The sequence below is a fragment of the Pomacea canaliculata genome, linkage group LG7 (assembly GCF_003073045.1).
Source record: "Pomacea canaliculata isolate SZHN2017 linkage group LG7, ASM307304v1, whole genome shotgun sequence".
NCBI lineage: Eukaryota > Metazoa > Mollusca > Gastropoda > Architaenioglossa > Ampullariidae > Pomacea > Pomacea canaliculata.
In genome coordinates this window covers 2,582,541-2,654,350 of record NC_037596.1, presented here as the reverse complement: position 1 = coordinate 2,654,350, position 71,810 = coordinate 2,582,541, and the positions used below count along the sequence as shown (strand labels likewise).

Genomic DNA, 71,810 nt, shown 5'->3' with positions numbered 1-71,810 from the left:
ACGATGTCATAAAGCATACAGGACCAGGAACCCTCTGTGGCTAAGAGTAATAAAGGCAGTACTGTTACATCTCAGCCACAATCATAACATTCCATCTAGTCTGACTTTACATGAGAAACCTGACGACATCTTATGAAAAATCACATCTGACATGTATAAAACATAAAGAACATGATTCAAAATGTCGCCTTTGACAATAACTCATTTGTTGATACTTGGTTGACACGTGACAGATACACTAGCAAGCTTAGCTCCTGATTATATTAAAGAAAGTTATTTTTATATTCTACTCCTATATATTTGCAAAATATATCACAATATATATATATATATATATCACTACATTTTATGTAGATAAAGTTCTAGAACAATATGTGTTGTAATATAAAATTCATGAACATTGGAATAATTTTAAACAGTCAGTGAGTTGAATCTATGTCCATCACAACAATAAATACAATGTACACTAACGGTCAATGTTGTAGGTCTGTGAATAACATAACATTACATTAAATGTAGCATAATAGTCAATGTCTTAGTTCTACATCTACCCAACAAAATATATTTTAAAAAATATAAAAAAACAGCAATACAAACCTCTGAAATTGAAGGATCTACAATTTTTGTAGCTGTTACACATACTCATGCACATCTCCAAATCAGTTCCATATCCCACCATTATAGTCTTTCCCTTTATTTTGCTCTCAGGATACTCCACGAAGGTGTTGTGCAAGTCAGCTGGACTACATGCTGATACAGATTACTGCGCTTAGTAACTTCTTTCACATGCTATACGCTGCTTACAGAAAAATATTGTGTACAGCACGATTATATCAAACATTTTGAACAGTAATTACTTACACATGCATTTTGTTCGTTATTGAGTTAACTCTTTATGCACCATGCTTACAGATTATTTTAAGACTTATTTATATATATCGCGAGGGGTCGATGTAGACATATTCGGTAGACCACGTGATCACGCGTTGATCGATCGGTCAATAGGAAAGGAATAAGAATATCCCACAAGCGATGTAGAGAGTTTGCCTATAAATGACTAGTGATGTTGATTATAAATTATGGTATTGTGTTATTTACCCGCAGATATATAGGGCAGTGGGGATACTGAAGACTAGTTCCGTCTGCATAGTAACGCCCCACTCTCCGCCTTCTTTTATATATACTCATTTCCTAATAGCGCTTTCCACAGATGACGTCACGATCTAGCCGCGCAAGGGCTTCTGGGAATGCAAAGCGGACAACTATATTCCCCGCATGTACTACACTAGCGTTTGCAGCGAGTGCGTTGCTGTGCAGTTTATTGTTCCAAAACAAAAACAAAAACGTGAGCGTGTAAAAAATACAGTTTCAAATTGGAAAAATGCAAATGGAGGCGGTGGTTTTAACGGAGAAAGATGTACCTGGAGCCTTCCTTGTCGGCGATCCCTCTGCATTGGTGTGCTGTTCAACTGGGTGGAGTGTTTCAACACCTCTTTCAACACTCTCTTGACTCAGAGCACATTCCTCTGGAAATTCTGTGATGTGATGTGTAGGTGTGCATGGGAATGATTTTTTTTTTTAATTGGAAAGAGAGCACACCTCCCATTTAAATTGCCCATTGGGACTAATAAAGTTGGTTGTTATTATTATTGTTATTTTTATTTTTGAAATATCGGTTACAATTCAAGACCCTTTGCAAATCAGATGCAGTTTTTATTTTTTATTTTTCACTTTGTTTCCTATGAAGCAGAACAGTACTTGTAACCTATAATATTAATTACTATACAGATTTATTTACAATGCTTTTCTGTCATATGCCCCTGAATGAATTGATAGGTTGACCATCATTTTAACACCAAAAATTCTTTTCAGTCTGTTTTTGGTAAAAATACTCCCACATTTCTGTCTTTGACCAATACATGTGGTACATTAGCATTTCACTTGCTTTTAAATACATAAGCTACTCTGAAAATTTACCAAACAGCATCCAACAAAAACCATTTGGGAGGCAACACAACTGAGACTTAGGGGGATAGTTCTACTGAGAAGCATGAACTTTTTCAGTCTTTCATTAAAGCGTTCTACATGAATTCTTGCCTTGGCTACCCTCCTTGTATCCATCTCCTCTTCTGCAGACAGGCTAGCTCGCTTACCTAGAAATGCAGGGATTTTTATAGTAGCCTGTCTTGACAAAAGCAAATCCTGCACTTTAAACCCTTTGTCCACAAGCAAAACATCTCCTGGTTCAATGTGTTGTAGAATGCCATATTTCTCAAGTTTATCAACATCACTAACACTTCCCTCATACAGATCTGAGACAAAACATGCAGCACCTTTAGGGGAGACTGCAATCAGTCCTTTCATTGTGGTGTGGTGCTTGTAAGAGGAATACACATTGCCTTGCTGCCCATAATCCCTGGGTGTTTGACAAAAGAATTCTGTGCAGTCTACAGAGCATCTGACATTTTTAAACTGTCTAAACACTCTTGGCAAAGATGTTTTAACTATATCTTTTGTTGGGAACATAGGGACATTCATAGACTTGAAGTGTAGGAACATAAACTGAATCCATGTGATAAAAATTTTGCTTACTAACGATTTAGATGTGTCAAACATGTAGGCAATCATTTTCAGTGAAAGTCCTCTTCGCAGTCTCAGAAGTGTAATGAAAAGTTCCTCTTTTGGGGTAAAACGCCTAGATGGACCAGTTTTCTTCTCATTTGTCCCACTGGTTTCTCTGGTATTTCCCTTGGAGTCCCAGTATTGAAGGTTGTATTTTGCTGGACCAAGAAATGTGTACAAAACGTCAAACTGCTCTGGAAATAGTCCAACTAAAAACTTTGTATTCTTCCTGTCTTTCAAAACAAAGCTTGGGTCCATCCTGTTGGTAACTTCAGGTTCACTTCGATCATTTTTCACTGCAGCAGCGTTTCTCATGATCATAGTTTCGATTTTAGCTCCAAGCATGTACTGATCATAAGATGTTTGTGTAGCTTTGTGGTTTGGGCTAGCCGACTTACATTCAGCAGATGCACTCTCAGCCACGGCTTCGCCTGTGTCTTCAATTGTTATGTTGTCACTTTGTTCTGTGGATTCTGGAAATGATGAGTTTTCTTTGCGAAGCTTTTTTCTCCTACGTTCACGTTGACAATGTGCAGTTTGGTCGCCACGTTGCGCTGGAGCCTTCCTGTTACCTCCCTGTCGCTTTTGTGTTTCCTCGTCTGTAAGCGTCGCTAATATTGGTTCGTCGTTCTCAGATGTTGGGCCTTTTCCACCAAGAAAATGCAGAGAGCAGATATATGTGTTCCTGGTTATTTTCTCCACATTTTGGAAATCAGATCGCCCACATAAAAACTGCCAGCGCTTTGCTTTCTCAGTCTTTAACTTGGCCTGTTCTCTTTCCCACTGGGTCATTTTGTCACTGGTCTTACCAGGCTTTGGAAATGGAATAAAAAACGTCCCCTCCGGTAATCGCTCTGGATATCTGGAGTCCGATTTACATAAACCCCAACAGCAGTGCTTGGTTCCTCCAGTTTTCAGCATTGTTTCAGAGATTAATAGCAAAAATGTCGCTTTTCGTCCGTCAGTCGCCGTAGCGTAGAATAAACAGAACAACGTGCAGCGTTTGTCCGGGAAGCAATCCCATGAAGCTCTGCTGCGTGACGTCACAATCTATTTTTAGTAACCCGAGACAACGCTATTGTGATTCCTGATTCATAAACCTTCAATTATTTATGTAATTACTATTTAATTAGCACCGTAAGACACGAGACACTCTGCTACTCTATCCATTTTCACTAAACCCGTTTTTTTATTAACTGTCAGTAAATTATTTCCATTTTGATCACTCAAACTTAAATACAGTAAAAATTTAAATATCGAAGCCTTTCTTCGTGACTGTTAAAAACTCCATTAATCTAATTTCTGACCTTTAACCTTACTCCCTGTGCTGTGCAGTCCTGTTTACGCTTACCACAAAGCTTAAATATGAGATTAGTAGAAACAAAATAAATAGTAAAAAAGAGTCTCAAAAAAATTACAAACAATAATGTACAATGTTGTAAAAGGACTATTTGTTGTCCTGTCTGGTACATTACCCAAACTTCGTTATACTCACTGTCAGAGCAATTGTAGTAACGGGTGGACAAGAAGAACCCTGGTCGACAGAGGCACCTGTTTGAAAAGCACATCGAGTTGTTCTGACGACACTCATTGTCGATGACACAAGCAGAGTTGTACCAGTCGTTTATCATGGTGGATGGAGAAAAACCTTTCCACTGTTTACTGATAATTCTCTTCGCAAGCGGTGAGAAGAAGTACAGGCTAACACCTGTTTCCTGTGTCAGGGACAGAAGCGAACCTGTGTGGCGCGTGCAGTTAATTGTGGACTCAGAGACATTAGATGAGATGAAAGCCAAACATTCAGCATCTTCAATACAAGATGGGTAGCATTCTTCTATGGAGGTGTCATTGAGGATGTCAGACTTGGAATTATTTTTGGCAACAACCGTTGTGTTTTGGAGCTTTACTGATGTCTTCATTTTATTAACAAATAGTGTCGTCTTCCACAAATGGTCGGTCACTGCACTCTGGATTTCGCCAGCACTAAACATTTCACACTCGGTTCTGACGTTTCCAATGTCACACTCAGGACAAATTGTCACAGCTACGCACGCCGGAAGTTGATCACATTCCTCATTACACTGATCGGGGTTAGCAACGGCTCTAGGTGTCGAGCTTCCAATCAACTTTGTGGAGAGCAGTGACAACCCTGAAGTATCTTCACAGTCATCCAGCAGATTTTCTCTCCTTAATTTCTGACAGTATTTGGTCTTGACAGCCATAATGTTATTTTGTATGGTGACATAGTCAATGTCATAACTCTGTAGAGAACATGCGTTACGCATGAAGGTGTCCGAAAAGAGAGCCTCCACACTGATCAAGTCATAGTCGATGGGGAAGGGTTTACGTTGAACTTTTGTCAACCATGTCAGGCCGTTACCTTTATACGGTATAGCAACACCTAAACTAAACGTTGTAGTCTCGACACCATTTTCAAATCTTTTGGTTATTTCATGTTGTTCTTTGGTCACGGTCTCGGAGACTCCAAAAAGCAATGCAGAGGTGCGGCTGGCATATGACTTCAAGAAACCTTCAGTGTAATTACTATTCATTTCATCATTTATCTTGTGGACGACTGTTACCGAGGCCCCAAACCGGGCCCTTGAGACAAAGTGTGTACCGTAGGTGTCAAGGAACTCTAGATATAGGTTCTCGTCTTTAGAGTTATTGAGCTTAATGATCCACTCCACGAACGATGAATGAAAAGAAGGAAGTTTGGAGGGCAAAGAGTTGTCATACACGCTACAAACAGCAGTTGAAACGACCAAAATGTTTTGTTTTAAATCGGACAGAAGATTCCGAAAGTGTTGGTTGGCCGAGAAGGGAGGCCCCCACTTATTATAACCGACTCGCGCAGTAAGAGTCAGCAGCTTGGTCAACTCGTACGGCGTTTCTACAACATTGGACGTGAACGACATATTGCATGAAACATCCTGGGACTCAATAAATTCACTCTTCCCGCAATGACTAAGCTTTGAATCGTCATCAAATGGAGTAAAAAAAATGGGGAGAGTAAAGCCAGGATCACGTCTTGGTGTCAGAGGGCATCCTTTCAGACTGTTGTAACCGTGCATGTTGTAGTACGCGTCAAATTTTCGTCCCCTGGATTGTGGTATGGGGATACTGCAAGAAGATTTTATGTTTCATAAACTGTACAATTGCTATTAAAGTGACTATGTAAAGGATATTATAAAGTCTGTAAATGCGTCAATATCTGAGACTACATATCTGTTACTGATTGTAAGAAAGCAATCATTAACGTCTTACCAAGCAGTCCCAAGAATTGCATTTGTGTCTGCAAGTAAGTTTGTGTGTCTGATAGTTTGCATGCCAGTATTTTTCCATATGTATGTACATGTAGGTATCTTATTTAGAAAAATTATTATTAGCAGCGAAATTTTTAGAAATCTCTTAAACGGTTTTTTTATTTAATCTATTTTACATACAATTAAGCATTTGACAATATCATACTCGGAAATTATCAGTAATTTTCCCTGGTGCGTTTGCGAGTGTATATTGTTAAGGTGAAAAGCGTGGAAGTTGAGGTTAATACTGAGCAAGGGGAGCTCACTCGAGTGATGACAGACTTTGGCGGACATTGTCGTTGCAGGAAACGGACTTGTGAGGAGTTCTAGAGCGATTCTGTGTATCGTGTGTGTCAGCCATCATTATTTACGACAATACCATGTCAGTTAAACTAAAGGTAAAAGAAAATAAATTAATGCTGCACTGTTAAACTTAAAAAATTAACTCTTCTAATGTATGTCTCAACAAGCTTTTTCAGAACTTATAGTCCTATACGTGCCGTCTATAGAAACCGCTTTCGCATTTACATAGATTACTATTTTTCTTCTTACAGTACTTTACATATTTGTTTATCACTTTTTAATGTAATTAAGCTAGAAACTTCTCGCCGTGCATCATTGCTTAGTCTTAGCTTCGCATTGGTCAGGCAGCATCAGAGTTATTCTCGGATTCAAGTCTATGTTTATTTAACCTTCCTGATCTCTCTGATTTTCTACCGTATATTTCTGACAATTGTTGAGAGTTGTGAGTTCATATTAGCTAACAGTTCCTCAAGTGTTTAAAAAAAGGCAGATGTACTTTACTATTTACATTGTAACAAAGATTACCTCTGCTATCTTAATTTTAACTTTGTAAACTTACCAAATAACGTTGAAGTCATCAGAATCCTACATCGGCAAAAGTCGGGATTCATCTTCTTAAGTACTATTTGCACCAACCTTAAGCCAATGTACGGCAAGCATTTGGAGAAAGCTCAAAACTGATATAGAAGATCAATTTTATTTTTACCGATGTAGATAATTTAAAGATAAAGCTCTGTTACCACAAATGGACGTTAACATTTAACATAAGATGGGACATTAAATATTTTTCTCCTCCGAATGACGACAAAGTCCACACCAATGAATCGTGAAATTTTGTTGGTAATAATTAAATATAAATTATGTCTTTAAAAGCAGCCATTCAATCCGTCTGATTATTGCTGTTATTATTGTCTTAACGCCGTCGTTTAGGGGTAATTATAATAAAAAGATAAGACAAATTGAGGGCGATAGTTCACTTGAGTATAACGATCACTTTTTCGATTACACTTTATTTGCTTCTCGTGTTTGTTAACACCCATTACCTTCTTGTCAACTCTGTTCACTGCGGGCGTAACCTCATCACCATACTAATGTAAATGTCAGCAACATCTTGTTTTATTGCAAAGACGATATACAGATTTTTGTCGAAGTGCGCATGCGCATACAATTAAAGGACGAACGCTCTATCTCGAGGCCCATGACACAGACAATTGAGGAGGAGTCGAAAATGTTCTGTCGGGGAAAAAAATTTAATTATCGCACATAAAATTTCTGTAAAATACAATTTGTTTGTCAGCTGACCCTGAAGATGTCTTCTAAACACGTTTGTTAGGGTCAGAGTCAGGGTCAGGGTAAGGTTTTCGCGGACGTGGCGCTCTTCAAAAAGAAGTTTACACAAGATGAGACACTTGACGTTAAGAGAGTTTTTGCTGGGGTGGGTATGGCTGGTAAGCTCTGTACTTAGGGGCAGGTAGATACATCTGCCTTTTGTTCTAGCTTGTGATGAAAACCGTTGCGTCAGGGGCCCCGCACGTACCCTATGCCTTGGGCCCCTCGGGGGCGAAGAACGGGCCTGCCTGCTACCTTCGCCCAGCTTTCCAACTCCACGGTCTATTTACCAGTACTCAATGATTCCTTGACTCTGTCAAACACTTACTGTTGGCTAGATAATGGGGGAAAAAACTTAAAGTCTTACCAGATAGCCTTTGAACATACACATTTAAACATCTGCCTCTGTATAGCATCACTTGCTTTCTCCAGATCCACCATCACTTTTTACCAGTCTATCTGAAATCTCTAGTTCTTTTCTACACATCATTTCACTACAAGAACCATGTCAACACAGTTTGCAAAACCATTTTTTTCTCAAACTGCTGAGGGTAGCGACATCTCTGCTGCCTCCACCAAGTAGCTTATGCCGGCATTTGTGTTGTCTAAGTTCGTCAACTGTAATTCTCTGTTCATAGATCTTCCTTGTGTTCCATACCAACCTTGAAGGTCAGTTTGCTCTTTATTCACCTTATCAGACTGGAGATGTTTGGACTGTAATTGGTTATTGCGTCTAGATGGCTAATGGCCCCTGTATATGAAATAGCCTGCCTCATTCTTAAAACGTACCTCGTTCTTAAACTACTACCATAACTTGTCATTCCTCCCTAACTACTCCTATCTCTGCCTTACTTTACGTTCATGCTCACCGTTATTTAGTCGTTTATGTTTATTGTACTTGTTTGAACTCGATTAAGATGTCTAGATCACAAGGCTTCTGCCTTCATAAGTAAGGGTAGCATCATTAAACACTTCTCTCTTTGCATTGATCAATACTTAAGGGAAGCAACTACTTTAACCTTTCGAAACTGTTACTGTACAGACTACTTCCCCTTAAAAGCTGAATAAGTTATTCAATCAGGTATTTTGCTTTGTTTTAAAATGCAAAGTTTAGATGATCAAGCGCAATGTTAAAGTTTAGAGGGTTTGTTTGTGTCCTACCTCGTGATAGTCTTTGGCTCGGAACAAAAAATAAACACGAACATATATATCTACAGTGGTTCAGTTGTGTCCTCTCTCGTAAGTTATACACACGACTAGTGCAGCCTAAAGCAATCGTTTTGCTGAGGTTGACAGATGAATACTAGTTATGTTATTATACGATTTCTCATTCACGATGTTTGCCATTTAAGAATGAGAACGAGACAGAGAAAGAATTGCAATATGTTAAAATTACTAGACATTAAATAGTACTACTGCTGCTGCTGCCGCCGCTAGTGGTGATTATGTCGAGTACTACACAGACACAACAACAATTTTCAGATTGCTTTGATCTTTATTTATGACACTACACGCGCACATCATTGTACAGAGAACGTATTATAGTGTCTGGAGCGGACTGGCAAACACTGTTAAACTCAGGTGTGCCCGTTGTAATGTCATTGAATACATTGATGGCGACAAAAAAGGCAATGATCATCACCACCTAGAGGCAGATGGCGCCTTGTCACACTTCTTTGAGTTTCATCTCGGTGAATGTGAAGTCAGCTTTGTTGTTCCAAGTGATGCCTTTCCAAACTATTTCCCCATAGATGCCGTTGAGGTTAGAGGGATGGCAATACAAGAACCACCAGCCACCGTTGTAATCTCGAGCACAGTGGTATTGAGATGTAGCATCATTGTCTCGGTCATTAGGTTGAGAACTTCATTGAGTTGTGACGAGTTAAACTGTCTTCTGTAATTTTATAAACATACACGTATACGTACAGTAGTAGAATTGCGTTTGAAAAATTCTATACCTAAGCTTGTATTTGCGTTACAAGTGTAGTTACATCTTTAGTGGTTAAATCAAAATTAAAATAACATTTTATTTTTTCAAATCAGCAGCACTATCATCACAGATGATAATGAGGGATGCATAAATTAGTTACAGCCAGACTAAATTTGGAACATTTCATTAAAATAGAAAAGTAACCTCATTCTTAATTAAACTTAAAATTTGAACAGTATCTCATTAAAAAATTTCCTTGGCACACAATGTTGAATGATAAACCTTAATACATAATAGAAAAAAACTGTGGCTTCTAGCAGTTATAAGTTTGGGTATATATTGCAGGAGCGTTATGGGATTGGAGGTATAGTTTACTTTTTCTCATACCTGAAGCCGACTTACTTCGAAAAAAAAACCTTTTAAAAATGAAAAACAAAAACGAGACACTTGTTTCTTGTGTTCTCTCAATCTAGTTATTTTTATCGTCTGCCTCTACCCCTTTTTCCGCGTGTTCAGTTCTTTGTAACATGTGTCAATGTTGAAAGTCAATAATAATAATAAAGCGACCAATTTGATAGCACTTGTTCCCGCCCCGCGCTCTGCCGGTCGTCCATTTTGAAGAAAAGTGAGGGCAACGCGAACAGGAGGGCTTGGTGGACATTCAATGGCGTTAAAAGGTTGGGCGCAGAACAAACCGTATGGGTAGGTGAGAAGGAAAAATGTTATAACTATTGTTTTTGCCAATACTTATTTGGGACAGTATACATCTTTAAGTGGGGCTCGTATTAATTTCTGTTTGTTTCAAGGTAAACAAAGCTTGGAATTAACTAAGGATGCTGTGTTACAAGGTGTAAAAGTCATTAGTAATTTTGGAAAAGATTTTTTCAGCATGGTCAACTTCACATCATATCCCTAAATGGAGAATCTAACCACCTAAATTTATTTATTTACCATCAAAATAACACTCGTCCAGGTTGACCTTCAGACATTTTGCTGTACACATACCTGCATTACCCGAGTAGTTGGACACGTGTAGTCTGTAGCTCGTCTCAGGACCGTCCACCCTGAATATTGCGTAGTTAGCATAGGAACGATTACCATTCTGTAGCCCAATCTCAATACGCAGTCGGTGTGGTCTTCCTTTGGTCAGCTCGTGAAGATTCGATAAACCTAAAGTAAAACATTTAAATTTAAAACCTTTATAAGTAATAGAAGAAGATGTTACACTAATTGCCACTCTTAGACCACGAACATTTACAAAAGAGGAAAGAAAAGCTGATTCCTTTCAAGCACGAAAATATAAATGTTTTAAGGAAATAAAGCTTTCCCGTATTTTTTACTATTAAAATTGTTTAAATATCTGCTCATGGCTTTTATTATCAATTTAAAGTAATTTCAATCAAAATCTTTGGAAAGAGACAAGTAGACAAAATATATTTGGTCTAATTCTAATTTCACAGTAAATTACCTGCACTGTAAGGGACAATACTCTAAAGTGTTGTTCATTACCCACGTTTTCTGTGAATAATTAAACAATCGTCTTTTATCTTACATCTACCGCTTTTGATATATGGTGAAAAGAACAAAAGAACGGAGAATATAGCCAGACATTTTCTTCTTTCTGAAAAGTAATTTTTTAAAAGCATATCAACGTTAAGACATGTAGGTAGTCGTGTATGCATAACTACTACTACTATTTATTCCTGAACGGAGCAGAAACAAAGAACATTGAGCAAACTGCAATGTGGGTGTATTTACTTAAACAATTTCATATTTTTTCAGTTCCTTAAAATGCATGCAGTCATTTATTTTTCGTTTCAAGAGAGAAATCAAGCAGGTAAGTGAGAGGCGTATTTAAAAGAAATCTTGCCCAGCCAAAACTCCCCGGTGATGTCACCAAAGCCTTTTTCATATTCCACCCAGTTCCTATTGAAGTCCATGGACCCGTCACGACGTCTCTGGAAAACCTGACCATGACACACGGTTGTTACCTTTAACACTTGTAAACTATGTCACTTGTTACAGTTACATCGCTAATACTTCACATTTACCAGCTTTTATAAAATAAATCATTGCTGTAATGACGATAATTATTGTAATCGATGTTACGGACAAATTACGAGGATAGTTATTAATTTTATGCCCACTTCAAGCCTGGACTACATTAAATTACCTATAATACATCCTTGTAAAACACATCTCATGGACAAATCTGAAGAGATGTAAAGCACCTTTAGAATTTGCCAGAATTGTACACGTGACACACACAAACACCGTGACGTACCAGCCAGCCGCCATTGTCAGAGTCCATGTCACACCAGACTCTTAGCTGCTCCTTCTTTCCTGGCAGTTGAATGAAGTAGGAACCTGACTTGCCTCCTGTTTTCTTCCAGTCTAGACATGACCCTATTGACAACCGTTTATGTGACAAAGAATAATCAAAAAACAATTTTACCGAGAAAGGTCGTCTAGATAGATCAGGGGTGGGCAATTAATTTACCCAAGGAGCCGCATGAGAAATTGAGATGGTTTTAGAGGGCCGGACTAATATAGTTAATTCAGTTTAACTTAATACTGTATATATATATATAGTATATATACTGGCGGGCGGGCCAGCGGGCGGGCCGGTCAGAGACAGGAGGCGGGCCGGATGCGGCCCGCGGGCCGGCCTTTGCCCAGGTCTGAGATAGATGACACTGAAACGCCATGAAGATGTCAGCGCAGTTTTTGTATCTGTTTTATTCCCGAAAGGGAAATAGTTGTAACATTTTATGTCTTTCGCTTTTACTGATCTTGATAATTTAAAATGTGATGGTGGCGATGTCACTTCTTGAAATTTTTTTTGCAAAGTAATTTTTCATTCAAGCTATGTACTACTTTATACCTGGTCAGAGCATCCCATGTATAGAAACATTTACGATATAGCAAATGTTTACATCTGTATTAATCCTGTCTGTCCGACTACACCCAATACATAGCTACATACATAAAGTGACACCTACTCAGGAATAATATCTAAAAATCCGCCTGCCTGTTTAAAACGTATCAGACTGAGAGAAAGTGAGACCCTGAGCAACAATAATTGTTAAATGACACCTGCTAGATATAATGTTGATAAAATGTTGACAATATCACTTGGTAGATATCTTTTAGTAACAGCATTACCGAAAAGATACACGACTTTAATTTAAGAATAATTGGATATTGAAATATTATTCTCGAATACTTGAATTGTTACTTTAATAGTACATAAGAACAGGAAACCATTTCTTCACAATACTCCAGATCTCACAATATCACTCGAGTACTGACATCAATACTGTAAATGTGTTTAAGTACTATAGGAGATCGTTTGTCAACAAAAATAATGATGCATGTCATGTCCATCTGCAAAACAGATACCAAATCTCTCGTCATAGCCCAATTCTCTCCTTCGTCTCTCCATTTCCCTTGAATTTTGTTAAGTCAAAGTTAGTAGGGACTTGAGTGTTTTCTGAATGTGTAAAGTCCTTTATCATAAATATCGAGATGCACAGGAACAGGACAGCTTACAGCAATAAACTGTTCTTTACTTACAGATTTCAGACGGGAGTGTGTCGAAAAAAAACACATCAGCAATCGTGACAATGTAAAATGCAAATCCTTAGTGATATCTATCTGACGATTCCGTAGATAATAAGATAATATCAAGCTTACTCCAATAAGCTAAGAAAATCTACACTATTTCAGTAACAAAGACACTGACCATATTTAAATAAAAGCTGGTGAGTTAAAGTAACAAATAATATCAAAAACTTACCTGCAGCATGACACGTGGTATCGGTTTCCAAGAATACAAATCCTGGAATACACAAACATGTACTGGAGATGCATCGGCTGTTGGGATCAGGACAGTCCGCGTTGCTGTGGCAACCTGCGTTGTACCACAATTGTCCAGGGTATAAGGCAGGAGACTGCATGCATGTTCTTTGGTAGTGGGTCCAACCTCTACTGGTTTGAAGACTGGAAAAACCTTCTCGTGAGACGATGTCATGAAGCAGGCAGCGCCCTCCTGTGGCTAAGAGTAACATAGGCAGTGCTGTTACATCTCTGCCACAATCATAACATACCATCTAGTCTGACGACATCTTATGAAAAATCACAACATCTGACATGTATATAACATAAAGAACATAATTCAAAAGGTCGCCTTTTACAATAACTCATTTGTTGATACCTGGTTGACATGTGACAGATACACTAGCAAGCTTAGCTCCTGATTACATTGAAGAAAGTTAATTTTATATCCTACTCCTATAAATTAACAAAATATATTGCAAAATGCGCATAGATCATTACAACTTATGGAGATAAAGTTCTAGAACAATATGTGCTGTAATATAAAATTCATGAACATTGGACTAATTTTAAACTGTCAGTGAGTTGAATCTATGTCTATTATAACAGTAAATACAATGTACCCTAACGGTCAATGTCTTAGGTCTCTGAACAGCATAACATTACATTAAATGTAGCCTGTTAGTCTGTTAGGTCTACGACTCCCCAACAAAAAAGGATCAACAAATATATATAAAAAAACAGCAATACTAACTTCTAAAATCGAAGGACCAACAATCCCTGATGCTGTTACACAGAGATTTGCACGTCTGCAAATTAACTCCATCCCGAGCCACGATATTATGTCCCCTGATTCCGCTCTCAGGATACTCCACGAAGGTGGTGTGCAGGTCGGCTGGACTACATGCTGATACAGATTACTGCGCTCAGTAACTTAATAATCATCATCATCATCATAATCCTAATAATCATAATCATAATAATCATAATAATAATAAGTTGATTTGTAAAGCGCTTTTCCCCACCATTTAAGGTTGACTCAAAGCACTTTACTAAAGAGAAAATTCTCGAAAACTTAAAAATAATGGATGTTGGTATCAAAAACACAAGTTTCTTACAGAAAAAAATGGAGCACAGGGTTATATTTGATTAACACCAGAAGACAAGCGTCACTCTACTACTGGAACCAGCTTTCAGTAACCCATGTTTCTTTTTAATTCTATGTAAACTGTTTTCAATTCTATCACCCAAACTGAAATACAGCAAAAACTTAAATATCACTATTTAAAGGTGGTATAGATCGTTTACAAATGAGATCATAATAGTTTCACAAATAAAAAGAAAAATTCAACTCTTTTTCTTTAATCTAAAGGAATTTCACATTAGAAAATTTACGGTAAAGAAATTCAAAATTGTAATTTTAATGGGAAAGTTCTAGCACCTAGCTTCCCTTCATGTGTGTTGGCTAAAACGTCTAATCACAAAATTCCACTACACAATATTTTGACCTTAGACCCTCCTTCCTGTGTTGGTCAGTCCTGTTTACGCTGACTAGAAAACGTGAGTACGAGATGAATAGAAACACAATTAATAGTATGACTAAAACATCGTTATACTCACTGTCAGAGCACGTCTTGTCACGTGGTGAGAAGAAGAACCCTGGTCGACAGAGGCACCTGTTTAAAAAGCACATCGAGTTGTTCTGACGACACTCATTGTTGATGACACAGACCGCGTCGTACCAGTCGTTTTTCATGGTGGATGTAACAAGTCCTTTCGTCTGTTGACTTCTGATTAATCTCTTCACCAGCGGAGAGACGAAGTACACGCTAACACCTGTTCCCTGTGTCAAGGACAGAAGCGAACCTGTGTGGCGCGTGCATTTAATTGTGGACTCAGGGACCTTAAACATGGTGAAGGCAAAACATTTGGCATCTTCAATACAAGGTGGGTAGCAGTCGTCTATGGAGGTGATGGTGGGGATGTCAGTCTTGGAATATCTGTTGACAACAACCGTTGTGTCTTGAAGCCTTACAACTGTTTCCATTTTATTAACAAATAGTTTCGTCTTCCACATACGGTCGGTCATTGCACTCTGGATTTCGACAGAACTAAACATCTGACAATGGTTGCTGACGTTTCCAATGTCACACCCAGGACAAATTGTCACAGCTACGCACGCCGGAAGTTGATAACATTCCTCATTACACTGATCGGGGTTAGCAACGGCTCTAGGTGTCGAGCTACCAATCAACTTTGTGGAGATCAGTGTCAAACCTGAAGTAGCTTGACAGTCGTCAAGAAGATTTGCTGTCCTAAAAGTCTGACAGTATTTGGTCTTGACAGCCATGATGTTATTTTGTATGGTGGCATAGTCAATGTGATAACTCTGTAGAGAACTTTCATTACCCATTAAGGTGTCCGAAAAAAGAGCCTCTATAGTGTTCAATTCATAGTCGATTGGGTTGGGATTGTCTTTAACTGCTGTCAACCAAGTCAGGCTGTTACCTTTATATGGTAGAGGAACACCGACACTAAACGTTGTAGTCTCCAAATCGTCTTTAAACTCGGGTGTTACATCGTAGTGATGATCGCTTAGGGTCTCGTCGAATCCAAAAAGCGCTGCAGAGTAGTGGCTTGCATATGATCTTACCAATTCGTGCGTATATCGCCCATACATTTGATCATTTATCTTGTGGACGACTGTTACCGAGGCCCCAAAGCGGGCCCTGTAGACAAAGTGTGTACCGTAGGTGTGAAGGAACGCTAGATATATCTCCTCGTTATTAGAGTTATTGAGCATAAGGACCCACTCCAGGAACGATGGATGAAAAGATGGAAGTTGGTCGTGGAAAGTAACGTCATACAAACTGCAAACAGCAGTTGAAACGACCAAAATGTTTTGTTTTAAATCTGAGAGAAGCTTCCGAAAGTGTTGGTTTGCCGAGAAGGGAGGCCCCCACTGATGACTATATACTTGCGCGGTACGAGTTAGCAGCTTGGTCAACTCGTACGGCGTTTTTACAACAGTGGACGCGAACACCGCATCACATGAAACATCCTTGGAGACAATCAACTCACTGGGCATGCTATAACGAAAGTCTTGGGTCACGTGACCTGTGGTGGAAAAGATGGGGCGAGTAAAGCCCGGATCACGTCCTGATGTCAGAGGGCATCCTGTCAGAATGTTGTAACCGAACAGGTCGTTGTCCCCGCCAAGTACTTGTTCCCCGTCTTGTGCTAAGGGGATACTGCAAGAAGAATAAAAATTTATTGTGTGTTAATCTGTGAGGCTGTTATTAAAGTGACTATGAAAAGGATATTATAAAGTCTGTAAATGTGTCAATGTCTGTGAGACTACGTATCTGTGACTGATTGTCAGTCCGAAATCGTTATTGTCTTAGCAAGCGGTCCAAAGAATTGTATTTGTGTCTGCAAGTCAAAGTTTATGTGTCTGATAGTGTGCATGCGCACAACATATCATGTCGACAGAAGGTTTCCCTCAAATAACCACTTCACCGGTCCTCAGCTGCCGACAGTGGAGACTACAAAGATTATTATTATTATTATTATTTTTCAATGGAGACTACAAAGATTATAATTGTTCGTAGGCTTGTCAGGCTATTGTGTGGCATCTTCAAATATCAGGTGCCAAGGTGTATCCCAAGTGGACTACTTTCGGCAAGTAAGGTTCAGGGCGGAAGGATACTCATCTGGTGTCAACAATTTGCAGTAGAATGTAACAAGCTAAAGAAAAAGGAAACAATGAATCCAAAAGAAGTGTTAAGTCTGTATTAGACCAGGGTTAGAATAAATGATCTCCCTTTTTCCATAAAGATCAATACCATCGCAGCATGATCAATACGACATCTAAACCTATACCTTGTCAGTTTCAATATTTGGTCACTAAAAGGATGCGACAGTTGATTAATGCAGTAAATGCGATGTATATACTATCCTGTAACAAAATTTTTATTATTTACGACAATACATTTTTATAGTATGACCGCCTTAAACACACGTCACCTACCGTATCGTGATTTTGGACTGAACACAAGAGATCAGGCAAAGAAGTAATAAAGGTAACTTCATGGTTGTCCGCTTGTTAACCATCTGTTACAAAAAAAAATAAAATAAAATAAAGATGCATAAGCATAATTCTACGATTTTATTTCTACTCATTTGCATTTTTTTTGGATTAATCACAAACTCATTATTATCATCACGACAATCGACTAAGGAAGAAGGAGATAAAAGAGGAAGAAAAACGATTATGTAGCACTGTTAAACTTTTAAAGAATCAACTCTTCTAAAGCACGTCTCGTCAAGCTGTTTAGAAGGTATAGTCTTATGCGTCCTGTCTGTAGCATCCCGCTTTCGCATGTACACTCAATTTGTTACTATTTACTTTTTCATTTATTTTAGAAACAATGTAAAAGTTCTGCTTACATATTTATTTATTACTTTCTAGTGCAATTAGCCGTTGGTAACTAGAAACTAGATGACCAATAATTGTAATTAATCAACGTGCACTATTTACATTGTAACAACGATTACCTCTGCTATCTTAATTTTACTTAGTCAACTTACCAAATAACGTAGTAGTCGTCAGACTCTTACATCTGTGAAAGTCGGGATTCACCAAACTTTTAGCCAATGATTTACTGCCAGCATTTAGCGAACGCTGAAAACTAATACAGGAGATAATTATTTTTACTACTGCAGATAATTAAAAGATAAAGCTCTGTAATCAAAAAGGGCCGTAAGCATTTGAAAGATTGGAATTTAATATTTTTTACCTTTCGAATGATGACTAAGCCCACACCCTAAATCATGAATTATTTCAGGTAATAATTTTAAAATAAATTATGCCTTAAAATCAGCCACCAATCTTTCTGATCATTGTTGCTATTGTTGTTTGAACGCTTTTGTTAAGGGGTATCACTGTTGTAAAGTATGTTAAGCTCTGCGACTGTGCAGATGAACTTGCGTTTGGCGCAGGATAAAGACGGACAGACTAACGACTCTCTGATATGACAACTCAAGGAAGATTTATAAACATATGTTTACAGTATTCGAGTCTTTACAACACATATGGTGACATAAGCTGTTTGTTAGAGGCAACAGAAAGGAGATGTCTGATACTGCTGAACATGGTCATCTGAAAAAAGATGGATTTGTTTACTCGAATGACAATGTGTCGAAAAGAATTCAAAAATTTCCAACGGGAAAAAGTGATGGAGGATCCGGAGAAATGGAGTGAGGCAGATGTTTAAGTGTATGTGGAGAGGTTCTCTGGATCATTTCAGTTTTCTCCACACTGAGCTTCATTTTGTTTGCCAAAGTCCTGTGTCTAGGGTTGGGTGAGTACGGGTGGACAGACTGTGAAGATCGAATGGTGGGCTAAGGGACAGAAACTGAGTATCGTCGGCATACCTGTGATGCGCTTTAGGACAAAGCTCGTTACGACTCTGTAAATCGTTTTTGCCATAAAACAAGCTCTGACCGACAGTTCACCCTCGTACGGTGATAATCTTTCGCTGGCAGTGAACAGACTAGACAAAAACTGAATGAGTGTTAACGAACACGAGAAGCAAACAGATTAAAAAAGTATATGATCTTCACAATAAAACAAGTAGAGGATGACGAATCATATGCGTCAGTGAAAAAACTACGACAATGAATAAGTGATTGTTTTGCATTTTATTTCACTGTCATCGAAACGTGATCGTTGACCGCAAGTGAACTGTCGCCCATAATATGTTTTATCGCTTTTATTATAATTAATATTGCTTGAATGTGAAAGGATTGAACACAAGAGTCTATCCCTTGTTTTCACTTTTCTTTCGGCACAGCAAAATACGAAAAATACAGAAGAAAACAAAAACGTAGCAAGTTTTCACGCAAATAATATTTGAACATGTCTGGTCACAACATAAAACAAGTTCTACAATTTTCAAGTTTGCGCTCATCTTCACAACTGTGGTAACCCCTAACGACTTCATAAAGACAATAATAACAACAATAATGAGATGGATTTGATGGCTATTTTCCAAGACATATATTTTATTTTAAAAATATTACCTGATATATTTCACCATTTGTGGTGTGGACTTTGTCATCACACGAAAAGGAAAAATATCAAATATCCCATCTTTAACTGACAGAACATAAACTTGAAATGTTCACGTCTTTTGGTGACAGCAGATCTTTATCTCTTAATTATATGCAGTTGTAAAAATAAAATTAATCTCCTAAACCAATCTTTTTGCGTTCACCCAATGATTGCAGTAAATAATTAATTGGCTAAAGGTTTGGTGCAAACAATATTTAGGAAATGAATCCCGACTTTCACCTATGTAAGGTTCTGATGACTACTACATTATATGGTAAGTAAAATTTAAGATAGCAAAGGTAATTGTAAATACTGGATTTAAAAGAGAATCTTTCAAGTAGCGAGGACCTGGCGGTACTGTCCTCTTTCGAATCTTTTTTTTTCCACGATTTTTGGGACGGAACTGATTAACGTCTCCTTGATGGTGGCGCAAATGACACCTGCATAGTCTCTACCCCTTTAGTGTTAGCCTCAAAGCCTCAGGTATCCCCAGCCAATGATCACCCCCCCCACCCAACACACACACACACATACACCATTAACAACATCCACTCCACCTCTCTCAAGCGCTTAGGAAGCTCTCCTTCAGTTTTCTATCCTGACCTAGGTTGGGAGGCTAGTGGGGGGTGGGTAGCTGGTTGAGGTGTGGTGGGGCGAGGCTTCACAAAGAACAAGACCTGTACGATCGTATGCGTGTACGTGTGTTTAGTACTATTCTCGGATAATTATCTTACCATGCGATAGCAACGTCAGCTGCCATGTGCGTCACGTGAGAAATACCGTCACATGATCTTGATACCAAGGTAAGAAAAGCTTTCGTTAATTTAGTCGCTGTAACAGGAACCAAACCTTGCATAACCACCTGTGACGGTAGGCAGTTTCTTATTTGTGTGTGTGTGCGCGCGCGTGTGTGTAAATGGACAGACAGGTAAAAAGTATGTTATCATTCAAAGACAATTTAATCATATAGTTAGGTATCTTCGGCGAATAAAGAGTCTTTATAACTAGATTAAGATGTATGATTTTTCTCTTGAAGATGAGAACGATGATGCTGTTGATGCTCTTGATGCTGGCTTTGGTCACTCTGTCTGGTACCTCGACGCTGCCAGTAAGTTGAATGAATCCAACTACCTGCCGACAACACTACTGAATTCAGTTTAGTTGTATATTTGCGAAGGTTTCTTTCTTACTCTGACGGATTGTTTCCAAAAGCTGCTTACTTCACTATCACTGAATTTACAAATTTAAAATAAATAGCTTTTAATCTAATCAGCTACTTCGTGATATTGTGGGGATGGATGAGTGAACAGCTATTCACATGTTTCTTTATTTATTAAGAAATAAGTTATTTTGTAATAACTGTTTTGAGGTTTGTTTATCAATGGTCGATATTTTACATAAATTCGTATTGTTTCATCGTAAATCTGTTACCGGTAAAAAAATATAGGTTTTATTTAGGAATAGTTTAAATTTGTCTTTTTCTGCAGGTATGTACATGCATGTGTGGGTGTTTGTATGTCCGTCTGTGTGCGTACGTGCGTATTGGTCTGGGGTTGTATGTTTGTGTGAATATTTACACGTACGTGCGTTACAGTGCTATACCAGAGGATCAAAGTGCTGGATTTTTGGATTTGGAGCATTATTTTCCCATAGTTGCTGTCCAGGTCTGACGTGTCTACCTAGCCATTCTAGTCCCAGGGTCTACAGATGCATGTCATTTGATGCCTTGTTCTGACATCTGTAGCGGTCGACGGTTTATGCGAGTATAAATTACAGATGTTTTACTGCTTGGACTTGACATCTCCACCTGCCGAACCTCTAAGCAAGTGTCAGTGTAAACAACGAAATGGAGAATACTTCACATCACTTTAACTTGTTTGGAGAAAGGAGCAAAAGATTGCTTTTCGGTACGAAATATCGGTTTCCGCCATCTTGAAATTTGGATCTCGGGATACGATTTTTCCTACACTACTTTAAGTAATAATAAACCAATTCAAACTCATTCTTTCGTTGATTTATAAGCAGAAAGATTGATTGCTTTTAAAGCAATTTTTAACGAATGCTTGAAATGAAATTGATGTAGAATTCCGCAAAAAAATTCTTTCAGTTTCCTCTCTCTCTCTCGAACGCACACCCACACATCAAATGGAAAATTCTTTAACTAACGTAAATACGCTTGAAAATTCTGTGTATGCTTATAAAACATATAAAACATTAAAATGGTTCTATCATTGGACTAATTATAGAGAAAGATAACTTTTCAATCAATAACAACTTCTTCGGGGCAGACTGCTTTGTATTCTTGTAAGATCTTTATGGGATAGGCGAGAGAACGAGAAAAATAATAATTATTACATTTATAAAGTGTATTTCTCCAAATGGTGGAGAGCTGGATGCCCATAACAAGACACCAGGACAAGTGGGAAAGAGGCTGTGATATATTTGTCAAAATCGAGTGTAAAGTAACACAACACAAGGAACATGCACCGGGGAGGAATACAAGAACGTTAAGAAAAGCAGAGATAGGAGTGTAAGGGAGAAAGCACAACAAGATGGACTAAATATATAATTTCATTTCACGACATTCACGGTAAAAATCGAAGACATTCTATCAAAAATCGACATTCCATTCTTGGATATCTTGAAAAGTTCACAATGACATGAACACATCTGTACATAAGTGAGGGAAGGTGTTGCCGGTCTTTTCTATCGCCAAACAAAAAAAAAACAATTGAATAATATGAAATATTTAAAACATCACGCAATCAGCGTCATCGTGACTAACAGCGCGCTGGCTGGCTGAGCGGCGGGCCCACGAGATGCTGTGTACGATGAGCGCCACGTCGACGTCACGTGACTACTGTCGTAAATGTTACATATATAAACAGATCAGAGGAACCGTCGTTTCATTTAGCAGAGGCTGAACATAAGTGCCTGACCTAAAGATCTGTGAAGGTAAAGAACATGTCTGGAGTTTTACACTAAGTTACATGTTTACGTGTATGAAACTCTGCGTGTGTTTGCTATGAATGCATTTATGCATAAACGAAATGACGAAACAGCTGATGACCGATGACAATAATGTAAAGCAGTTTCTACATAACTTTATTTTTTTAAAAAGCAGCTTGTTAATAATTATTCTGGTTTTTTCTCCTGCAGATGAGGCGGCTGCTTCTTTTAATGCTTGTGGTCTCCTTGTGGCATGTCTTTGATACAGTAAGTAAACAGAATTTCTTGCTTTCCTTTTGACATATTTAAGCTTACTTTTTCAAGTTGATGCTTACTATATATACCACACAAGTCAGCTAATGCTGAACACGTAAAATTACAGAAATAAATTCCGCAATGGGGTCGTTGATACGTCCACACAACAAAGAGACATATAGCTTGCTGTCTCTTTATCTGGTGCGTGCGCAGGTGTAGATGTGGAAGACGAGAGAGAGAAGGCAAATGATGAATGATTGGTAGGAGTGTAAGTGCTCGGTAATGAGTGATAGAAACGATGCGAACATATTTATGCACTTCATGTTATTTACATATTCACTTGTGTATATTGTACTGCCGAGGACGAAATGTATACCACGCCCTGCTCTGAAATGGTCGTCGACCCACCAAATAAATAATTTCATCTCTTTATCTCACAAACACACACACAACAGAGAGAGATGAAAGAGGAGTGTAGACAATCTCTCAGTGGGAGTGGGATGAAGGTGTGGGTGAGTGCGTGCAATCATTTGCTCGACCGCCAAAAGTGTTTGATTCTGAGTTTACAGCCATCCTTACAAGACACGCAGATTCTGATATCGGACATTGTAATCGTAATTCTCAGACAGTTACACTTATGATTATGTGCATTACTTGTAAAGATTGCTGAAACATTCAAGTATGCTTATTTAGTGTAAGACTCCCTTTTTAGCCGATAATCTGCAGAGAGAGATTACACGTATATTGTGATCATGGTGAACAGTTGTTAAGATGGTTTGCGCAGGCATTTCTGATCCCTGTCTCTCATTTCAGCCTCCCATAGAGCGCAGAGCGCCCATAGATACAGGGCCTCCTGTTAGTAACTTTGCAGAGCATCCTGATGTGGACACCCCACAGCTGCTGGTGCCACAAATACCCGAATGACAAGTCCGGAGTGTTTACATCAACGAGTACAGCAGATAAGCAAATGGACTCACATCGCCACATCATCCATGTCATCGTGCATCGCTGGCCGCTGGCGATGGGTCTCATTATGTTTACAGAGCTGTCTGCTGAATAAACTTTGAAAGCTACTATCGATTCTTTTTTCGAATTATGTAATATTTGTTAACGCATGCTTCGCGTGGTGAATGAAGTGACAGGTGGCGAGTAATGTGGCCCAAACATGCTGAGGTTCTTTACACAGCCTTTGCTGTAGCTCGCAATGACGCTCGTGTGAGAGACAATGACAATGACAATGACAATGACAATGACAATGACAATGACAATGACAATGACTGACAATGACAATGACAATGACAAACACAATGACAATGACAATGATTTATTTACGAGGGGTAAAAATAAGCAACTGAGCGCTTTTTTCCATTTAGCCCTCGCCCTTTACAGGGTAGGACATTAACTACATAAATGAAGTAATTAAGCATTATCGAAAAAAATTGTAATAAACATAAAGAAGGGTGGATATGTACATGGTGATGGTCAATAAGATATATGCATATATTTACAAGGTCACCTGGGGTTGGGAGGAATCTCTAGAGGCCTCATCTATATGTCTTGAAAGTGTTTAGATAGATGGCGTCGAAAGCAGTTCAGGGAGTTCAATTGATGGAGAGGGAGGCTGTTCCATTGCACGCCTCCTGAGAATTTCAGACTTGATTTGAAGAGGTCTAGTCTAGGAATGGGAATATTCAGTTTTGGGAAGGTTCTGTAGTTATTGGAGGAAAATAGAAGAGATTGGAGAGATCGCACGTGCGTGCGTGCGTGTGTGTGTGTGTGTGTGACGCGTACTTTATAATGTCGTAAATAATATATCACAAAAAATCACGAACACAATATGAAATGACACGACAAGCGTGAATTAATTTACTGTCATTTAGATATCATTATTTCTGTGTTTTCGTATCTAGACAAATTACAAAAAACAACAGCCTTTGGCAAGAAGTTTGCCTGTCCAAATCATTCCATAGACCCATAGACATATGCTATATAACACACACACACACACACACACACACACCACACACACACACACACACACACACACACACACACACACACACACACACACACACACATGCATACATCTTTGCTGACAGTTCACATTAGTATGGTGATGAGATTCCCCCCGCAGTGAACAGACTTGACAAGAAGGTAATGGGTGTTAACAAACACGAGATGCAAATGTACTGTAATTAAAACTGATCGTTATACGCAAGTGAACTATCGCCCTCAATTTGTCTTATCTCTTTTGTTATAATTACCCCTTAATGACGGCGTTAAAACAATAATAACAACAATAATCAGACGGATTGGATGGCTGCTTTTAAAGAAATAATTTATATTTAATTATTACCAACAAAATTTCACGATTTATTGATGTGGACTTTGTCGTCATTCAGAAGAGAAAAATATTTAATGTCCCATCTTATGTTAAATGTTAACGTCCATTTGTGGTAACAGAGCTTTATCTTTTAATTATCTACATCGGTAAAAATAAAATTGATCTTCTATATCAGTTTGCAGCTTTCTCCAAATGCTTGTCGTACATTGGCTTAAGGTTTGGTGCAAATAGTATTTAGGAAAATGAATCCCGACTTTCACCGATGTAGGATTCTGACGACTTCTACGTTATTTGGTAAGTTGACTAAGTAAAATTAAGATAGCAGAGGTAATCGTTGTTACAATGTAAATAGTAAAGTACATCTGCTTTTTGCTTAACACTTGAGGAATACTTCACTAATACTTAATAACTTAATAACTAATACTTAACTAGGAGCAAAAGTAAACCTAAATAATTTCACAACGCACCTAACAGTAAGATTGACGTGCTCTTTCTGACCTGGACCTTGAGGGATTTACATAAAATCCTTCTTATCACGACCTTTTGTACTTTGTTGATTTGCGTGCTTTGTCGAAGTAAGTTGCTGTTTCATTGTCGATAGTTCTCCCAATCCTTGACAAATACACTCTGATGGTGTTTTAAATTGTCCCGAAATTACCTGACCAATCAGATATAGGCATTATATCTTCACCTTAAGCTCTGTCATAGGACCTATTTTTTGTACAATATTAACCACTTAGTTTCATTATAGTTGACTTAAGTTAGCGATATCTGGTGCACCTTGATGAATTACAATTATTGGTCAGCTAGTTTCTAGTTAGCAACGGCTAATTGCACTAAAAAGTAATAAATAAATCTGTGAGCAGAACGTTTACATTGTTTCTAAATTAAATGAAAAAGTAAATAGTAACAAATTGAGTGTAAATGCGACAGCGGGCGTCTATAGACGGGACGCATAAGACTATACCTTCTAAACAGCTTGGCGAGACGTGCGTTAGAAGAGTTGATTCTTTAAAAGTTTAACAGTGCTACATAATCGTTTTTCTTCCTCTTTTATCTCCTTCTTTAGTCGATTGTCGTGATGATAATAATGAGTTTGTGATTACTCCAAAAAATGCAAATGAGTAGAAATATAAAATCGTAGAATAATACTTATGCATCTTTATTTTATTTTTTTTGTTTCTTTTTTTTTGTTACAGATGGTTAACAAGCGGACAACCATGAAGTTACCTTTATTACTTCTTTGCTTGATCTCTTGTGTTCAGTCCAAAATCACGAAACGGTAGGTGACGTGTGTTTAAGGTGGTCATTACTATAAAAAAATGTATTGCCTAAATAATATTAATTCTGTTACAGGATAGTATATGCATCGCATTTACTGCACTAATCAATTATTCAACTGTCGCATTCTTTTAATGACCAAATATTGAAACTGACAAGGTATAGGTTTAGATGTCGTATTGATCATGCTGCGATGGTATTGATCTTTATGGAAAAAGGGAGATCATTTATTCTAACCCTGGTCTAATACAGACTTAACACTTCTTTTGGATTCATTGTTTCTTTTTTCTTTAGCTTGTTACATTCTACTGCAAATGGTTAAAACAGAACATCCTATTACCTTACTGTAACACAGAAAATAATAAATTTCATCTACAAGTGAACAAGTATCTTTCGCATTTTGATGACCACTTCTTAAGTGTCTGGCTCTTTGCCCTGTGGATCCAAGTCATAGCTAAAGTGTCTTCTTTACTCTCCAAGAATGTAGAGTTAAATATTTTCATCCCAGGAGTTCGGTTCGCAATTTATTGCATTTGAAATTAAAACCTTTCAGTGAGGTATGACACGCAAGGAATTCTTTTACAAACTAGGGTTACTTCCCCCCTTACCTTGTGTTTACACAAGAGGAGTATCCTTCCGCCCTGAACTTTACTTGCCGAAAGTAGTCCACTGGGGATACACCTTGGCATCTGATATTTGAAGATTCCCCACAATAGCCTGACAAGCCTACAAATAATAACAGTCTTTGTAGTCTCCACTGTCGCCAGCTGAGATGGCGTCTACATCTATAATTGATCTTCCCAGACACTTTTAACATCTCTCTTCGTCGTCCTGCACATATGCGTCGCAGTAGGTCCTTCTTCTTCCCCCTAATTCCCAACAAATTCATCTGTAATTAAGGGATACTCAAGGCTTGTGATAAGGCTCTGGCGACGGTCAAACGTTTCAAAAATATATTAAGTTACAATGACAGAGCACGAGAGCAACACAGGAGAAATAAATGATTCGTTTCTCACTTAATTACCACTTATTAGCACTATTTCGGTTGCCGATGTTTATAAAAATCGAAAAAATCCAGTGAAATCGACCTTTGTGTCCTTTCACCGAGTAACCGCGATAGCTTTCCGAGATAGAAGATTTGTCTCCTTATGACGTCAGTCTCTTTATGACGTCAGTCTCCTTATGACGTCAGTCTCTGATTAGTTGGATTAGTGATATCTTGGCATGGCATGATTCTCACTATGGAAACCACACGTCATAGGGTCACATGACGGAGAACGAGATTTAGTCGAAGCAAAAAAAGAGTCCCGTGTCATTTCTCTTATTAAACACAACATTCTACTAAAAACCTTCAATATTTTCCACATGAACAGACATATAAATAGACGAGATTCAAGTGGTCTTACTCTTTACGCGATTCTAAGCACTTTTATTTTGACTTTAGAATCCCTTTAATTGTCTGCACATAAATTCCTTTTCTTTCATTTCACATTCAACTATCACACACTCGTTATCTAAACACGGATAACTACGTTTCAACAATTCACTGGTTTTGCCCTAAATAAAAGTGCCTTAAAACACAAAAATAGTACAGAATAAGTAAAGAATAGGTATACAAACGTTGCCTTCACTAGGCAGGGAGTTTCCTTTTAAACGTCGATTTCTATGTTCCTTGCTTAACTCACACGTTTGCTTCCTGCAACTAAAATGTCCGCCAAAGACGTCTGCCTTATATCTTCACTCTAGTGAGCTCCCCTTGCTCATTTTCTACCTCAACTTCCACACTTTTCACCTTAACGATATACACTCGCAAACGCACATGAACTGCATTTCTGCGTCTTGTGTTATCAAAATCCTAATGTTATTAAAATGAAATCAAATAAAAAATACGTTTAAGATACTTAAAAAATGTATTATAAATACTTTTTCTAACTATACAATTTGATAAATATGGAAAAATACGCGCATGCACACTATCAGACACATAAACTTTGATTTGCAGACACAAATACAATGGTTTGGATCACTTGCTAAGACAATAACGATTTCGGACTGACAATCAGTCACAGATAAGTAGTCTCACAGACATTGACACATTTGCAGACTTTATAATATCCTTTTCATAGTCACTTTAATAACAGCCTCACAGATTAACACACATAAATTTTTATTCTTCTTGCAGTGTCCCCGTAGCAAAAGCCAAGGTACAAGTACTTGGCGGGGACAACGACCTGTTCGGTTACAACATTCTGACAGGATGCCCTCTGACATCAGGACGTGATCCGGGCTTTACTCGCCCCATCTTTTCCACTACAGGTCACGTGACCCAAGACTTTCGTTATAGCATACCCAGTGAGTTGATTGTCTCAAAGGATGTTTCGTGTGATGCGGTGTTCACATCCACTGTTGTAAAAACGCCGTACGAGATGACCAAGCTGCTGACTCGTAACGCGCAAGTATATAGTCATCAGTGGGGGCCTCCCTTCTCGGCAAACCAACACTTTCGGAAGCTTCTCTCAGATTTAAAACAAAACATTTTGGTCGTTTCAACTGCTGTTTGCAGTTTGTATGGCGTTACTTTGCATCCGCGACGTCCATCTTTTCATTCGTCGTTCCTGGAGTGGGTCCTTATGCTCAATAACACTAATAACGAGGAGATATATCTAGCGTTCCTTCAAACCTACGGTACACACTTTGTCCATAGGGCCCGCTTTGGGGCCTCGGTAACAGTCGTCCACAAGATAAATGATCAAATGTATGGGCGATATACACACGAATTCATAAGGTTATATGAAAGCCACTACTCTGCAGCGCTTTTTGGATTCGACGAGACCCTGAACGATCATCACTACGATGTAACACCCGAGTTTAAAGACGATTTGGAGACTACAACGTTTAGTGTCGGTGTTCCTCTACCATATAAAGGTAACAGCCTGACTTGGTTGACAGCAGTTAAAGACAATCCAACCCAAATCGACTATGAATTGAACACTATAGAGGCTCTTTTTCGGACACCTTAATGGGTAATGAAAGTTCTCTACAGAGTTATCACATTGACTATGCCACCATACAAAATAACATCATGGCTGTCAAGACCAAATACTTTCAGATTTTTAGGACAGAAAATCTCCTTGATGACTGTCAAGATACTTCAGGTTTGACACTGATCTCCACAAAGTTGATTGGTAGCTCGACACCGAGAGCCGTTGCTAACCCCGATCAGTGTTATTATGAATGTGATCAACTTCCGGCGTGCGTAGCTGTGACAATTTGTCCTGGGTGTGACATTGGAAACGTCAGCAACCATTGTCAAATATTTAGTGCTGTCGAAATCCAGAGTGCAGTGACCGACCGTATGTGGAAGACGACACTATTTGTTAATAAAATGGAAACAGTTGTAAGGCTTCAAAACACAACGGTTGTTGTCAACAGATATTCCAAGACTGACATCCCCACCATCACCTCCATAGACGACTGCTACCCATCTTGTATTGAAGATGCCAAATGTTTTGCCTTCACCCTATCGAAGGTCTCTGAGTCCACAATTAAATGCACGCGCCACACAGGTTCGCTTCTGTCCCTGACACAGGGAACAGGTGTTAGCGTGTACTTCGTCTCTCCGCTGGTGAAGAGATTAATCAGAAGTCAACAGACGAAAGGACTTGTTACATCCACCATGAAAAACGACTGGTACGACGAGGTCTGTGTCATCGACAATGAGTGTCGTCAGAACAACTCGATGTGCTTTTTAAACAGGTGCCTCTGTCGACCAGGGTTCTTCTTCTCACCACGTGACAAGACGTGCTCTGACAGTAAGTATAACGATGTTTGAGTCATACTATTAATTGTGTTTTCATTCATCTCGTACTTTTATAGTGAGAGTAAACATGATGATGATGATGATGATGATGATGATGATGATGATGATGATGATGATGATGATGATGATGATGATGATGAGATGATGATTAAGGAGTTACTGAGAGCAGTAATCTGTATCAGCATGTAGTCCAGCCGACCTGCAAACCACCTTCGTGGAGTATCCTGAGAGCGGAATCAGGGGACATAATATCGTGGCTCGGGATGGAGTTAATTTGCAGACGTGCAAAGCTCTGTGTAACAGCATCAGAGATTGTTGGTCCTTTGATTTCAGAGGTCTGTATTCTTCTGGGTTTTTCTTTGTTTGTTGGTTTGTTTGTTTGTTTGTTCGTTTGTTTGTTTGTTTGTTTGTTTGTTTGTTTGTTTGTTTGCTTGCTTGCTTGCTTGCTTGAGTCGTAGACCCAAGAAACTGACCGTTAGGCTCCATTCTATTTAACATTATGTTAGTCATGAAGCTATCAGACTGACCGTTAGATTATATCATGTGTTATATCATAACTTGTGTTTCACCTTGACCCAACGGATAGCATCATGGACCTCTCTATGTACCAATTTTCTGTCGTGGGCAGAACCTGTGGAGAACACATGTTTCTTTTCGTTACGCACTGCTTTTAGGCCCTTGGTCACCCGAGGTTTGTTGTTAGGATAAAACATAAACTGCTTTGAAGGAAAGATGTAATCTACACAGAAAGAAATATATGAAGTGATGGTGTTTCTAAGTCGTCCAGATTAGGACATGCTTTTAAAAGTCATCCCAGTTAGTACATTCACCACAGCCTTGACATAGAAACTAGGACTAGGAGGATGAAGACAATGGAATTCGGAAATTTCGTTGCAATCTGCAATGCCAACTTATTTATTTAATATATACACAGAAATTTTAAGTATTGGAATTTCTTGACGGAGATCCTAACTGCTTGTATCTTTACTCCTAACTGTGTGTTAAATGTCTGTATGAGTGTGTATGCCTGCCCTTGTGAGCGAAGAAAAATTTCTGTCCTGGGTATCTTCGACAGACAATAAAGTTTGTTTTGTTTGATTTCATCATATTGGTAATATACTTAACAAACTGAGATTAAGTCACTGACATTTTAAACAAATTTTAATAATTATACAACGCATGTTGTTCTAGAGTCTAGACGTTCATCCGCATAGGTTGTAGTGATCTATATAAATTTTGTAATATATTTTGCAAATATATAGGAGTAGGATATAAAAATAACTTTCTTTAATATAATCAGTAGCTAAGCTTGCTAGTGTATCTGTCACGTGTCAACCAGTTATCAACAAATGAGTTATTGTCAAAGGCGAGCTTTTGAATCATGTTCCTAATGTTATATACATGTCAGATGCTGTGATTTTTCATAAGATGTCGTCAGACTAGATGGTATGTTATAATTGTGGCAGAGATGTAACAGTACTGCCTATATTACTCTTAGCCACAGGAGGGCGCTGCCTGCTTCATGACATCGTCTCACGAGACGGTTTTTCCTATCCACAAACGAGTAGAGGTTGGACCCACTACCAAAGAACCTGTTTGCAGTCTCCTGCCTCATACCCTGGACCTGTGTGGTACAACGCACTTTGCAACGAAAACGCGGATTGCCCGGATCCCAACAGCCGGTGCGTCTCCAGAAAATGTTTGTGTAATAGAGGATTTGTATTCTTGGAAACCGATACTAAGTGTCATGCTGCAGGTAAGTTTTTGACACTTTTTTTTTAAATTACCAGATTTCTTTGAATAGGATCAATTTTTCTGTTTATTGCCAGAGGCTTTCCTGGTCCTGTGTAGTTTGAATATATTGACCAGGGACTTTACACGACATTTAGAAAATACTGAAAACGATCTACCCTTACTTCACCAAAACTCAAACGGAAATACAGGAAGGGGAGATAAAAATACAAAACAAAGTAAACCCAGGCAGGCCACTAACCCTCTTCTCGGAAAATTAAACCTTTTATACCTTATAAATATAATATCATGACAAGTTGATTTTCTTGCATATTAATACTTCAAATCATCATTAATATAAAATCTCTCCAAGCTCAACAGTTTCACTCACAAATACCGTACACAGGATGCAGAACAGTTTTAAAAATTTCTATTCCTGTGGAATATCCAATGAGATTTGGAGTCACTCCATGAGATACGATGAAACTCTGTCACCTAGTGGACATCGTGTCATGACAAGAGATTTTGTCTCTTTTTTGCAGATTGACATGAAATACATTATTATTTTCCTTGATACACAATCTTCTGGTACATGAGTGCACAGAATTAGTGTCAGCACTTGAGTAATTAGTGAGCATCTGAGTACGTTGAAGTAATGGTGTCTGTCAATGAGTATTATTTAGGTAGATATTCCAGTACTCGAGTAATTTGAGTAACATTGCTAATATCAAGTTAGTTTCCAATTAAAACTGTTTGTACTAGAAAACTCACGAATCTAATCAGTAGTGCTCTTACGAAAAGTGATATTATCAGCACTGTGTCACTGTACCCAGCAGCTGTCATTAAACAATTATTGATGCTCAGTGTCACTCAGTTCAATACGTTTTAATTCGGTTTGTAAATTTGTCTTATATTATTCTACGAAATATTACTAAATTATGTGCTACTTTATGCATGCAGCTATTGTATGTATTGTCTAAGCGAAAAGACAGGATTCATACAGATGTAAACACCTTCTATTAATTGTAAATTTTTCTATATCTGAAATGCTCTAACCGTGTATTAAAGTAGCATAAAGGTTGAAAGAAAAGTGAGTTTGCAATAGAGATCTCCAGACCTGAGATAGCCACCATTACAATTTAATTGCTAAGATTTATCACTAGTAAGAGTTAAATACTTAAGATGCTTCAACTATTTGACTTTCTTAAATGCAAGCAGATACAAAAAAAGACTGCTTTAACATCTGCACTTCCTTTTAGCATCATCGAGACAAATTTCGGCAATTTTTTTATTGTTGTTTGCCATACAAACGGTTGTCCATAGAGTCATGTCTAGATTGGAAAAGAAATGGAGGCCAGTCAGGTGTTTACTTCATTCAACTGCCAGGAAAGAAGGAGCAGCTAAGAGTCTGGTGTGACATGGACACTGACAATGGCGGCTGGCTGGTATGCCTGTGTTTACTTATGCCTGTGTTTACTGTGTTTACTTAACGCATAAACAATTACATAAATTTGTAGATGCGCTTTACATGTCTTTCGATTTGTAAATGAGTGACACGTTAAGGTTCAACACACTGTGCTTAATCCTGAGACAGTGAAATTTTTGAGAATATACTACAAGTAATTTAAGGCAACCCAGCCTTGAGGTAGGGATGTGAGTGATAACTATTCCCGTAGTTTGCAAGGGACATCGATTACAATGATTAGCTGTCATCATTAGAGCCGCTTAATGTTTTCCTCTCATCAGTGACCATCGTATAGCATTTCCACAAATTAGATTATAAACGGTGAATCACTTGTTTAATCAGAGCTGTAAATGTGATGTATTGGCGATATAACTTCCAACAAGTGACATAGTTAAAGGTAACATGTGTCATGCTCAGGTTTTCCAGAGACGTCGTGACGGGTCTGTGGACTTCTCCAGGAACTGGGAGGAATATGAAAAGGGCTTTGGTGACATCACGGGGGAGTTTTGGCTGGGCAAGAATTCTTCTAAATAAAGACTAATTCCTCTCACATTTCTACTCTTTCTCTCCAATCAAATGTCAAAAAGCGAAAAAAAACAACCTCATACATTACAAAGAACTTAAAAGATATCCATTTTCTTTTGTTAATGTAAATGCACCCATACTGCAATATATTCAAATTTCTATCTGCTCCGATAAAAAAACAGTATTGATGATGATGATGATGACGATGATGATTTTTTTTTATAAATATTACAATAATCCATGAAATAAGAAGACATGAGTAACATCTTATTTTTCGTTTAAACACTTTTATGTTAAATACATAAAGCCGGGCTTCTGGTAAGGCTAAATTCTTTGGGGTCCCAGGGACCCCTTCTTCAGACTTATAAGGGGTCCCTGTTCTTCGCCCAAATTTGAAGTGGACCCTATTGACGAAAATTGAAGGGGTCCTCCGAACTTTTAATGCGTACTGTAAGCAGAAGCCCTGCCATATAAATAATACATATATATATACACTTTCGTGCCTGCAAAAATGAGTCAGCTTTTCTAACCTGTTTTCTTAATACTCGTGGTGTAAGAGTTACAAATAGTGTAATATCTTCTTTTTTCACTTATCAGTGTTTGTAAACTTAAACGTTTTACTTCAGGTTTATCGAACCTGTACACGCTGACCAAAGACAAACCACACACACTTCGTATTGACCTCGGACTAGCTAATGGTCAACGTTCCTATGCTAACTACGCAGAATTCAGGGTGAACGGTCCTGAGACAAGCTACACACTCCACGCGTCTAACTACTCGGGTAATGCAGGTATGTCTACAGATAACAACCAAAACAAATGAAAGTCTGTCTACCTGGACGACAGTTTTTTTTTTTGGGGTGGCTGAAAAATAACTATGTAGGTTGTTAAATTCTGCATTGAAAGATATGAGAACCCCGTAGCTGCAGTCCAGGGCAGTATACCTATTAACATCACCTGCTTCTGTAAAGGAGCCATTGTAACAAGGCAGGATTTTTCATGGTTAAAATAAAAAAAAGTTATATTGGATATCCTTTATTTTCTATTAGGAAGTAAAGAGTGTAACTGACAGGTGACAAACAATAGCTACCCCTGCTGATAAAGGGTAGAAGCAGACTATAACATTTAGGAGAGAAACAAACAGAGAAACTGTCGTCTCATTTTTCTTTTCTTTTTTTAAGCTTTCTAAAAGTTGGTTTAAGATGTGGGAAAAAGAAAGTATCTTCATTCTTATAACTCTGCTGAAATTAATCTAAAAATAAAAACCGTTAAAGCCGATTCTTTTAAAGCTATATTCAGGTTCATTTATTAACATTGTTTATCAAGGTAATCGTTTACTGACACGCTATTCATTAAAGCTCACAGTTTAAGGACATTAAAGAATGAGGGTACCTTGCTATTTTGAAGTAAGTGTTTTAACATTTGCTTGGGTGTAACTTTCTCTTGGAAACCTTTATGATCATCTGTGATGATAATTTCGCTTATTTTATTACAATACCATTGTAGTTTTGGGATAAGCCATTAAAGATAGAAGCACTCTTGTAACTTACAATGGGAAGCTTGTGTATAGAATTAATTAAACCATTACTTGCACGTTTCTTAGTGTGCGTATACCTGTATGTTTATAAAAATTGCAGGAGACAGCTTATATCGTCACCACACAATGAAGTTCTCAACCTATGACCAAGACAACGATAATTCATCTCATCATCATTGTGCTCGACAATTTTATGGAGGCTGGTGGTTCTTGTCTTGCCATCCTGCTAACCTCAACGGACGCTATGGGGCCGGTCTTTGGGAGGGCGTGATTTGGAACATCAAAGCTGACTTCACATTCACCGAGATGAAACTCAAAGAAGTGTGACAAGGCGCCCTCTGCCTGTAGGTGGTGATGATCGTTGTCTTCTTTATTACCATCAATGTATTCAATGACATTACAGCAACCACACCTGAGTTTACCAGTGTTTCCCAGTCCGCTCCAGACACTTCAATACTTTCTCTGCACATGTGTGCGTGTAGTGTCATAAATAAAGAATAAAGCAATTGGTAAACGAATATTTGTTTTTTATTTTTTTAAGTCTGTGTCTTACGCGACACAATGCAATGACTGTGGTTTTATATTGTCTTTTACTATTACAATTTAAAGCATCATCAGTGGCAACATCAGTACTGTGTAATGTGATGTCTAGTAAAAGCATTGGCTGTCATTCTTAAAGGCAAACATAGAGAAAATAACAAGTAAAAACCAACATAACTGGTGTTCTACGGTTAACATAAACACAAAAATTGCTTTAGGCTTCCCAAGTCGTGTGTATTCTCTGTACCAAGCCATAGACTATCACGAGACATTACACATAAACCACTGTAGATGTATGATTGACGTATTTTGCTGTGGTGAAAGAGAAGTAGTAACTAGGGACAGACTCTTGTGTTCCATACATTTACACTAAAATGATATTAATTATAATAAAGGCGATAAAGCAGAAGTTGGGCAATGGTTCACTTGCGTATGACGATCAGTTTTCGATGTAGTAAAATACAATGCAAAACACTCACTTATTCATTGTTTATTCACTACCAGCGAAAGTTAATCAAAAGACGCCTATTAATCGTCATCCTCTTCTTTTTTATTATGCAGACCATATTATTTTTACACCCGTTATTACGCGCTCACAAGTAGGGGTAGCATCGAAAAACACATCGCTCTATGTGTAAAAGAATACACACATAAGGGAGGCAACTACTGGATTTGTAAGGAATTGTTCCGCTTTAAATTACATGTTCCCTAATTTGCAATCGTGTAGATGTAACTATTGTATGGTGATGTACTCAGTTCTATGCCACTACATTGCGACTACATTTTAAGCATGTGCCTAAATGCTGTTAGTCAAGTTCACTGTGTTGTAGTGTGTTGTATCACCAAAAAACTTGCAGATACAGGACGGTATAAATAAACACAGACAGTCTTAATATGCTTACGGTATTTAATGCACACACACAAAATTTAAATCAAGAAAAAAATAAATATGAACGTGCGTCTATATGTGACCCTCCACGAATGAGTCTTAAGTCGCGCGGAACAGTTTTGTGCTGGAGGCCCCGAAAGGTGATAGGGTCAATTTTGTGCAGTTTGAATTTTCTTTAAAAATTGATCCTTGGTTCTTATACTACCAGTAAAATACACTACTATGTTAAAATAAAATTTCGAAATTGACTTAAAGTACGCTTTAACGGGATACTCAATGCTTGTGATAAGACTCTGGCGACGGTCAAAAGTTTCAAAACTATATTTAGTTACAATTAGAGAGCACAAGAGCAACACAGGAGGAATAAAGGATTCGTTTCTCACTTAATTACCACTTATTAGCTTATTTCGGTTGCCGATGTTTATAAAAATTGAAAAAATCCAGTGAAATTGACCATTGTGTCCTTCCGCCGAGTAACCAGGATAGCTTCCCGAGATGGTCAGGCAGAGAGTCTTATTGTGATGTCAGAGTCTTGTGACGTCAGTCTCTGACAGGAAGTGTCTGTATCTGTATCATTGCGAAGATTTGACGTCATTTTATCGTATGACGCACTCTGTGTGTCAGGCTTGTAAGGCTCTGTGTTTCGGAAACTGATGAAACGAAAATTTTGAATCTCTTTCCATCTTTTCGTGGCAATCGGGTGCAGCACATTCTCGAGGCATGATTCTCACTATGGAAGCCACACGTCATAGGGTCACGTGACGGAGAACGAGACTTCGTGGAAGCAAAAAAAGAGTCCCGTGTAATTTCTCTTATTAAACACAACATTCTACTAAAAACCTTCAACATTTTCCACATGAACACACATATAAACAGACGAGATTCAAATTTATCCTACTCTTTAAGCGATTCTAAGCAGTTTTATTTTGACTTTAGAATCCCTTTAATTGGGGTACCCTATAGCGATTCGTACCGATTACTGCAGAAAAAATTACGAAATTCAAAGGCTTTTTCGATACTGTTTCCCTGTCAGAACTCTATTGTGTTATACAGTGTCAGAAATCCGAGTTTGTATGTTCAACTTCTTTAAAGAACGATTCAGATATTTACTAATCAAAAGATTTGTCTGGGGAGAGTACAGTACCGCCAGGTTCTGACTGCAGTCAGGGTTATGTAAGAAAGTGTTTCCACCGAACAGAGCTATAAGCAGGGTAGGCAACCAGAGATTCTGGAAAAAAACGTGTAAACAGACAAACCCGAAGGCAGACATGACCGTTAGTCTATAAAGACTGAAAAGACCTGGTAAACGCATAAAAATGAGTCTAAGACATAGGCAGATAGAAACACAAATAAAATCTTCGGACAACAAGAAGGAAAACGGAGTACACCCCTTCCTCTTAGCTGGCTATATGAAAGAACATTACACTCTAGCATGTGCTCGTATATTATTTGTAATAACATGTAGACTATGGCTTTATTAAGTAGATATCTAAGATATCTTTGCATGAAAGAAAAATCTATGACATGAGGGAGATAAAGTTTTACAGTCTTCAAAAAGTAGTTTACTAAGTTGAAGTCGGTCTCAACAGATGAACTGCTAACACGGACTACTTGCTTTATAAAGAGTTTGCACAAATAAAATATTATGTGCACTTACAACAATTGCAAAAATGTACAAAATTTTAGAAAAAAAAATGAAATATAAATATAGTGGTACAGCTTAAAATGTTTTTTACACATCAGTTTTCTTTACAGAAATTCCAAAAAAGTGATATAATGAAAAGCGATAATTGAAAGGTTATTAAAATTGTAAACTGTAGTCTTGCAAAGTCAGCCTAGGCTTGTATGGTGACTGAAAAAGAAAAAAATTTCTCATGCATTTCTAAGAACAAAGTCATGATATGTGTTTTAAAACATTTATAGATATTGTGAAGATGCTAGGAAAAGATTTATTTTAACATGTTTGCACCCATAAAAAGTTTGTAAAATATGATTTGATTAAAACAAATGTTGTTTTAACTGAATAGCTTGTAAGACAGTATAAATAAGTATAAATAATAATAAAAAGAATTTTCGAAATGTGTCAGCAGTAATTATAAATAATTTTTAAAAAACTTCTTTTATCTGGGCTTTATAATTTCTGTATTCGTAATTGTACAGTTTAAACAAATTAAGGATCATTCATTGATTTCAAAGCAATAATTTTGTTAATGATTTCTTAATTAGCAGAGTGCGTTTTTTATACATTTATTCTGTCTATGTATTGTTTTAAAAATATCAGTAACAATATACAGACAGAATAAATGCAGCTGCAAGCTCAAAGTATAACAGCATCATGCAGAGTTCTAGAAAAAATATTAAGAGGAAATAAGTTTACCAGTGGTGGTAGTAGACGTTGTTGTTGTTGACGTTGTTACTGTTGTTGCTAATGAAAAAAATAATGTAATAGAATGACTTTTTGATATTTAAAAAATAATAAATCTGTATGTACATAAGTTGTAAAATTTTAGAATACTTCCTTCTATAAATATTAAAGTAATATTTTACGATAACTGTTAAGCAAAAGTATGATTTTACCGTTTCCGTTTCTAGATGTCGTGGTTTTGGTCGTTTTTGTTACTGAAAAAAATGTTTTCAGGTAACCGTTAGGTCATTTTTAGGTATTCTTATACTAACAAATAGATTATAATGTATGTGCATTACAGGTATTGTATCTTGAAATTACGTTTATCACTTTTAACTAACTCAGAAGTTTTGATCATAAGAATTACTATTTTGGGGTAATATAAGAATACGACTGTAACAATCACACGAATGTCGTTGCTCCACATTCTCACTCACTTAGAATTCATTGCAAGTGTTGTAATGTCTTTAGAAAGCCTTTTTTTACACTGATCATATAAGTTATATAATGTTTAGCATACAAATTGTAAAACTGTTTTGCTCTAGGAAAAAGATTGGTGTATACCCTTTTCCGTTGTAGTTGTTGTCGTTGATGTTGTGGTTTCCGAGGATGAGTCTAAAAGTAAGCGCCAACATTTGTTATACATTTATACAATAAATAACGATTCTAAGCATTTGATAAAAATATTTTGTTTACTTTTTATTTTTATACTGTTAAATATGTCTTACATTTTTATTTTTACTACCTTTTATATTAAATAAATTAAAATGTGTTAAGAAGTTTTTAAAGTGTGAATATAGTACATGTGTAGTTTACCCACTCGTTCGTCTGCCTGTCTATCAACATTTATGACATTTGTCTTAAAAATGTAGAACATTTAGGACAGAGAAACAAAAGAAAAGATGGGTGTATACCCTGTTTTGGTGTGGTTGTTCTTTTGGTGCTTACCCCTTCTTGGTCTAGCAGTAGTAGTAGCAGAAGCTGGTTTTGACACTGTAGAGGTTTCTGAAAAAAGATAAAAATGGTTGTTGTGAACTATATCTTTAAAATAATATAGGTTGATAATATCAGTAATAGAATCGCTTGCTACATTACTCTTATTTTTTTTACTCCATGTATACAAGTTAATCCTTATCACTATGCCTTCTTTTATCAGTTCCAGACAGTGGTTTGTTTAAAAGAAATAAACACGCAAGCAAACAGTTACAGTTACAATAAAAAAAGGAGACAAACTACAACTTTTAATCATTTAATATAACTTAAAAGAGATTTAAACAAAAGATGATTTTATTACTAAAGAAGAAATGGGAAAACAAATGGTATCAAAAAAATAAATCTTTCTCACCTTTGCAGATGACTCCGGCTTGGAAGTCTTCACACTCGGGTTGGTAGAGCGGCTTGTGATTGCACTCCAACAGGCTCTTCTCTGTCCCTGTACACCTCACACCATCCAGAATAATTCTTCCTACTCCAGATCCGTATTCATCTGTTGTAGCAGCTACTAATGCAGAGCTTTATAGATATATCCAAAGTAAAACGAGAAAACATTTATTACCAACACAAATTTCAGAAGACAAAGTAAAATGTAAAAACTATGGAGAAATCTTTAGTGTACAGCAAGGACAAAAAAAAACCAACAAAGTGTATCATTCTTCAAAAGTTTTTAAGTTAACTATTAGATTCACAAGCTTGAATACTTTTATATAATTATATATGTGTGTGCATACTCGTATATAAATATTATAAAATCTTTGGTAGGATCTTCGCCAAGTCTTTTACTATTAGCTTAAAAGCTCTTATTTTTAAGATGAAATTTTCAGACAAACCTGTTGAAGCCCAGCATCCTGCAGGCCACCCTCGCCTCTTGGATTCCAAAGCCATCGCCGCAAACTGAGTTCCATTCTCCGTTGTGGAATAGTTCCAGACGCCCCCCATTTCCGTCCCCGTCAACCAGTCGGGCTGTGAGCTGAATATCTGTTAGTTGTCAAAGCCAACAGATTACTTGTTTATAAACTGTTTCTATTAATGCTTGAAAGTTTATGTGGAAGAAGAAGATGAGAAAAGACTGGATAAAAGTGAAAGAATGATTGGGAGAAGAGAATAAAAAAGACTTTGTACTACTCATGCTCTTTTTTTTCCTAAACAAAACATAAACTTTGTATAAATGTTTAGTGTGCTTTTCGAAGTATAGATTTCATATTTATTATATATATATTAATGTCAGATAAAAATAATTCCTTATAGTTAATAACATATGTATGATGTACAAACCAGCATGGCCGCAAAATAACTGTAAGCTTTATTAAGCGTTGTTTTTTTTATTAAAAAATAAATTTGTTTGACTTTATGTAAGCAAGTCTACCAACAGCTTTTCTACACGGTTACCTGGAAAGGGGAACAATAATAAAAGAGCCAATATAATAAAATATCTCTTTCTTGCCTTCATTGCAGATAACACCGACATCTTCGGAATGCATGCAGTTGTGGGAGTAGAAGCCGCTGTGGTCGCACTCCACTAGACTGCTCTCTGTTCCTAGACAATTTACATCATCGAGGAGAATTATTCCTGCTCCAGCTCCGTACAAACGTGATGTAACAGCTGTTCCTCCAGAGCTGTTAGATAAATCAACACCGTCAGCAGGTACATATCAACAACACAGATTAAAATGATATGACGATACCTAAAAATAGAAACCGTTATTTTTCTAAAATGATGTCCTATAAAATAATAAATAAGTTTAATAGCTTCGATACTCCCTAGCATGGCCATTATAATGCCGTTATGTTACCCTGGAGAACTTTTCTTTTACAATTGGTTCTTAAACTTTTACTTTTAGGCAAAGATAATTTTATTTTAAGGTAAGACAAACCTGTTAAAGCCTAGCATCCTGCAGGCCACCCTGGCTTCTTTGTCTCTAAAGCCATCGCCACAAACTGTGCTCCACTCTCCCTTGTAGAATATTTCCAGACGCCCCGCCATTCCGTCCCCGTTAGCTAGTCGGGCTGTTACCGTACTAATTGCTAGTTGTGAAAACGAACAGATTACTTGTTTAGAAACGCTTGCCATAAATGCATGAATTATGAAACTGATATAGTCAATGTTAAAAACAACAAAACATCTCAAGTATCATTGTATAAAAAATACGAAACTCGTGGTGGGGGGAAGGCGGGTGCTTGAGTAGGGAATGTTTAATATTTTGTATATATTGTGTATATTTACTTGTAAAGTTAATTACGTTTGGTTGATACTGGTTTAAATAATTTTTAAAAATACGCTTATTTTTTTATTATTTCAACTTAAAACTACAGTAATCACTGTACAATTTTTGGTATTTATTTGATAACCTATACATTCCCCTTTTTTATTATTATTATTATTATTATTATTATTATTAAATGGAAAAATTGTAATTTACAGAGTGTGAGGCACAGGCTGATGAATTGTAAGTCTACAAACTGTAAATTTTTTTAATTTTTTTGCATTTCTGGAGGGTATTAAAATCTTTATGCTTGGAATTTCGTTAGGTTCACCATATTATTACAGGTGTAATGTAGTAATTTAATTTTCTCAATATGTATTTGTGAATAATAATGGGAAACTTACAATCCACGAGTAGAGTGTAAGACACAGACTGGTAGACTGTGTTGTTCCAGGTCAGACTACACACACTCTGAATTCCATTTTGCAATTTTGTGAGGTTTTTAAATTCCAGCTTAGCGGAGACTGTCCCGTTCCATCGAAGAACACCGGGAGGATTTCCGAGGTCGTTGACAAAACACGAGCAGTTTAAGGTGTCCCCTTCATTTAAATACAATGGGCAGTTGTGGTATAGTGTACCAATAGGTCTACCTAAGCCACAGAATAAAAAAAGTATTTGTACTGCGTAGATCAGTATATCATATTTACCTCCGCTAAAATAACACACAAAAATGTGACAACTTAATTTCATTATTATGTCAGTGTAATTGGAAAAAATGCTTCAAGTAACATGTCATGTTAACCATATATAACGACTCCATCTTACACTGTTTAAAGTACCTACATCTCTTTATACCTTCATCCATTTCTTTATTTTCTACTCTTCTGCCCCATCTTTATGTTGTTCAGTGTGTACCTCTATAGAAGCAATTTTCATGGACACTTACTGATGATACTGCTTCCAATGAATGTGGCGGACACGTTTACTTCTCCTGGCATAATAATAACATAGTAACTGTATCGTCCCTCGGGAGGCAGGTAGGAGGTCATGTTACACATGCCTGAGAAATATCCAGAGGATGCTGGCACCACGTCCATAGTATAGGACCCGACTAATGTCGCTTGGGAAGCCTAAAACAAAATACAGACAAGCAAAGTTTAGACAAAATATTTTTTGTCTATAGTTATCAAATTGTTGTGACACTATTGAATTTTCAATTCCTTCCATATAATAACAGAACACTTGCCTCCAGAGCTTGGTACAGGGAGCAGACATAATTGTTTCTTGCCGACCGGACCTTTGAAACAGAGCACCAGGCGGTTACTTTGTTGTCTTCAAACTGAACTTGGCAACTTGAATTTTCAGCAGGATCTGTGATAGGCATATATCACAACAGTAACTATGAATGAATAAATGAGACTGCTACCTATTCATGTTAAGCAACTATTTATTGAATCAGACCAACGTAAGCATAGGATAATTGATAAGAGATGTTTTATAATGACCTTATGTCTTTGAAACGTAAACCAATTTACTTTTTTTAGTACTTTAAATAAGGAATTAGTTATTATATATATATTTTATATTTTTTCGGTTTTCTTTGTTTTTTCCATTTTCTGATATGTCATGCTTATAGATAAAGATACTTACAGACTGAGTCCATCGGACATGATATGGTGGCAGTAGCGGTTTGGCATGTCAAGGTGCCTGTTCCTATGTAGTTGGGGTCGGAATTTTCTCTAGCATCAATCGTAGCGAAACTGACTGTGTCTGAAGTCCTGTTTTCTGTTAATCGTGTCAAACATTTAATGGAGCGTAAAGACGGTGATGGTGAACAAAAACTTATATTGTTCTGAAAAAACCAGCGGACATCTTCTTGAGCTGTTAGTCCCGTACATGTAAACTCGTTGTCACTTCTGCCTTCCTTTACCTCCAGGTATTTCCTTGAGGTGTTGCACGACGACAGGGAGATAACTGAAATAAAAGAGCAAAAGGGATTTTGTGATAAATAATGAAATGGTTTGGCAGGAAAACTTAATTATTAACTAATTAAAAGTCAGTTAACGTGTACAACCAAGTTACCAACAGACAGGAGAAGAGTAACAACCAAAGCAATTGGAAAAGGTGGAGTAGCGACAGCCAATGTCATAAAATATTTTTTCTTGCCCTCCTTGCAGAAAAGACCGACATCTTCGTTATGACTGCAGTCGCCGGAGTAGAACTTCGTGTGATTGCATTCCGCAAGACTGCTCTCTGACCCTTGACACTTGACTTCATCGAGCAGAATTCTTCCAGCTCCTGCTCCGTATCTACCTGCTGCAGCAACTCTTGCACCAAAGCTGTTAAATAAATAAACAACAACTTCAGCAGGTACATATTAACAACACAGACTGACACACACACATACCTTTTTACAATTTGCTCATAAGATATTAATTTTAAACAGAAAATACTTTTTTAGGGAAAGACAAACCCGTTAAAGCCTAGCATCCTGCAGGCCACCATGGCCTCTTTGTTTCCAAATCCATCGTCGCAGACTGTGCTCCATTCTCCGTTGCTGAATATTTCTAGACGCCCCGAAACTGCTGTTCCATTAACTAAACGGGCCACTAACTGTTTACCTGTTAGTTTTGCAAAGAAAATAGTTTCATTATTTTATTATAGATCCTAAGATTTATCTATAGCAAGATAATAGTTTTATTCAGTGTTCTTCTTAATTTTAATAAATGAGATTAGCGTTGAGTGCTTGATTCATGAACTATAAACTTGTTAATGTACTCTAGCCGTTTCACACGTACAGAAAAAGACAGTTAAAGGTAATTTATAAACAAAAATTAAAAAGAAAAGATACAAGCTTAGTGCAGAAAAATGGGAGTAAATGGTCATGGGGAATAGTGTAAAACAATTTATACAGGTAATGCTCTTTTTATTTTAGTGAACTCTCTTATTTCTTTGAGTATACGTGTATATTTCTCTGTTTCATTTTATATTTTACCTGTAGTACATTTAGCTTTTATCTTTTAATTCATATCAAGAAGTATGTATGATTATTAACAAATGATAATAGTTTATTATTGAAAATGTGTTGAGTAACAATACAAGAAAAAAATGTGATGGTCATGAAGCGTATCAATACTTCGGTGCATCCGTTAAACACTTTAACAATAACAAAATAAATATTTTTCGTAAAAAAATATTCTTCAAATTATAATATTAACTTTTTTAAGCAAAGAGTTGAAATAATATTAAGTTTAACTGAATGAAAGATACTTAGATGCACATAGGTTGTTTAGTTAGATTAATGTACTACTAAAGGGGTTTGAAGAAAGAGTGATTTTACCAAGAAATAAACAGTTGGGAGAGGGGGAGAGCTAGAGTGAATTTCACAAAATAATTGTTTCTTGCCCTCATTGCAGATAACACCGACATCTTCGTTGTGACTACAGTCGTGGGAGTAGAAGGTCTTGTGACTGCACTGCGCGAGACTTCTCTCTGTTCCTTGACACGTGACATCATCGAAGAGAATTCTTCCTGTTCCTGCTCCGTATACACTTGTGGCAACAGCTATTGATCCACGGCTGGTAGATAAATCAACAACAACGGCAGCAGGAACATATTAACAACACAGATTAAGTAAAGCAATACGTTATTTCTTGACTAGGCAGCTTTACATTTAAAAATTCTATAAAAAAAATATATGCACGATACCTAAAAATGTAAACCATTTTTTTCTAAAATATTGCCCAATTAAATAACAAAAAATTTTAAGAGCGTCGATGCTCCCGAGCATGGCCATTATAATACCGTTATGTTACCCTGGAGAACATTGCTTTTACAATTGGTTCATAAGCTATTATTTTTTTAAAACAATTTGAGGGTAAGACAAACCTGTAGAAGCCCAGCATCCTGCAGGCCACACTGGCTGCTTTGTTTCCAAAGCGATCTTTGCACACTGTGCTCCATTCCCCTCTGTAAAATATTTCTAGACGCCCCGCATTTGCTGTCCCGTTAACTAGGCGGGCTCTTAACTCTTCATCTGTCAGTTAAAAAAAGCTGATTATTTATTACAGATTTATATTACATTTTTTCAAACGATGTAGAATACAAGATATAATCACAGAGATTTGTTGATGTTGCCTTTAGTGTCAGACGATCATTATTTTAGTCCTCTAGCAAATGTGTACAACTTCTAAAGGACCTTGTCCTGTCCCCTCTTTAATACTAACCTCTAGAACCTTCTGTCACTGAAGCGGGTGACACCAACATTTTTGAAGTAGAACCACCTGAAAGATCTTCGAAAGTTCTTCCTTCTTGTTCTGTGTCATTCGAGATTACCGAGGAGTTATTCTCATTCTCTTCCATATTTAAGTCCAGAGTCTTCAGTGCTGATTGTCATAGCAGCGGTGACATACACGACAAAGAAATAAAGAAAATGTATTGACTTGATCACCATTTTCTTATCATCCTAATTATCACTTGTAATAAATTGTAAAATCTTCCACTGTGTGTGGATGTGTGTGTATGCGTGTAAAGTAGTAAAGCTTTCACTTAAACATCTAAATTGTCCTAATTATACATCTGCTTTTCTTCATTATTTATATATATAAGTTAAAAGTGATCCAAATTTTAAAAAGCGAAAAGACACCCTGAAAAATGATACATACTTACCTAAGCCAGGGACGATAAGAAGCATCATGAAAGCAATCCTAGACATGATACAAGATAGCTGGATCTTCACATAAATGTTGAAGCTGCAGAGATACCACTGTTTATAGAAACACAATGGCAGGCGAACTCTGGTCAGCAGGAAGCTTGCTACAGAGAATATCAAGATGGCTAAGTGACTTGTCGAGTGCTTCAAGATGCTTGCTCTCAACAAGCACACTTGAGTGCGCATCGGCGCGTGTATTGTGGTGAAGAAAGAAGAGAGACATTGTAAAATCATCATCATCAGCAGCAGCAGCAGCATCATCATCATTATCATCATCAGCAGCAGCAGCAGCAGCATCAGCATCATCAGCATAATCATCTACACCAAGTGTTCATACAGTTACTTATTTAGCCATGCATTGTGTCGTTTAGTTCATTTCAGTCAAGCCGTTGTTCCTATTCTTTCCTTCTGTTGTTTAGTTAGATATTCAGTCCTTCAGACAATCGTCCCTGTCATTTCTTCCCCTTTTGTATCGTTAATCTTCACTTATTGATACCCTTAATTGCCTTTCGTTTCCATTGAAAAAAAAAAACTTCTTCTAAATTTAGAGGAGATAAATAATAGTGACGTGATTTTAGTAAACACGTTCTTAATGTTCATGAGAATCTGTAACTATAATATTTATTTTGCCGTCTGTTGGTGTTGCACTTGACTATGTACTTATCACAAGTACAGTGAAAATCGGGGTCATGACTTTTTATGTCGTGTATGTAAAACTATTTTCTGCCTGTACTGTATATTTGTGACTGGCTTGCTTGCCTTAGTTGTTCCGCACGTGCATTGTATGCTAAACAGTGGCGCGTGGCGTGTGGTACGCTCATTCTTATCGTCTACTGTCATCAACTAATACTATCGTCGCCATGTAGAAGTAGAAGAGTATGTAGTTGCTGGCGCCACTAGTTCTGAGCACAAAAACAGAGGAAAAACGGACTCAAGTCAAGTGACTTACTTGTAAAGAGGACCACTTGAGTTCAGTACTATCCAAAGAGGTTGAGGTTAAGGGCTTGTGCCTGCAGTGAAGTAAATCAAAGGCTTTCAGCAAACGGACACAAATAAATGATAATACTTTATACTTTTTATTACTTTAAAGGAGTGGTTGTTCTTTTTTCACGAAACTCTATTGTCGTGCAATATACTTTGACGTATGTCGAGGATTTTTAAGTAAGCAAAGCATAAAAAAAGGTAAGGGCATTCCAAAAAGTCCCTTAGCAATATTTTCAGTAATAATATAAGTTAATATTCTTAGTTTTATGTTTTGTGATGATTGTCGCATACAGACATAAATAATATCCTACAAGCCTACATGCATGAATTCTCAGTAATTCTCTCATTTTAGCACATGCATGCATATAAAAAAGTATATTAACATTTTTATTTTTATATGAATTTAAATTCTGGGCATATTAGATCAGTAAGATTAATCTAACATTAAAACAGATTAAACTGATTGAACGAAGCATTAAACACAATTTTTAAAATAAGAGAAATATAAAGGTTAAGTTAAATTCTGCCTAATAACACGAAGATAAACTCTGCATTGACGAGCATAAACCTCCAAATAGGACATACACTGTTTAGTAAATAGTAGGCCAGTATAAACGTGACTATTTACAATCCCCAAAGACCTCAACGGTCAAAGAGAGACAACCGCATAAAGAAAATATGTGACTAGTGCTCAATGAGTGCCGTCCCTTTACTCTTCTTCGCACCCACTCCAGTATTGAAATAATGAAACAGTCGTGGCAAAGATAACAAGTATTTAGATTGACTAGGTGTGAGTATCAGGTGTTATATACAGTGAAAAGGATAAGAAGGATGACAACCTATTCTGTAGTAGAGAGTACACCCAGAAATAGTTTTAACTGCCACTTTAATTTAGGGTATTATTCTTCGCGTGATCATATGTGCGTGTAAAAAAAAATAGAGAAAAAAATCGCCATTCGATACAAGCATCAACACTTTATCATTATTATTATGTTGTTTGAGTCGACCCATCAAACCCAACTACACTACACCTTCTGTCCGTCCTGAGTCTCGTTTAAACAGTGGTTTTGTGTCTATCCGTGGGCGCATTGTGAGGCATGTAAAAGTTTTAAGGAGCGAGATCAAGTGTGTTTGTTTGTTTTCTTTTATACTGCATCGAAAATATTTTCTACATTCTTGAAAAGACAACTCTTCTCTTTCCATAATTTCTACAAAGTGTAGTTCATGTGTTTTTTTTTCCTCCCATCTACACGCTTGTGGTGTTTGTAAACTTTTGCCTGGTGATGGAAGCCACCGGACTGTTTGCATTTCCGTCCAAATACATGAATACCAACTTTGATTTTTGCTTGTTATTCATTTCTTGCAATATTTTTTTGTTGCAAGTTTCTGAAGAACTCTGGATGACTAAGAAAGAATGCGACCAGTTGTAGTTTTCTCTACTGTCGATATCACGTGATCTAGTTGTGTTCTTCTCTCGTCATTGAACTTTTTCCCTAATTTTACAGCTATAGCGAATTATGTTTGATAACAATAAAGATTGATCAGATTTGACTGACCACATCCTTGTTGATAGTTGTGACATTACAGCGACCTGTCAATACAAGAGCTAGCAGTAGTGGTAACATCATTTTAAAAAGTTATTTCCAAGCAGCAATAAACAATTGACATTATATAGTATATCTAAATATTCCTATTTATATAGTCAGACGCAAACCTCTGCAATTTAAATTGTATATATATATATTATCGACAAAGAAACAGGGTAGAGAGAAATAAAAAGGTGGGAGGAGGAACAAAATCATAACCAAAAATAAGCCAACAAAGTCGCACGCTTACGATCCTTCAACTATCATTTTTTGTGAACCCTTGTTCTCCTTCATACCCTCGCCGCCCCCAATATACCTACGTCAGGAAAAATACCCGAGGGAGAACCTGATTACCGATTGCGAGTGGGGGAGTGGTTGTTAGAGAGAGAAGGTGTTTGGCGGGCGACTTGCAGGCACCCGGCAGTTCTAAGGCTAACATCAAGGGGGCCGAAACTAGATATGTAGGTCTGTACTCGCCAAGGAGAACAAGACCACCTCTTCCGGGTACCGTTGCTGAAGTCACGACAAAAAAGAAAAAATATGTGGGGAGAGGGGGTTACAAGTAAAGGAACACAAACAGTAAAGCTACGTAAAATATTGCAATTTATTGCATGACTAGATGAGAATAAGAAACGAAGATCAGAAAATGCGGGAAACAAAGACACTGGACTCAATGGGAGGCTACATGAGCAAAGAAAACAAGAGTGTTCATGCGTGCTTCGTTTTGTGTGTGTCTATAAATCTTACAACAGAATGTTTTAAAGGTTTATCCATCATAGATGCACATGTGTGTATATGTGAGTGCGAACGCGCGTGTATGGTAGAGCTTGTTTGTTGCTGCGTCGGTTGAACCATACACAATCCCTAACCGTTTTGTGATCGTTGCCCAGTCTGACCAGAATATATTTATTATATGATCAATAATGATAATGGTGATATTGTTACCCCATTAATAAGCTAGCAGATAAAAAAACTCATTCAGGTAACGGGTAGCACCCTACTGTTCCCGGTTTTCAGAAACGATTTCTCTAGAAAACTCAGGGGAATCCCCTTGCTTTGGGCCCTTTTACTGCTTTGCTATCAATCCGCTGCGATCTCTTTTTTTATATTATATATATATTAGTGGAACTCGAACTGGGATTCTCGTGAACAGCTCCTGCCCCCGTCTACCATCGCCATCGATAATAACAACCGTTAGTTGTTCTGCCTAGGGGAGGAAAGAACTGATATAACAGTAAACGTCTCAGTCTTTGACGGTTTCGATTATTGCGAGTTGATATTCGTATTTTCACAAACATAAATGAGTGGCGTACCGCAGACAATAACAAAGCTTGACACTAAAATGACTGCACTCTGCACTCACTCAAATACACAAAAACACACAAAACAAACAAACACAAAATATAAATTCACACACTAATTGTCAGAGCTAATGATGTTCGCCCAGTGTTTGCTGAGATGACATTTAGCTCGATGTCCGAGCTGATGACTGACGTTTGTTGTTATTTTATATTGCATGATATCTTTAAAGATGAGACGGTGTTAAACTTTCAATACAACTGTCTCTCGGTTTGATAACAAACACGATGCATAAATAGATTAAAAGCATATACTAAAGATATATGTATATGTGACCCTCCACGACGAAATGAGTCTTAAGTCGCGAATTTAAGATTTGCTAAATTGCTTATTTTTAAGAAAAGTAGAGGTTCTGAACTTTCTTTTGATACAAAAGTTGTTCTTCTAGCCTTAACATTGAATGAGTTATAAACGTTTGAAGAGTGAAAGTAGGATGGCGGCCATTTTGAGAAAAGCGAGTTCAAAGATTAGCGTCAAGATGGCCGACCGGGTCTGTTTACTCCTAAACTTTTGCAGACAAATCTTTCAATCGGTTAATATTTGAATCGTTCTTTGAAGAAGATGAACATAATAGCCTTGAAAAAACATTTTTGCTTAATTGTGTCGGACAATGTGTTGGTCAGAAAGAACATCGAGGAACATAAACTATAAAGATAAGTGTTTGTGCACGTATTGAGTAAGACATGTTCTGGAGAAGAAAATCCAACAAAGTACAAAGCTCACGCACAAGAGACTCGTTCTTTCTTTTCTTTTTATCTTCATTGAATGAGAGCACACCTGAGATGTCAGGCTTGTCGCCATATAACATGAACGCAAGGTCGGTTGAATAGCTTTTCTTCTCATTATTCTCTAGGTTTGTGTTCCGCATGGAAATGAATGTCTTTCATGTTCTGATCTTTCAATGCACCGAGGAGGTCTTGTCGGTTTGTACAAGTCGGACATTATGTCGGCACAATTTGTATGGTCTAGGACAATTGGCATACTCACTGACTTGGAAATGAGCAAGTACGAACAAAAGTAAGTAGTTGTTCACTAAAATTAGTCTCCCAGTGCGCTGCCACAAAGATTGTATTAATTAACACTCACTTTATATCCCCCCCTCTCTCTCTCTCTGCGCATATTCAAACCTCTTGCAAGTTCACACGGATTCTATCCATTCCTTCGTTACCTATTGACGAAATTTAAGATACTCTCACGTCGATCGAAAGCACGTGACACAATAATATACAATAAATAGTTTATTTTAAAAAAACTTCTGTACAGTCAGTGCGCTGAAAAGAAATCACTTGAGTCAAAATAACAAGCACAAAAAACTTGGCCATGTGAGTAACAGGTGGTATAGTGGTGATTGTTACATTTGAGAATCGAAAAATAACATAAAAACGTTTTAATAAAAACACTCTAACAAACAGAAGCAACGGAAATTCGTAATGTTGATAAACAATGCGTTCTATTGTTTCTATTGTCATTTACCATTTAAAAAAATTTTTCTCAAAAATGTGCTAATGTGATTATGAAAAAACTTGAATACAGGTAGTCCTCGACTTACGCCGGTGATTCGTTCTTAACGTGGCGTCGTAAACCGAATTTCGACGTAAGTCGGATCATACGTTCATACAGTACTGTACCATAATAACAGTACAGTACTGCAAACACTTAGCCTATCCAAGCACCTATCCTAACACAGTACCCTACATAATTATCAATAAACATAAGTACAATAAAATATTGTAGTACAGTACGTTTAATAATGAAATACTGTACTGTAAGTGCTGTAACAGTAATAAACAGTGTTAGGTTAGGCAGACGTTTCCACAACAAGCCTGTCTCATCCACGTTGAACACTTGTTGAGCACAGTAACCACCCTCCTCAATTATCTTAGCCAATGCATTAGGAAACTCAGTTGCTGCTTTCTCATCAGCACTAGCAGCTTCACCTTGCACTTTAATGTTATGGACATTGGCACGATCCTTAAACCTCATAAACCAACCCCTATACTTGCCACAAATTCTTCACTTTCACTTCCTTCCCCCTTTTCTCTTTTCAACGCCTCACACAGTCGCCTAGCCTTCTCCTGAATAACCACAAAACTCACAGGGATACGGCGTTGATTTTGGTCTTGCAACCAAAGCACCAATAATCTGTCCATCTCAATAATAAGCCCACTACGTTGCTTTGTTATCACTGTCACTGTAAGTGGGAATGAGTGTCGTAACCACGAAACGACGTAACTCGAGACCGTCGTAACCCGAGGACTACCTGTATATGACTTTCTTGCTTTGAACTGATAACATGATTACATTTTTTTTCAAATCAGCACTGGTGAACTGTTGTATCAACCATTACAATCACATGCAATATTATAACACTTTGCTTCATGAAACGCTGACTTGCTTGATATAAGTGTAAATCCTTGTAGATGAATGACCACATGGCATGCTGAATGTCGTGCTTGTCCTTATTCTGGAGCAAGAAAACAAACCGTAAATATGAAACACTTTATCTTTTGACCATGGTGATAGCTTACACACTAGTAATACAAGCTAGTAATAGAAGGTTCTGGCAATTTTCATGCTATACTTTTTTGTATCTTTTCCAGAAAATATAAGCATGACAAACAATGCGTCGGTGGGTTGGATGAGATAGGATAAAGCAAACAAACAAAAAATATATATATATCCAGAGCAAGAGGTGAATCAGAAGGAAGAAAAACACTATGAGATTGTTCAAACCTACATTTATAAGCCTCGAACTAACACCAACTAACAGAATATAAGACAACGAGAAAAGAACTGACAGAGAGAGCACAAGAAATTATAATGAAAACAGAACATGGCAGTTACCTATCACCTCGACCATCGTTGTGACTCGAATATATCTTTTCCTGGCTGCATCATAAGAAACATTCCATCAGAAATCAATGTCAATCATTCCCTAAGAGACATCAAAATTCCATAGCTTTTTGCCTCAACGCACGAAAAAGTGTTATTTTGACCAAATTAAAAACTAAGCTACATTTTTATTTATTTTAAACAAACAATATAGTGTGATTTGCGAGTATTGTAATTGATTGCGTTAGTAAGGAACTTTCTTCAAAAATATTCAAGGATGACATTTAATATTAAATACCTAACCTTAATTTTTATCTCTTTAAATTTAGTTCTGGAATCAAAGCAGCAACAATCTTTTTATGAGCCTGTCAAGCTACATTTTCCAGACTTCTATCTCTTTACTAATAATTAATAATAATAATAATAATTAATAATTAATTAATAATAATTAATATAGAATAAAATGAACGTTCGTGAGCAAAACCCAGAGGACAGGCACAAACACAATTTCAAACGAAACTTTTTGTAATTAGATAAGAATATACCAAGAAACCCATGAGTCAAAACATGATACCATTAAAATACATAATAATGACGAAATACATAATAAGAAAATTATAGCTACCAATTATTTACATTACATGTACATTTACGTTCTTATGGTAATAAATTTCAATAAATAATTATCAAGGAGGAAAAGAGTACCTGTATAACCTCCACAGATGACTACAAGAACTACCGCTATACCAATGCCAGCTTTGCAGCCATCGCTGCAAGTACTTTCAGTTTCTGAAACTAAGTTATTTTACAAGTAATGTTATTGCAGTCTTATCACTTGTAGCTCTATTATTTCACTTCCCTTCATCTGTTCCCAACCCTCACCCTGGGTTATCAACTCGGTTCGTTACAAACGGTATACAAAAATTAACATTGAACATATTTATTTCTACAAGAAATGTAAGGGAATGTGAGTCATATTTCTTGTCGTACTTTGCCCACTGTCTTAAAAATACAATGAATTTAGAGAACAGTTTTGCGAGCTTCATGACCTATGGTATTGTCTTCCTATTCGTATCTTTATGATTAATAACATAAAAATAGTTAATATAAATATTAAAGAAGCACAAGAGTGAGTGTGCGCTCCTATTCATATAGTGTAAGTTATGTACGTACCTGTGGTAACACTGAACTTAAGTGGCCCAGAGGATTTACTACTTGACGTTGAAACTTGTGTACAGCTGATGCTGCAGGTCAATGTTCCTCCTTCATGAGAAGCTCGATCTCCTTTGAAGTTGAGCCGAAATGTGCGTTCCTCGCTACTGGATGTCACCATCCCACAGTTCATATCACCAACCACCTCAGACAAAACTGGACCATCATAGGCGGTTTGGCACAAAAGAGTATTTACTGATGAATTCTTAAAAAAGAATTCAACACTCATTGATAGAAAGCAGCCTATTGGTAAATCAACAGTGCTGTCAATGAAACAGTCCACTTTTGCAATGGAGAGACTGGTCAATTTTGTCGGCAATGATATAGAAACGGCTTGAACCGCACTGTCTGTAACAGAGAAAAAACAAAATCAGTTAAAAACATTACTTTTTCTTCAGGGTAGCATTAGCTCTATTACTGTCGATTAGTCAATCGATTAAGTGTAATCTATAAACCAACCGAAAGACATTTGAGAACTCATTTCCAATAACAATTCTTGCAATTTAACATAATAAAGCATAAAGTTCACGTTGAACTGAGCTTTTAAAGTATAAAAAAATAGTTACTGGAACTGAAGCTGAACAAGATCAACAGTCCTAGAAGCTGCTTGGCATTTCGCGAGAAAGATTTTGAAGCTTGACTCTTCATGGCCATGATTATCTTGCTGCTTACATCCGGGATACCAGCCTTTTATACCGTTTCTTGTGGTCCCGACTGGCACTGATTCCTATTCATATGCTTATATGGGTAGGGGGAAGCAATTTCAGACATGGAAAAAAGTTTACAAGAGTGCCAAACCACTGTAACCTTACCACCATCAGACCACAATGAACCAGGAAGATAGGGGCTAGGTTCACAGCAAGTTTTTTTTAATGTTCTTACCAATGTCACTTTCTTCAAAAGTCAGTTGATGCAATGCACTGCACTGCAACAACAACAGCAGCAACAACAACAACAGCAACAACAACAGCAACAACAACAACAACAACAATAACACAGGCACGTTATACACGCTCGTGGTCAGGACATGGTCACAGGGAAGTCGTCGTTCTGAAGATTCAAATTCAATATTTTGTTGTTGTGATTTATTTATAGCATTTACATTTCTTTACAATTATCTGAAGCAAACTGAGTTTAAATGTTTTAGAAATAAATAAATGGAACCCGTGAAGCTAAAACAACAACTGATTACATATTTGGAAGAAGAAAAAGTTCATTTGACTTCTGATTCAACCACAAATGCTCAGGAGTTTATACTGTTTCATATGAAGTACTATGATGTAAAGGAAGACTTGCGGTTGTGTATGTGTCTGCGTGCGCTGCCCACTGCATGCAGATGGCAAAACAGTTTTATCTAGTCGCTGACATTTTGCATTAATTTTACGGCTATATCGAATTACATTTGATGAAAATAAAGATTACTTTGTTTTTACAGATGTCGTCCCAGTCGACAGCTCTGACTTCATCTCCAAGGATTAGAAGTAGAAGTATTTTCGTTATAAAAGATTTCCAAGCACCTTTAGGCCCTTTACAATATAAAATTATTTCTATACTCAGCCGCAAATTCCCGCAATTTTATTTGTTAATATGTAGAGAGATCATTATATTATATCGACAAAGAGAGAAAAGGTTGAGATAGGTGAGAAAGATCAGTGGGTGGAGGTACAAAGACCAAACAACAGTCACACGTAAACGATCGGACAGCTATTGTTCTTTGTGAATCCTTGCCCTCCTCCACCCGCTCGCCCCCTCCCTACCTAGGTCAGGACAAAAGCCTGAACTTCAGAGCTTGCGTGTCGGGAGATGGTTGCTGGGGTAGAGGGTGTTTGTTGGCAACTTGAAACACCTGAGGCTTTGGGGCTAACACTACATAAGGGAAGGAAAGGCGAATTGAAGCGCATCGTCGCCAGCCAGGTGTATCTGCCCAGTCACAACCTGCTGTTTTGGATTATTCAAGTGTATAGTCAGCTAGGCGTGTCTGCCTAGTCAGCAAGTGCAAGTGTTTTGCATAATTGAAGAGTATCGTCAGCCAGGTGTGTCACCCTAGCTGATACTCGCTGCTCTGGGTTACAGACACCGTGTCGTCGTCATCAGTTATGAGAGAAATCACGTTTGAGACTCCTAGCAATAGTTGTAGAAATATCCCTTACAAATTAACCGATACAACATTAAAAACTGTTCTAATAAAGCACAGTTTGTTTGCGAACGATTCGCACAATTTTAGGACACACGCCAGAGACATGCCGTGCATTCAGGGAGGCAACTCTTTAAGACTCGATGGGTGAGCAGTTGTAGTTATCTCTCTTATTTTCACATGTCGGGTTCTTCGTGGCAACTTGACCTGAAATCTCTGACGTTGACATTGATTCCTTCTGTGAGACGCATATACATATTGAAAAGAAGTATCAAGTGTGTACACGACTATGATAATTATTTTATATGATGTATTTAAGAAAATTATTCGGCGGAGTTGTTTTTGGGGGGAAAGGGGTATTTGGCTGGCACATGGGGTGTCTAGGTCTAGCGTTAAAGAACCCGAAACTAATGCGGGTGTTTGCTCACCATGGAGAACAAGCTCAGCTTTTCCTGAAATCACGGCAAAACAAGATGATTGGGGAGACGGGGTTAAAGGGAAAGGGCACACAGCCACTCAAGCAACATGCTGAATAACTAGCTGACAAACAGAAATGCATGAAACGACAAGCTCCAAAACCACGAAGATAAGAAAAGACGGGAAACAAAGAGACTGGAATAAATTGGAGGCTAGATGAAATAAAATCCGTGTTCCGAGAACAAGCGTGTGTGTGAGTAGAGATCTTACAGCAGAATGTTTCAAAGGTGTATGCATCATATATGTACATGTGTGCATATGTGCGTGTATGTGAGAGCATGCTTTTGTGTTTGTCAGTGCGTCAGGTATAACCCCAAACCTATTACTGATCGTTGCCCAGTCTGGCTAGAATATATGTTTTGGTCTACATGATCGTAAGTTGTTCTCCCTTAGTTTGTTCAACTTGCTTTGGTTTGAAGCATACTCGGTTGCTTTTTTAGCTTCTAAGATGTTAGTGGTTGCTTCAAATGTAAAAAATTATAGTATACGGTGTAAAGTGCAATGTACATTTTTACGAAATAAAACAAATGTATATTAGCTGCAGAGTTCGTATGTCTCATTACAAATAAAGGTTCACCAGGCCAGACACTCCTATTACCAATAATGTATGTGCGATATTTTTTACCCAATCAATAATCTTGAAGATAAAAGAACTCTTAAAAGAATCAAGGCCCGATAGAAGTCAGGTAACGGGTAGCACCTACTGTCCCCAGTTTTCAGAAAAGAAATCGCCAGAAAAGTATGGGGAATCCCCTTGCTCGAGTGCTTTCACTGCTTTGTAATCAATCCGCTGCGACCTCGGTTTCTTTTTTCTATTTGTTGAACTCGTACTGACATTCTTGTGAACAGACCTTATCGCCATTGACAATGACAACCGATGTAGAATATATTAGTTGTCCGCAGCTAGACAAAACATATCATTGTCCTGCTTCACGAGTTAGGCCCAGGGGAGGACAGAACTGAAAGTACAGTATATGTCTCTTGTTTTATGTTTTTGGATAGATGAGAGGGTGTACAATGTATTTTTATTTTCACAACCATCAATTAATAGCTTACTGCAGATACCCCCATAGCTTTTTGACACTACAATAACTCTACACCCAAATGTATGCACGCGCACACACACACGCACGCACGCACGCAAGCACGAACGCACAAACGAACACAAAAAGAGAAACACACAGTGTCAGAGCCAATTGCGTTGGTCTAATGTTTGCTTGTCTGATATTTAGTTGATGTCTGATGGCTGATGTTTGTTGTTATCACATTTTCCATTGCATTATATCGTTGCAATTTAAATCTGTCCAGGTTTGGTAATGAAAACAATGCATGAATAGATTAAAAGCACACATTTTATTTATATATGTATACACACACCAAACAAAAACACACAAAGTGCATACTGCTGTAAATGTGTTGAAAAGGAGGTAAAATCAGGAGAACACGAAAAATACTGATATGTCACCAGATTGAAATGTTTATCTCGATTTGCAGACGAGCAAAACTGTTGTAGGAGTGAATACCGGCTGTACTATCTTTGTTGTTGGTAACAGCAAAAAAAATGTCATGATTCAGCTTAATAAGGAATGTCGGACTTTCTATTCAACCTATTCAACTGACCTGTCGTGACATGTTCATTCATGTTAAATGGCGACAAGACATCCTAGGTTTGATCTCTTTCAATAAAGATATAGCAAATTTTTTTTTTTTAAATGAGTCTCTTGTGCGTATGCTTTGTCGGTTTTTTTTCTTCATCGGAACATGTCTTAATATGTGTGCAAATTCTTATCTTTATAGATTATGTTTCTTCGGGTTCTTCTTTTCTAATACAGTGTACGACACAATCAAATAAAGAACTTATTTCATTGTTACTAGGGTAATAGCTAGAGTCTGCCAACGGGTGTTTTGTACCAATCAAACTCTAGGCTTCGTTTCAATATGTAATTATTTATTTAATACCGTCTCGAGTCTAAACAGCATTCAGCCACTTCAACACTTTTTTCCTCTTAACTGCAGTTGAATATTCTGTCGACCACTAACATTAAATTACTATCTGATTGTTTTCTCCTGGCACAAAAACACTGATTATTAGACTGATAATAAGCTTAAAATTTATAATGGACTCAACGATTAGAATGACATGCAATATTATAACTTTTGTTGCATAATAACACAGCGACTTGCTTGATATAAGGGTATTTTAACTGTCTACTTAGATAAATGTTCACATGCAAAAGGTAGGCTTGAATGTCTTGGTTATTCTTATTCTGAAGCAAAACGAAAACAAAACGTAAATATAAAACGCTTCTTCTTTTGACCATGCTGATAATTTACTAGTAATACAAGCTAGTAATAGAAAGTTCTGGCAATGTTCATACTATGCTTTCTATGACTCCTTTCCAGAAAATAAAAACATGTCAAAGAAAGAATTAAGGATCATACCAAGGGTTGGATGAGAAATGGAAAAGCAAAAAATATCAAGTTCAAGAAGTGGATCAAAAGAAAAAATACACTACGAGATTTTTCAAAATCTACATTTGTAAGCCTCGACCTCACACTGACTAACAGAATATAAGACAACGAGAGAAGAACTGACAGACAGAACACGAGACATTATAATGTAATTAGAACGGGATGGTTACCTACGAGACCTCGACAAATGCTGTGACTTGCACCCATCTTTTCTTCTTGGCTGCAACATAAACAATCAGAAATCAGTGTCAACCATTCAATAATTGAACATTAAAAAATTCACAGCTTTTTGCTTTTAATTTTCTAAGTCTTAACTTATTTTTATACCTTATTAAATAATTTTTTTTCTAAAAGTTGTATTAGTTTTTCGCTTGTATAATATTAAAAATCCAGACTTTTAAGGGAAAACAAACTTTTCTTAGTCATCCCGCTATTTATATCGTAGATGGAAACTCGATCATGTTGAGCTAAGTTTTCCAGACTTCCATTCATTTATTATTGTATCGTATGCAGAGGATATTCATGAGCACACTCCAGTGTACCAGCAGAGAGACAATGTCAAACGAAACTGTTTTGAAATTAGATGAGACTTTTATAAAGAAAACAATGAGTCAAAACCATATTTTATTATAACTACATAACAATAACTAAAAATTATAGCTATCTCTTATTTACATTGCATGCACATTTACAAGTTCTTATGGCAATATATTTAAATACAAAAGTTATCAATTAAATAAACCTACCTGCGACACCGCTAATGATGAATACAAGTGCTATTGCTATAACAATACCAGCTTTGCAGCCATCGTTGCAAGAACTTTTTTCTTCTGAAACTAAGTTAACAAGTAAACAGTTATTGCAGTCTGATTACTCGTAGTTATTTTACTTCCCCGGCATCTGTTCCCCTCAACCCTTCCCGCTCACTGGTAGACGCGGTCCGCGACAAACAGTATAAAAAATATTGCATTGAACTTTTTTTATTTCTTCAAGAAATATAATGAAACATAACTCATGCTTCATGTCGTACTTCACATTAAGAATCGCCTACTTATTCAGGTCTTTTAATCTTAGAATCGTTAAAAGCTTTTAAGAACTTTTTAAAAAATGAATATCTATGAAAACAAACTAAAATTAAAAATTAAAGTATATCATTAATAATATTAAATAGTTATTGTAAATATTAAAGGATCACAGGAGTAAGTATGCGCACCTACTTATATAATGTAAGTTATATACGTACATGTGTCATCACTGAACTTGAGCGGCCCACACAAATCACTACTTGTAGATGAAGGAGGCTGGGTACAGCTGATGCTGCAGGTCAGTTGTCCTCCTTCATGAGAAGCTCTATGTCCCCTGAAGTTCAATTGAAATGTTTGTTGGTCACTCCTAGATGACACCATCGCACAGTTCATATCACCAACTACATCAGAGAAGAGTGGTCCGTAATAAGGGATTCGGCACAGACGAGTGTTTACTGATGAATTCGAAAAGACAAATTCGATGCTGGCAGAAGAAAAGCAGAAAGACTGTGAAAAGGTTTTGCTGTATATTGTACAGTCCACACGTGTAATGGAGTCATCTTGAAAGGTCGTCGGGCACGCTATGTCAACGATTTGACACAGACCGCCTGTAACAACAACAAAACAAAATCATATGCAGAGAAACAATTGTTATCAAAGAACGAACCAAGAAACCAAAGAATCATCCCCAACAGAAACTCTTCCCATTTAATAAAATAAAATATAAAAGTATGAACTCAGATTCTGAAGTAGAAATTATTTAGTTACTGGAACTGAAGCTGAACAAAACCAACAGTCCAAGAAGCTGCTTGGCATTTCTCGAGAACATTTTTGAAGCTTGACTCTGCATGGCCATGATTATCTTGCTTTTTGCATCCACAAATTTGCTACCAGCCCTTTTATACCGTTTCTTGTGGAGCCGACTGGCACTGATTCCTATTCATATGATTGTATGGGTAGTGATAATCAATTTTGGACTTAGAGCAAAGCTCACAAGATTACATCACCCCTGTAACCTTACCGCCATCAGACCACCATGAACCAGGAAGCAGATAAGGGCTCGCTGCTCTAAGGTTTTTATAACGGTTCTTCAGAAACAAAAACCCGTTTCTCAAAAATCACTTGATAGCTAGTTCGTAGCATTGTATAAATGCATATTTAAGCTAAAGAAGTAATTCATTGCACTTTTTAAAGAAGAAGAGAAAGTTTACTAGACTTTGGATTAAGCCACAAATACTCACTGCAAAAAAAAAAGAAAGAAACTGACCTGCAATAATTATATTTTTAAAGTTAAAATTGTATCCATAGCGAAATCACAGATGTTAGAATGTTTTTGTTCACAAGGGAGACAAATTGTGTGTGTGTTTGTGTGTGTATTTTGTAGCCTTCAGCTCAATAATAATAACTACTGATTTTATCCCAAAATTTGAAAAAAAATATTTCCTCGATTCTTTTTATGTCACAGTTGGTTTTTTCAATTTTACAGGATTTATTTGATGTGGCCTATGATTTGTATCATTACCTACTGGCTCGTGTGATTGTTTAATATTCACTATCGATGACGGTTTCGTCATGGTTTAAAGATTTTAGAATCTGAGCTACGCATGTAACATATTGCTGACAAATATTTAAATATAAAAATTATGACAAACACAAGAGCATTGAGGTCTTTGAACCATTTATACAAAGTACTGTAATGTTATAAAGAGAGATCATGAAGGTTTTGAGGTTGTGCATGTGTATGTTAGCGTGCGCTCGCCAGTGAGGCCTAAACTAGTTATGCGGGTGTGTGTGCACCCGTGGTCCTCCGCCACCAGAGATAACTGTGGGAGGAGGGGGTTACAGGGTTAAGGCACACAAACACTGAAGCTACGCAACATACTGCGGTCGGGTGAATGACTGACAAAAAAATAAAATAAAATAAAAGCCTTCCACGACGTGTTCCAACCACGAAAATCAGAAAAGGAGGGAAATAAAGAGACTGGACTAAATTGGAGGAAGAAACAAAACAGTGTTCCGAGAACAAGCACCCTACCAAAAAAAAGCAATGATTGCTAATGTCCAGATCGCTTCTAGCACAAGCATGAGAGTAATCTCGCACCGGCCAAAGAAAGTGTGTGTGCGTATGTGTCCACCTGCTCATTCAACTTATGTAGTCAGTAAAAAAAAAAAAAAAATGCCACGTTAACGAAAATAAAACAAAAAAATGCCCACACCAAAACAGAAATTTGTCGTAAAAATAATCGCATAAGTGTGTATAATAATCAATTTAGAATGCTTTTCGGATCACATCTGTATTCAAAATTAAAATAGGACTTTTCAAAAGAGCCTTATATCTAGAAATTTTTGAATAAGTTTCTCTGGGGTGGGGTTAGCCAAGTGTAAGACACTTTATAATGTTTACAGGCTGGAGATGATGTAAACTACCTTCACATAGATAAAATGAAGAGTGTGGTCTTGTCATGTTTGTAGTGTGACAACGTGACTGGACATGTACATACGACCACACTTGCGGAACACTCCTTTGCCTCAGAAAGAGCCCACCCGGTCTTCGTTACCGTTAGAACATAGGTATGCGTGCTTTGAAAGTTTGTCTTTGAATGCCGCTACCTACCCAACCTGACTCTTACCGGCCAATCAGGAAGCTTATTAGCCTAGCTGCTCTCATTGTCCAAGTATTATCCAAGTCGGCATAAAATTTTATCTTACTTGGCCGTGTTAGAAAACATTGCATCAGACCATGACATCTAGAAAGATTCAATGATTGTTCACAGAAACAATCTGAAATTCCGTTGTGCGTCTTGTCATCATGCTGTATTTGCTGAGTTGCGTCACTTAGTCACATGACTTTCATGTGACTGCCCTAAGATGGCCTAATCTAAGAGCTAAAATTAACAGCTCAAAATAAATCACATTGTCGTAAAACGTTACACATTCATACATACATTCTGAGTTGTGAAAAAAGCAAATTGGAAACATATTGTTCTTTTAAAAGTGTAGATGAAAGAGTAGCAGGTATATTATGTACATATGACTGACCAGTATAAGACTGTTATATGTCACTAAAAGATTTAAATATGAGCAATCCACGCTACACAAACATCATAATTATTATCATCTTATCATCTTTATCTCTGATGATACTAGCTGTCTGTATAGGAATAGTTCACGGTACGGCTTCCATAATAAATCGTTTCACTTGATTTTACTTACGATATCATGATTTTTTTCTAAATAGTATCATTAAATGTTTACAAGTTAAACTATTATAGGAGTGCTTGACTATACAGACACGTACGCTTCTCGTCTGCTGCTTCAAAAAAAGGCTTGCAATCCGCCATTTTTGAAAAAAACTTTGGCAGCCGACAATGTACTCAGGGAAGCAACTCTTGAGGACTTAAAATGAGGCCTCTAGTTGCAGCTATCTCCCCTGGAGACTCTCGCATGACCCGGTTGCATTGCTCGGGCGTAGCTAGTCCCCTGCTAGTCCCGACTAAACCCCCTTATACCCGACTAGCTAGTCTCCTCACTTACGCCGGTTGCACTGCTCTGGACTAGGCTCGCGACTAGCCACGTCCGAACTAGTAACTACGGACTAAGGGTTTTACAAAAACCTTAACGGGCTTCCACCGCGAAACGAAATTTTCACGCGGGAGATCACTCTAATCTCGAAAATGTCAGATGCAAAAGTGAAAGACAAATTGAAAAATAAAACGTCTGTGGATTAATAGTGACAGTCGCTGCAAATCAGACTTTGCTCTTGTCAAAATTTCGAACGGACTGCAACTAAAAGAAGCAGCGGAAAGATGTGGTGATGACGGTGTGTGCCCAGTCGTCGGCAGAACGATCAATGCACGAGGTAAATAAACTGCTTTAAGTTTTTTGCACGTAAACAACCACAAAAGTAATGCATAAAAATAGTTTTTTTGGATAGGTGGAATCAATTTGGAAAATAAAGTATCGCTCTGGCTGACACAGGTTGCAATTTGTTATTTTCAGGCAATGAAGAAATGCTCCGCGAGTGATAAACAATGTCCACAATGTAAAGCGGCCCTGTACAAAATGAAGTCCACAACCTCAGATTGCAGAGTGGATTGATGCAATCCTAAATTATGTTTGGGTTGCATAATCATGATATATTTCAATAACATGTTACTCTCAGCTCTTGTTATTTAGTTCCTCTTTGTTTTCTGTATTTGAATTTATTCTTTGTTAGTACTGTTGTGTATTCTTTTATAGTTCATATGTTATTTCTTTTCCTGTTCCTTGCATGTTGTCCATGTTTGGTTCTTGTTCTTAAGAGCTAAGAACAAGCTCCTTAGGAGGGTATGTGCTTTACAAATTTTGCATTTATCATTATTAATCCAAGTTTCAATGGCGTTGAACACATCAGTTACTAAAAAATATTTAAACGCTCTGTTAATTGATCATTCTTGTCTATTTATAGCCAGTATCATGAATCATGGCAGTTTTTTTAAACAACATTAATAGTTCTTAAATATTAATGTAATTTTTATTTTACTTTATATATTTACTTTATATATTATTGTAATTAGTTGGAACTTACTAGCTGTTGTTCTTTTTTGTGTTGATTCATTAAACTTTTCATTCTTAAGTCCTCATAGCTGAATGTGTATTAGATCATGTCACTATTAGTCAGCATTCATGTATTGGTTGATGAATTGGGTGCAACCTGTATGTCTATTATGCTGCATGGTACCAACATTCTAACATGTTAAAATGCACATATTTTTTGAGGGAATAAAAAAAGAAAGTGCAAGAATCCTAAATCCTTGTCTTGAAAAAGGAGTTGACAAACGGGATATATATAAAATCTTTTTTTTTTCTTTTTATTTGTGCAATCATTGAAAGTAAATTCTGCCGTACACTATGTATTGGTTTTCATTCTAGTCAACAGCAAGCGAGGAATGTAATGTTACTGCTCTCTCCCCCTATTGAAATGAGCTCAGGACTATTCAATAACAGTTCAAGTGCTCCCTCTCTACTTTATTCAGGTGATAATGAAAATTGTTCAGTTGAAAAGGTGAATCCAGGTACAAACATAATTGTAGTTCATGTAATCTGTTTTTTGCATATTGTGTATTATAAATGAAATATTTTTCAGTACGCAATCTTGTAATTGCCATCTCAGACATGTCCCACAGTTTGTTGGGATGTCGCCAGTTTCAGTAACCATATGCTTTTATATGAATGAATTGTTAGTCCATTGCCCAACCCCTTTAACCTAGAGGACCAGTGAACCACTTTTGATCTCTCCAAAATGGCATATATTTCTGGGGGTCATTGAGACAAGCATACCACTTGACCATGGCAAAGGGGTGGTCCAACAGAGGGAAAAAAAACATGTGCACACTAAAATCTGTAATATACACCTGTAAACGCTAAGAACTACAGTATTTACACGTAGGCTCGAAAACCTACAATGTGTGCATACTGAGCCACACAGATATTTAAAACTAAGACAAAACTATTTTCATTGAAAAAAGCTCTTTTACTGTAAAAAAAAAAAATTATAAAAAGAGAAAATTGCTTGAATTATCTGGCTTCATACAAATTTAAACCACTTTCTAGAAGCACATCTTTTTCCCAGTTGGTACCCTCTTCATTGTAAGCCCTGATAGGGAGAGTGTCACAAAGAATCATATAGCTTCCATCATCTGGTCCCTGCTGCAGCACTTGTGGAAATGAGAGTCCCTCTCTGCTGCAACATTCCAGAATCAGGAAAACATACACTGTATTAGTAATAATGAGTGAGTGTGGTGACCATACAAGAAAATCATAAGTTCCAGTAAGGAACATTTGAAGCTGTACCTGGGTAAAATAACTAGGTGTTGTGCTTAGTTTAAAGCTCCCACTGTTTGGGGATGTTCACCATCCAAAATCATCAGCACTTTTGTTTCTACATTTCATGGTGATGGGACATTTGACCTCCACACATCCCTCCCCACAGTAATCACACCTTCCTATACGATTAACCAAATACAGGGTAATCATTATTTAAAACTAGTCCTGTGTTGCATATTTGAAACTCTTTATGAACTTTCACCAGGACATCTTTATACAAAAGCTTTCAAAATTACTGACAAGGCTGGCTGGTCTACATATATGACAAACACTGCATGTTTGAGGCTGTTATTCATCCAGCCTTCATCTTAAACCTCTAGGAGACTTATGCTGATCACAAGTTTTGCTTAATCTGATGAAAAAGACATGTCTTAATTTTAACTTTGAAATTCTGCATACAAATAAATTGTACTTTACCATAAAATATTAAAGCTCTAGGAGAAGGATCTGTGAATAAGGGACTCTTGCTTTGTTCTTGCACTTAAGGTTTGTTGACCTCCATAAAGTTGAACATCATGATTATCATCATGCTCATCATACAGAATGCATACTATACTTGTGCAATACTATGCATGCCATGATGATAACTATAGCTCTCTTTGGACTGTACCTGCAAATAGGCAAAAAGGAATCATATATTCTGCATCTTTACACAAATGACATGGGCACACAACAACTGCTTAACCTAGAAAATGATTTTAACCAAATTAATAACAAAACTGAACAGTATACGTGAGAAAAAACCTTAGATGTAAGTGCATAAATATATGTTAATTTATTTCTTTAGGGGAAACATGGCTTGAAAGGTTTGCATGTGTTATACATGCAAAAGTTTTACTGAAGAGACACATGTGAACACATTCAAACATGCCCATTACTTTCTGCTCTTTGTTATTTGTGCAAAATATAATATATTAATTTATTAACATGTAAGACACTAACTTGAAAAAAAAAATAAGGCAGTTATTATAATTTTCTCTTCCTTCATGTGGACATAATATTCAAATATAATGTACAAATATTGTTTCCAAAACATATGACTCCAATATAATTTAAATTTAGTATGACAAACCTTGATGTTTCTTTAAAAGGCAAGGAAGGCGTGTTTTCAGTACACCGTTGCATCTTCAATTCTTTCTTGAGTTTATCCCCTGACTAATCAAGGATGTACTTCATAAGCTCGGTACAGCTTTGACTCGGTCAAAATCCTTGTGTCATGACTATTTCCAGAATACTTAACAACACAGTTAATTATATTTATGCCACTATCACAAACTAGCTGTTTATTTATTGAATGATAACCTTTTTTTATTTACAAATTCACGTTCGTGCTCAGACGGTCCCTGTATTTTTACATGGATGTCATTTACGCACCCAAACACGTTTGAAAAGCCAGCGATTGCGTAAAATTATGATTTCTGCTTTTTTTTTTCATCCCTCTGGCTAGGTAGTTGATTTATTTAGACGATTTGTAAGAGCCTTAGACACACGGTGAATTGTTCGAGAAACTGTCAACTTATGCGTGTTGATCGTATCTCCTGAAACTGTTTGAAAACATCGCGAAGAATAGAATCGAAAACGTGACTCCGAAGGCTCGCTTTCACCGTATTTTGTTGTAGATCACGATAACGATTATCAAGTTTAAGGTCCATTTTGTAAAAGTATATAACTTTCATCTACCAAAAACAAGTTTCACATCGTCGTCCTACGTTTCTTCTGTAAAATTTATAAACGAAAACCGAGTTGCTGTGGACGCTCGTAAGTTAGTCACTTGCTAGTCGGCAGCTACGCCAACCCCCTGGTTGGACTAAAGTTACGCCCGAGCTGCGGACTAAAATTCGCCTAGTCGGGTGCAATGCAACGGTCGTAAATTTAGTCGGGTACTATACCCCTGCTACGTCCCGACTAAGGCCTTGCGCCCGAGCAATGCAACCGGGTCATGGTCTCGTCGCGTTCTTCATAAGCTGAAATCTGATGTCCTCGTGATTTTATCTTTAATACATGTTTCCACTTTTCCAGGAAGTATGTAATGTACAAGACTAAGGTAACAAATATTTGACAAGGTTTGTAAGTGGTTGTAACCTTTCCACAAAATGTTTCAAATATTTAAAGGAAAAAAGCTGTCGCAATTTTCTATTACAAAAATGTTTCGCTTTCTCTGTATCACTGTTTAAAAAATTTATATCACTTATGATGATGTTGATTTTTTTGTTCAAGTGTGTCAGAGTGTGTTTGTGTGTGCGCTCGCGCGCGTGCACGCCACGACTGCATACATGATAACAAAACGCTAACATATCGTCATCGACCTTTTTATTAGTTTGAAAGCTATAGCGAATTATATTAGGGGGCAATAAAGAACGTTTCCTTTTAACAGACCTCGTACAGTGGATCGACAGCTGTGACCTAAGAGTGACCTGACGATAAGGTGCTTAGAGGTAATGGTGACCATGATGAAAAGAATTTGCAAGTGCCATGAAACACTTGACAACAAAAAGAGTAAGTTTTATAGCTTCAAACCTCTAACCCTGTTCACCCGCCCACCTACACCGGTCCCTACATCGGTCAGGACAAAAGCCTGACGTAGATGTTGTTGAGCGCTAGCGAGTGGTGAAGTGTTTGAGTGGGGGATGTTTGGGTGGAAAATGTCAGGGGGAAAGGCAGAGAAAGAGAGAAGCAACGGAAGCTATAGCGGTTGGCTGGATGGATGGATGCGTAAGAAGAAACCCAGGTAACGACAAGTTCCAAAGTTACGACGACCATAAGAAGCAGGAAACAAAGAGACTGGACTAGACTGAAAGCTGGATGGGGGAAGAGACGAAATCGAGTTCAGAGAATAAGCGCGTTACCAGGCAACTACGTAGAGAGTGCATTTTCTAGTCGTGACCTCAGAGCGACCTGACCATAAGGGGCTTAGAAGTAAATGTAACGCTCTTAACAAGGATTTTCAAGCACCATTAAACACTTGACAACAAAATGGTATAAGTAGTTTTATGAGATTAAAACACCGCAGTTGTGAGTGGGTGTCTATATATTTCATTGTATTGCATCGACAGAGAGTAGGTAAGGAGAAAAGAAAAAATGTTATGCGAAAAATGGCAAAGACTGAAGCTAGGAAACATACGGCGGTCGGCTGGATGGATGGTTGCGTCAGAAGAAACCGAGTTCACTTCAAAGTTTTTTTTTTAAATTTTTATTATTATTATTAATATTATTATTATTACTACAAAAAAGCTGATTTACCTAGCGCTTGACACTACTATAAAAGCCAGGCTCAAAGTGCTTTTAAAAAAAGAAAGAAGGAAAGTTAAGGGCAAAAACCCACAGAGACATTATTAATAAACGTTGATTTCAAAACCAAGAAGATTATTGCATGTTCACATAGTGTTGCCACACATGTTAAATAATGCCATTAGTATACATGCAGTCTGTATCCATGCCATTTGCATGAAATCTTCGATAGGTCAATAAAATTTAGATTACATAAAGTAGTTGAGAGTTTGTACGATTTTTTTTAGTGGAAGCTCAACTGTAAATCTTTGATGGAGTGGTTTAACTTTTGCAGACAGAAATATGATTAACAATGACAACTCATGTTAGACCATCACACTAACGGTCACAAACTAGTTTCCGAGAGATGTACCATGTAAACCTATCAGACCTGCGTTTACTGTGCACAAACCTTGTTGTGACAGCTCATCATCAAATTTTATGGAGCAATTTTAGAAAAGGAATCAGTGTGAAGCTGATACTGCTGATGCTCAAAACTAAAATGTCAGTTATGGCAGGATGGCGCTGATTTGACAATAGAAATAAAATAGTGTAGAGAGAAGAAAACTGGCGCCAACACAAACTTAAGTCCAGGAATATATGAAGTTGAGTTATAGATGTACAGATCAATAATGCACACAAAAGTTCACTCAAATTAACAGGAAAAGATAAAAAAGGAAGGACAGTTAATCCCCTCTAGCCAGTTAGACGAAGGGACATCACTCTCAATTTGAGACAAAATAAATGAGAACGAGAAGCTTTAAAAGAACGCTGCACTATTAGTCTTTTTGTAGTAATTATTTGTCAGAATTCAGCATCTGTTGTCCTTAATTCCTTTAAAACTCTCATAATTCATATTATATGAGGTCGAGGGGGAGCATCGCAGCTGGTGGTCAAAAGGTTTCTAGCTTCGCACTGTACACATCAGCATCGTCTCCCTTGCATGCAAAAAACATGGACACGCTCACTCCTTCCCATTGGCTGCCAATTCCAAAATGTGAGCATCCCACACTCACATATAATCAGATGCTCTGTCAACCTACTTGTTTATTCATTACACTGGGAGGAACAGAGAGCTAGGTGAATGTGAATGCAACTTTTATCACAAATTAGTCTTTAATTTATTGTTTGTCACACGATTGGTTGGTGTCACTGACTTCATTTCTTTCTACGTAAGTAGACTGATGAAGTTGTACCAGAAAGTTTGTTGTCTTTATTTGTTTTAAAATGTAATGCAGATTGAAATGTCATGAATAATCTTGTCCATGTTGATCAGACTTAACTGCTCAAAATGGAAAAGGACGAGCTTCAAGATTTGCAGACCAATCACTCTGACGATAAAAGGACAGAGGATCACCATGGCAACGAGGAGTACGCAGTGTGTGGAGCAGGTTCCTGTAGGCCTTCTTCCATGCAGGTGTGGTGGCCATAATTAATATGTTATTTTCAAACATTCTTTTTACTCACGCTCTACACTACACAAATATTGTTCACGCTGACCCTCT

General features: G+C 37.3%; 5 protein-coding genes and 3 long non-coding RNA genes across 9 annotated transcripts in view; 5 read left to right on the top strand and 3 right to left on the bottom strand.

Annotated features, from left to right (window-relative positions):
- Positions 1-9,051: 9,051 nt before the first annotated feature.
- Positions 9,052-13,466, bottom strand: LOC112569439 (fibrinogen-like protein A). Its single transcript, XM_025247208.1, has 5 exons — positions 13,289-13,466; positions 11,774-11,895; positions 11,360-11,456; positions 10,495-10,659; positions 9,052-9,453 (listed from the first exon to the last, which is right to left on the bottom strand). The coding sequence occupies exons 1-5, from the start codon at positions 13,446-13,448 to the stop codon at positions 9,410-9,412; spliced, it is 588 nt and encodes a 195-aa protein (XP_025102993.1). The 5' UTR covers positions 13,449-13,466; the 3' UTR covers positions 9,052-9,409.
- Positions 13,467-20,248: 6,782 nt separating this feature from the next.
- LOC112568607 lies at positions 20,249-21,443 on the top strand. Its single transcript, XR_003100126.1, has 3 exons — positions 20,249-20,311; positions 20,478-20,549; positions 21,036-21,443. It is a non-coding gene; the product is annotated as an uncharacterized LOC112568607 (long non-coding RNA).
- An 857-nt stretch (positions 21,444-22,300) lies between these two features.
- Positions 22,301-23,713, top strand: LOC112569203. Its single transcript, XR_003100332.1, has 3 exons — positions 22,301-22,396; positions 22,601-22,657; positions 23,459-23,713. It is a non-coding gene; the product is annotated as an uncharacterized LOC112569203 (long non-coding RNA).
- A 1,526-nt stretch (positions 23,714-25,239) lies between these two features.
- On the top strand, positions 25,240-28,632 carry LOC112567724. The gene is made up of 3 exons (XR_003099863.1): positions 25,240-25,283; positions 26,189-26,271; positions 28,453-28,632. It is a non-coding gene; the product is annotated as an uncharacterized LOC112567724 (long non-coding RNA).
- A 650-nt stretch (positions 28,633-29,282) lies between these two features.
- On the top strand, positions 29,283-37,263 carry LOC112568306. Its single transcript, XM_025245547.1, has 7 exons — positions 29,283-30,082; positions 30,273-30,425; positions 31,589-31,846; positions 33,145-33,266; positions 33,704-33,800; positions 34,438-34,602; positions 35,449-37,263. Exons 1-7 carry the CDS (start codon positions 29,290-29,292, stop codon positions 35,673-35,675), a joined length of 1,815 nt encoding a protein of 604 aa, XP_025101332.1. The 5' UTR covers positions 29,283-29,289; the 3' UTR covers positions 35,676-37,263.
- Positions 37,264-37,616: 353 nt separating this feature from the next.
- LOC112569548 (deleted in malignant brain tumors 1 protein-like) lies at positions 37,617-47,181 on the bottom strand. 2 transcript variants are annotated; one of them, XR_003100456.1, is made up of 19 exons: positions 47,050-47,181; positions 46,608-46,766; positions 46,270-46,417; positions 45,787-45,959; positions 44,855-45,002; positions 44,548-44,720; positions 44,032-44,355; positions 43,628-43,752; positions 43,328-43,511; positions 42,786-43,031; positions 42,052-42,202; positions 41,622-41,794; positions 41,008-41,155; positions 40,527-40,693; positions 40,096-40,186; positions 39,746-39,796; positions 39,355-39,396; positions 39,155-39,202; positions 37,617-38,629 (listed from the first exon to the last, which is right to left on the bottom strand). XR_003100456.1 is itself a non-coding variant. In XM_025247354.1 (19 exons), the coding sequence occupies exons 1-19, from the start codon at positions 47,093-47,095 to the stop codon at positions 38,613-38,615; spliced, it is 2,580 nt and encodes an 859-aa protein (XP_025103139.1). In that variant the 5' UTR covers positions 47,096-47,181; the 3' UTR covers positions 37,617-38,612. The 2 variants fall into 2 exon arrangements, 1 of the variants encoding a protein (XP_025103139.1); XM_025247354.1 differs by having other exon boundaries at positions 40,130-40,186.
- A 6,048-nt stretch (positions 47,182-53,229) lies between these two features.
- On the bottom strand, positions 53,230-55,766 carry LOC112568673. The gene is made up of 5 exons (XM_025246080.1): positions 55,632-55,766; positions 55,027-55,413; positions 54,559-54,648; positions 53,866-53,910; positions 53,230-53,485 (listed from the first exon to the last, which is right to left on the bottom strand). Exons 1-5 carry the CDS (start codon positions 55,717-55,719, stop codon positions 53,481-53,483), a joined length of 615 nt encoding a protein of 204 aa, XP_025101865.1. The 5' UTR covers positions 55,720-55,766; the 3' UTR covers positions 53,230-53,480.
- Positions 55,767-71,349: 15,583 nt separating this feature from the next.
- LOC112568428 (solute carrier organic anion transporter family member 2A1-like) overlaps positions 71,350-71,810 on the top strand; it is a 6,077-nt gene continuing 5,616 nt past the window's right edge. Inside the window, exons 1-2 of the mRNA XM_025245730.1 lie at positions 71,350-71,477; positions 71,582-71,722. Coding sequence (XP_025101515.1) covers positions 71,597-71,722 — 126 coding nt within the window. The 5' untranslated portion in view covers positions 71,350-71,477; positions 71,582-71,596. The remainder of the gene's footprint in view (positions 71,478-71,581; positions 71,723-71,810) is intronic.

Excerpts from the sequence above, each read along its gene's own strand:
- LOC112568673 (XM_025246080.1), bottom strand. The coding sequence starts at position 55,719 with ATGGCCATGAAGAGTCAAGCTTCAAAATCTTTCTCGCGAAATGCCAAG. Across the intron at positions 55,414-55,631 it reads CTTGTTCAGCTTCAGTTCCA|ACAGTGCGGTTCAAGCCGTT; the intron begins GTAACTATTTTT and ends TCTCTGTTACAG. Across the intron at positions 53,911-54,558 it reads CATCTGTGGAGGTTATACAG|CCAGGAAAAGATATATTCGA; the intron begins GTACTCTTTTCC and ends CTTATGATGCAG.
- LOC112569439 (XM_025247208.1), bottom strand. The coding sequence starts at position 13,448 with ATGCAGTCTCCTGCCTTATACCCTGGACAATTGTGGTACAACGCAGGT. Across the intron at positions 10,660-11,359 it reads CACCGGGGAGTTTTGGCTGG|GTTTATCGAATCTTCACGAG; the intron begins GCAAGATTTCTT and ends GTTTTACTTTAG. Across the intron at positions 9,454-10,494 it reads CAACTACTCGGGTAATGCAG|AAGACAGTTTAACTCGTCAC; the intron begins GTATGTGTACAG and ends ATAAAATTACAG.
- LOC112568306 (XM_025245547.1), top strand. The coding sequence starts at position 29,290 with ATGGGTAATGAAAGTTCTCTACAGAGTTATCACATTGACTATGCCACC. Across the intron at positions 31,847-33,144 it reads TACTAAGTGTCATGCTGCAG|AGTCATGTCTAGATTGGAAA; the intron begins GTAAGTTTTTGA and ends GGTTGTCCATAG. Across the intron at positions 33,267-33,703 it reads CTGACAATGGCGGCTGGCTG|GTTTTCCAGAGACGTCGTGA; the intron begins GTATGCCTGTGT and ends TGTCATGCTCAG.
- LOC112569548 (XM_025247354.1), bottom strand. The coding sequence starts at position 47,095 with ATGTCTAGGATTGCTTTCATGATGCTTCTTATCGTCCCTGGCTTAG. Across the intron at positions 43,512-43,627 it reads CCCTGTACCAAGCTCTGGAG|GCTTCCCAAGCGACATTAGT; the intron begins GCAAGTGTTCTG and ends ATTTTGTTTTAG. Across the intron at positions 41,156-41,621 it reads CGGTGTTATCTGCAATGAAG|ATATTCAGCTCACAGCCCGA; the intron begins GCAAGAAAGAGA and ends GACAACTAACAG.